Genomic DNA, 72089 nt, shown 5'->3' with positions numbered 1-72089 from the left:
CATGAGGAAATCTGCAGATGCTGGAAATTCAAACAACACACACAAAATGCTGGTGGAACACAGCAGGCCAGGCAGCATCTATAGGGAGAAGCGCTGTCCACATTTCGGGCCGAGACCTTTCGTCAGGACTGACTGAAAGGAAAGATAGTAAGAGATTTGAAAGTAGTGGGGGAGGGGCAAATGCAAAATGATAGGAGAAGACCGGAGGGGGTGGGATGAAGCTAAGAGCTGGAAAGGTGATTGGCGAAACTGATACAGAGCTGGAGAAGAGAAAGGATCATGGGACGGGAGACCTCGGGAGAAAGAAAGGGGGAGGGGTGAGCGCCAGAGGGAGATGGAGAACAGGCAGAGTGATGGGCAGAGAGAGAAAAAAAAAACAAACAACTAAATATATCAAGGATGGGGTAAGAAGGGAAGGAGGGGCACTAACGGAAGTTAGAGAAGTCAATGTTCATGCCATCAGGTTGGAGGCTACCCAGTCGGTATATAAGGTGTTGTTCCTCCAACCTGAGTGTGGCTTCATCTTGACAGTAGGGGAGGCCATGGATAGACATAACAGAATGGGAATGGGATGTGGAAATAAAATGTGTGGCCACTGGGAGATCCTGCTTTCTCTGGCGGTCCGAGCGTAGGTGTTCAGCGAAACGGTCTCCCAGTCTGCGTCAGGTCTCACCAATATATAAAAGGCCACACCAGGAGCATCGGACGCAGTATACCACACCAGCCGACTCACAATGAAGTGTCGCCTCACCTGGAAGGACTGTCTGGGGCCCTGAATGGTGGTGAGGGAGGAAGTGTAAGGGCAGGTGTAACACTTGTTCCGCTTACGAGGATAAGTGCCAGGAGGGAGATCGGTGGGAAGGGATGGGGGGGACGAGTGGACAAGGGAGTCGCGTAGGGAGCGATCCCTGCGGAAAGCAGAAGGGGGGGAGGGAAAGATGTGCTTGGTAGTGGGATCCCCTTGGAGGTGGCGGAATTATATGTTGGACCAAGAGGCTGGTGGGGTGGTACGTGAGGACAAGGGGAACCCTATCCCGAGTGGGGTGGTGGGTGGATGGGGTGAGGGCAGATGCACAGGAAATGAGAGAGATGCGTTTAAGAGCAGAGTTGATGGTGGAAGAAGGGAAGCCCCTTTCTTTAAAAAAGGAAGACATCTCCTTCATCCTGGAATGAAAAGCCTCATCCTGAGAGTAGATGCGGCGGAGACGGAGGAATTGTGAGAAGGGGATAGCATTTTTGCAACAGACAGGGTGGGAATAGGAATAGTGCAGGTAGCTGTAAGAGTCTGTAGGCTTATAGCAGATATCAGTAGATAAGCCGTCTCCAGAGATGGAGACAGAAAGATCAAGAAAGGGGAGGGAGGTGTCGGAAATAGACCAGGTAAATTTGAGGGCAGGATGAAAGTTGGAGGCAAAGTTAATGAAGTCAACGAGCTCAGCGTGCGTGCAGGAGGCAGCGCCGATGCGGTCGTCAATGTAGCAAAGGAAAAGAGGGTGATGGATACCCGTATAGACTTGGAACATGGACTGTTCCACAAAGCCAACAAAAAGGCAGGCATAACTGGGACCCATGTGGGTGCCCATGGCTACACCCTTGGTTTGGAGAAAGTGGGAGGAGCCAAAATAGAAATTATTGAGAGTAAGAACTAATTCCGCTAGACGGAGGAGAGTGGTTGTAGAGGAGAGTTGGTTAGGTCTGGAATCCAATGAGAGATTAGTTTGTGTGTACAAAGATCTACAGATCTCTAGGAGTGAGCGACAAGGTAAAATCTAATTGTAATTGAAAGGTTAGGGCATTTTACATATAGAATTTACCTCAGCAGCCACTTTATTAGGTACACCTGTAAATATTGAATCAGCCAGTCATGTGGTAGCACCTCAATGCATAAAAGCATGCAGACATAAGACCATAAGAGATAAGAGCAGAATTTAGGCCAATCAGCCCATCGAGTCGACTCTGCCATCCCATCATAGCTGATTTATTATCCCATTCAACACTGTTCGCCAGCCTTCTCTCTGAACCTTTGACATCCTGACCAATCAAAAACCTATCAACCTCTGCTTTAATGACTTGGCCTGCACAGTCACCTGTGGTGATGAATTCCACAGTTTCACTATCCTGTACCTAAAGAAATTGATCCTTATCTTTGTTCTAAATTCACCTCCCCTGTCTAGTCCCTCTGGTTCTAGACTCAGCCACTCTCCTCACATCTACTCTATCTAGAACTTTCAATATTCAATAAGTTTCATTGAGATACCCCTCATTCTTCTAAATTCCATTGAGTACAGGCCTAGAACCATCAAAAGCAAACTCATACATTAGCCCTTTCATTCCTGGAATCATTCTCGTGAACATCCAATGCTTCTCTCCAATGCCTGCATATTGTTTCTCAGATAAGGGGTCCAAAACTGCTCACAATACTACAAGTGCAGTGTGACCAGTGCCTCATAAGGCCTCAGCATCACATCCTTGCTTTTATAATCTAGTCCTCTCAAAACAAATGCAAACTTTGCATTTGCCTTCCTTACCACAGACTCAACCTGCAAGTTAAACTTTAGGGAATCCTGCACAAGGACTCACAAGTACCTTTGAACTTCTGAATTTTTAAGTTCCTCTCCATTTAGAAAAAAGTCTATGCCTTTATTGCTTCTACCAAAGTGCATGTCTATACATTTCCCTACACTATATTCCATCTGTCACTTCATTGCCTATTCTCCCAATCTGTCTGAGTTCTCCCCTGCTTCCTCAATACTACTTGACCTCCACTGCTTCCTAAAGGTTCCTTTACCTTAAGCTTCCTAATCAAACTGTGCATAATTCACAAACCTAGCCACAAAGCCATCAATTCCATCATCCAAATCATTTAAATATAACATGAAAAAATGTAGTCCCTAAACTGACTCCTGTGGAACAGCATTTCTGGCAGCCAACCAGAAATGGCTCCCTTTATTCTCACTCTAACTCCATCTATCCATGCTCGTATCTTCCCTGTAATACCATGGGCTCTCACCTGGCTTAACAGCCTTATGTCCAGCACCATGTCAAAGGTCATCCAAGTGCACAACGTCCACAGACTCTCCTTTGCCATCCTACTTGTTATTTCCTCAAAGAATTCCAACAGACTTGTCAGGCAAGATTTTCCCCTAAGGAAACCATGCCTGACTATGGCCTATTTTTTCATGAGCTACCAAGTACCCAAACCTCATCCTTAATAATGAATTTCAACAGCTTCCCTACCATTGAAGTCAGGCAAAATGGCCTATAATTTCCTTTCTTCTGCCTCCCTCCCTTCTTACAGAGTGAAGTGACATTTGCAATTTTCCAGTCCTCTGAAAGCTATTCTAGAATCAAGTGATTCTTGAGAGATCAGTATTATTACCTCCACAATTACTTCAGTTATTTTTTTCAAAAATCCTGGTGTGTAGTCCAGGTGATCTATCGATCTTCAGCTTTCCAAACACTTTCTCTTTCATAACAGCAATGACACTCACTTCTGCCCACTCACTTCTCACATTTCTGACATTCTGCTGGTGTCTTCCACAGTGATGACTGATCCTCCACCATTTATTTGTCCCCTATTTTCCAACGGTACTCTCTCCTCTGATATACTGTTTATACGGTATATTCGAAAAAAGTATCCTCTTTTATATTATTGGCTTACTTCCCTTTATGTTTCATCTTTTCTTCCTTATGGCTTTTTCGTTGCCTTTTGATGTTTTTTGAAAGCTTATTAATGATTTAACTTCCCACTATTTTTTTGCCTTATTATATGCTCTCTCTTTTACTTTTATGCCGTCTTTGACTCCCCTTGTCGACCATAGTTTACTTAACCTTCCTGTTGAATAATTTTTCATATTTGGGATGTATCCTTCCTACACCTTCTGGATTGCCCTCAGAAACTCCAGCCACTGTTTTGTTGCCGTCATCCCTGCTAGTGTCCCCTTCCAATCAACTTTGGCTAGCTGCTCTCTCATGCTTCTGTAATTTCTTTTACTCCACTGTAGAGCTGAGGAACTGCAAGGGTAAAAATACACTGATGGGTGTTATATACAGACCTCCAAGGAGCAGTAAAGATTGTGATTGGTCCACAAATTACAACTGGAAGATACAAAATGCATGTCGTAAGGGCAATACTACAATAGTCATAGGGGATTTCAATATACAGGTAGATTAGGAAAATCAGGTTGATGCTGGATCCAAAGAGGGGGAGTTTGTAGAATGCCTATGAGATGAGCAGCTCAGAGTTGAGCCCACTAGGGGATCAGCTATTCTGGATTGAGTGTTGTGCAATTAACCAGAATTGATTAGAGAGCTTAAGGTAGAGAAACCCTTAGTGATCAATATAAGACAGAATTTACCCTACAATTTGAGAAGGGGAAGGTAAAGTCAGATGTATCAGTATTACATGGAGTAAAGGGACAGAGTCATGACAGAGAAGCTGGCCAAAATGGATTGGAATGGAACACTAGCAGGGATGATGACAGAGCAGCAATGCCTGGTATTTCAGTGAGCAATTCAGAAGGCACAGGATAGGAAAAGATGGGATATGAAGATAAGCTGGCCAATAATATTAAAGTGGATACCAAATGTTTCTTCAGATGCATAAAGTGTAAAAGAGAGGCAAGAATAGATAAGGATAGAAGACTGGAGCTGAGAAGGAAAATGGATCGGCCACGATGAAATTGCAGAGCAGACTTGATGGGCCATATTGCTTAATTCTGCTCCTATTACTTATGCTATTATGTTCTTTTGGTAATACAGATACATCTAATTTTACCTTCTCTCTGTCAAAATGCAGTGTGAATTATATCATATTATGATCACTGTTCCCTAAGGGTCTCTTTTTCTTAAGCTCCCTAACCAAATCTGGTTCATTGCATAACACCCAATCCGGAATTGATTTTTTCCTAATGGGCTCAGCCACAAGCTGCTCGAAGAAGACATCTCGTAGGCACCCTACAAATTTTCTCTCTTGGTATACAGCAGCAACCTGATTTTCCCAATTTATCAGCATTTTGAAATTCCCCATTACTATCATAACATTGCCCTTTTCACTTGCCTTTGCTAGCTGCCATTGCAATTTGTATCCTACAGCTTGGCCTGTATATAACTCCCATCAGGGTGTTTTCACCCTTGCACTTTCTGAACTCTATCCAAAAGGATTCTACATCTTCTAATCCTGTCACCTCTTTCTAAATATTTGATTGTATTTTTTACCACCCCCTCTGCCCATCCCTTTAATGCAATCTGTATCCTTGGATGTGAAGCTCCAAACTGTGATCTTCTTTCAGCCACGGCTCAGTGATCTCACAACATCACACCTGCCGATCTCCAACTGAGCTGCAAGATCATCTACCTGATTCTACATACTGCATGCATTCATATATAACACCCTCAGCCTTTTCCATTTTGCCCCGTTACACCTCATCTTACTCAACTGACTGCAATTTTACCCTATCATCTGCTTGTCCTCCCTCACACTCTCACTACGCATTGCGTCTACTCCAATCCAATCATTCTGCTTCCCACCCCCCTGCCAAAGTAGTTTAAATCCTCCTCTACAGCTCCAGCAAACCTGCCCCAAGGATGTTGGTCCCCCTCAGGTTTAGGGGTACTCTGTCCATTTTGTAGAGGTCATACCTTTCCCAGAAGACATTCCAATGATCCGGAAATCTGAACCCCTGCTTCTGCACTAGTTCCTCAGCCATGCATTCTCCTGCCAAATCATTCTACTCTTCCCCTCAGTGGCGCGTGGCGCAGGCAGATCCTGCTTTTCAGCTTTCTACCCTATATTCTCCCTTCAGGATCTCCTCTCATTTCCTGCCTATGTTGTTTGTACCAATATGTACCACGACTTCTGGTTGCTCACCCTCCCTCTTTAGGATGCCGTGGATCCAATCTGAGACATCTGACCCTGGCTCCTGGGAGGCAAAGTAGCTTCCCATTGTCCGCAGAGTTTCCTGTCTGCTCCACTGACGATGGAAACCTCTATCATTCCTCTAATCCTCTTCTCTCCCCGCCCCCTGCCGAGCTACAGAACCAGACTGCTCACTGGGGCTTCTCTCTGGTAGGTTCTGATGTTTGGTCTGAACAACGACTAAACCTTTTAACATGGTGAAGTTCAGCTGTTGTTCAGGGAATAGGGAATGAGGGAAGAAATGTGATCTGAGTGACTTTGACCATGGAATGATTGTTGGTGTCAGACAAGGTAGTTTGAGTAATTCAGGAACTGCTGATCCCTGGGATTTTCATAACAATGGTCTCTAGAGTTACAAAGAATAGTGTGAAAAACAATAATCATTCTGATTGGCAGTTCTGTGGGTGAAACAGTTTGTTAGTAGGAGAGGTCAGAAGAAAATGGCCAGACTGGTTCAAACTAACAGAAAGGTGAGAGTAACTCAAATAACTATGCATTACAACATTGGTGTGCCAAAGAGCATGTTAAACGCGTAACACATCGAACCCTGAAGTGGATAGGCTGCAGCAGCAGAAGACCATGAACAAACATACACTCAGTGGCCCCTTTATTAGGTACAGAAGGTGTCCAATATACTTAACAACTTTTAAAAGGTACTTGGACAGGTACATGGATAGGAAAGATTTAGAGGGATTTGAGTCAAGCAGGGGCAAATGAGACCAGTTTATATGGACATCTTGGCTGGCATGGGCCAGATGGGTTGAATGGCCTGTTCCCATGCAGTAAGACTCTACGACCTGTGGGTAGTTTATATGTAAAACATATACCTGGGAGAGGACACATAGGGATTCCATTATTTTGTCTGTATCTTCACAGAGACACTTATTGCATTTTTCTGGTGTTTTTGGTGCCTCTGCAGGCAGTCCATATCTAGAACTATAGAACCATAGAACACTACGGCACAGTACAGGCCCTTCAGCACTCCATGTTGTGCTGACCCATATAATCCTTAAAAAAAAGTACTAAACCCACACTACCCCATAACCATTTTTTTTTCATTCATGTGCCTGTCCAAGAGGCTCTTAAATACCCCTAATGTTTTAGCCTCCACCATCATCCCTGGCAAGTCATTCCAGGCACTCACAACCCTCTGTGTAAAAAAACTTACCCCTGATGTCTCCCCTAAACTTCCCTCCCTTAATTTTGTACATATGCCCTCTGGTGTTTGCTATTGGTGCCCTGGGAAACAGGTGCTGACTATCCACCCTATCTATACCTCTCATAATCTTGTAGACCTCTATCAAGTTCCCTCTCATTCTTCTATGCTCCAAAGAGAAAAGTTCCAGCTCTGCTAACCTTGCTTCATATGACTTGTTCTCCAAACCGGGCAACATCCTGGTACATCTCCTCTGCACCCTCTCCATATTATCTCTTCTATAATTGTTTATAAATTGTATTTAATTTACGTTGTGTACCTGATACTGTGCATTGTGATGCTGCTGTAAGAAAGAATTTCATTGCACCCGTGGATGTGCAGGTGACCTTGACCTTGCGAGTGTTTAGGTGGGAGATTTGTAGACAAGCAGATCTTACAGCTGGGAATCAGGCCCTTCTCCATGCTGACCAGACAGACAGACAGACATACTTTATTGATCCTGAGGGAAATTGGGTTTCGTTACAGCCGCACCAACCAAGAATAGTGAAGAAATATAGCAATATTTAACAGTAAGTAATTAAATAATAATAAGTTAATCATGCCAAGTGGAAGTAAGTCCAGGACCAGCCTATTGGCTCAGGGTGTCTGACACTCCGAGGGAGGAATTGTAAAGTTTGATGGCCACAGGCAGGAATGACTTCCTATGACGCTCAGTGTTGCATCTCGGTGGAATGAGTCTCTGGCTAAACGTACTCCTGTGCCTAACCAGTACATTATGGAGTGGATGGGAGTCATTGTCCAAGATGGCATGCAACTTGGACAGCATCCTCTTTTCAGACACCACCGTCAGAGAGTCCAGTTCCACCCCCACAACATCACTGGCCTTAAGAATTAGTTTTTTGATTCTGTTGGTGTCTGCTACCCGCAGCCTGCTGCCCCAGCACACAACAAACATGATAGCACTGGCCACCACAGACTCGTAAAACATCCTCAGCATCGTCCGGCAGATGTTAAAGGACCTCAGTCTCCTCAGGAAATAGAGACGGCTCTGACCCTTCTTGTAGACAGCCTCAGTGTTCTTTGACCAGTCCAATTTATTGTCAATTCGTATCCCCAGGTATTTGTAATCCTCCACCATGTCCACACTGACCCCTTGGATGGAAACAAAGTTCACCAGTGCCTTAGGTGCCATTCAGGATGGTTATAAACGGGGGGCAAACATGAATGGTCGGATGGCCTGCCTTTATTGATGTACTAATTTACGCAATGATCCTTCTGGGTGGCAACAAATAAAAACTTTTCAGTATTTCAGTTCATGTGGCTATAATCAAGTTTTCAAGTTCTAGTCTTAAGTTTCAAAATTGTTTAATGTTATTTCCAGTACACAGATGTAAAGGAGAGTGAAATAATTGTTACTCTGGATTCAATACAGAACAAAAATAACAGAATAAGATAAAGAACACAACAAGTATACATACATAAGATAGGTTACAAACACAAATTAATTGTTCATCCCTAAAGCTAGGCACAGGAGTGCTTGTACGTAAGATGACTGACAGGAGATGATAAAGTAGTGGTGGGGGGGGGGGGTGAGTTAGTGGGTGGAGGGGTTGATCAGCCTTACTGCTTGAGGAAAGTAACTGCTTTTGAGTCTGGTGGTCCTGGTGAGGATGTTACATAGACACCTCCGGGATGGAAGTGGGTCCAACAGTCCATGAGCAGGGTGAGTGGGATCCTTCATGATGGTACTGTGTTTTTCTGGTACCCTTATGTAATTATAAAATTAGTTCCTTTGTGAAAGCAGTACAGTGTTATACATTTTAAAAACTACATTTCACAATGAGCAAAATTTTTAAAAATGATTATGTAGTTTTAAAATAAATAATAAATCAGTATTCTGAGCAGTATAGGGTTAAATGCAAGTAGGCTGAGGCTGGAGCTAAAGGTCACAGGTTAAGGATGAAAGGTGGAATGTTTAAGAGGAACCTGAGGAGGGTATTCCTCACTCAGAGGGAGGAACAAGCTACCAGTGGTGGATGCTGGTTTGATTTCCATATCAAAGTTATTTTTGGATGGGAGGGATAGGGAAGGATGATGGGAGTAGGCAGAATAACAGTTCAGTATGGACTAGATGGGCCAAAGGGCCTGTTTCTGTGCTGGTGATTCTTGCTGGCTGCCCCCAGCACATCCCCACACTGTTGGTCATCGATGCACAGCAACACGAGCCTCTGTGCTTTTCGGTGTTTTGATGTATGTGTGACAAATGAAGCTAAACTGTGAATCTTCTTTGTAAAGTAGTGAGGTTCATGATCTGTTCGGAAATCTGATGATGGAGAGGAAGAAGCTTTTCCTTAAGTGCAGAGTGTGGGTCTTTAGGCTCCCGTACCCTGACCTTGGTGATATTGAGAAGGCATGTGCAGGATGGTGAGACTCCTTAATGATGGATGCTACCTTCTTGGAGCATGGCCTTTTGAAGATGCCCTTGATGACCTGGGACACGGGCAGTCTCTGCTCTGCAAGGTCAATTTAGAGCGTCCCCTTTAAATGTCTGAGCTCTGCAGAGAAACATCTGCTTCCCTCTGAGGCCCAAAGCCTGAGGCCGACAGCAGAGGGACAAAACCTGTTTGAATATTTAATAAATGCACAATCTTTGTGGGGACACAAGCACAACAGAGCACTCATTATAATAAAACAAATGTCCTCTGGGCAATAACTTCCTGATCTAATCTGAATAGAGAGCGGCTGTGTCCAGAAGTTGTCGTTAGGAATAGCAGGCTCCATTGTTTCTGGGACCTGTCCGCCTGATCATTGCAGAGCTCTCACCACAGACACAGACCAGCTCCCGACTTCTTGCCCAAAAGATAACAATATTATGTGCTTGGCCTGTTGACCCTTTACATTCAGTCTGTTCCAGTTATGGCCCCTTGAATATCCTTCGGCCCATCTAGCACATTCAGAACTATTATTCCACCCACTATTGGCCCACACCCCTCCTATCCACTTATCCAAACTACTCTTAGATGTTGCAAATGAGCTCACATCCACTAGTTCCACTGGCAGCTTGTTCCACACGTGCCTCACCCTCTGACTGAAGAAGATCCCTCCTCCAGGATCCCCCACGTTAGTTTACGCCTTTGCTCCTCTCTCTTCATAATCCTCTATCCCCTCATGTCACCCTTTGACCCAATGGCTGCAGGATCTGTAACCTGTATGGATGTAAGTTCAAACCCTGCTATGGTAGATGCTGTGGTTGCTATGGTAGCATCACGGTCAGCACAATGTGATTACAGCTCGGGGCTTTCTGGGATTTGGAATTCAATTTCGGCACCGTTCTATAAGAAGTCTCCCTCCCCATGGAATACATGGGTTTTCCCCAGGCATTCCGGTTTCCTCCCGCAGTCCGAAGACATACCAGGTAGGTCAATTGGTCATTGTGAATTGTTCCATGATTAAGTTAGGTTTGATGTGACTTGGTGGGGTTGCTGGTCAGTGTGGCTCGAAGGACTGTAAAGGTCTACTGCATGCTGTATTGCTAAAATAAATAAAATAAAATCAGGATCAAAATCAGGATCAGGAACAGGATCAGGATTAGAATCAGAATCAGGATCAGGACCAGGACCAGGACCAGGACCAGGACCAGGACCAGATCAAGATCAGGATCAGGAACAGGAACAGGATCAAAACCAGGATCAGAATCATGATCAGGATCAGGATCAGGATCTGGATCAGAATCAGGATCGGGCTCAGGACCAGGACCAGATCAGGATCAGGATCAGGATTAGAATCAGGATCAAAACCAGATCAGAATCAGGATCAGAGTCAGGATCAGAAACAGGATCAGGACCTGATCAGGATCAGGATCGAATCAGAACCGGATCAGGATCAGGATCAGTTTAACCTACATTTTACTATTGTTTATTGTCTACAGCTCTGTCTTCAATTCTGTAATTCCTACCAAACTCTTCACCAATATCCAAGATCTGGGAGTCAAAGCTTCCCTCTGCAATTGGATTCTTAGCTTTCTGACCGACAGCAATACCTCTATTCTTGATTATTCTCAACACAAGGCTGAATCATCAGATCCCTACTCTACTCCTTTTGGTTCTAGGATCTAAGAATGATCACAGGAATAAAAGGTTTAACGGATAAGGAGCTTTTGGTTGCTCTGGGCCTGTTCTCGCTGGAGTTTGGAAAAGTGAGAGAGGTCTAGGACCAGGTGGCACAGTCTCAGAATACAAGAAGTCCCTTTAGATCAGAATTGAAGAGGAATTTCTTTAGCCAGAGGGTGGTGAATCTGTGGAATTTATTGCCACAGACGGTTATGGAGGCCATGCCATTGGGTATATTTACAGCAGAGGTTGATTGGCTCCTGATTGCATAGACTGCAGGAGAATGGGGTGAGAGGGATAATAAATCAACCTGGATGGAATGATGGAGCAGACTCGATGGGCCAAACGGCTTAATTCTGCTCCTATGTCTTATGGCCTATTCCCTGTATACTCATGACTACCGCACTAACTCCATTTACAGGCTTGTAGATCATCCCACTGTAATGGGCCGCATCTCCAATAATGATGAGTGACATTAGAGGAAGTTGAGGGCTTAGTGACATGATGTCATGACCTTATTATCATTATTATTATTTAATTACTCATGGTTTTATATTGCTATATCTCTACACTATTCTTGGTTGGTGCGACTGTGACAAAACCCAATTTCCCTTGGGATCAATAAAGTATGGCCGTCTGTCTGTTACTGACTGTGTGGTTGGTGGTGCGGTGCACATGTGTCATCAGTGTTGAGGTTCAAAGGGTTGAGAACTTCAAGCTGCAAGGAGTGAACGTCACCTGTCCTGGTCCAACCACATGGACGTCATCAGCAAGAAAGCTCACCAGTGCCTCAGAACGCTGACGAAACTTGCCACGTCCCTGTGATCCTCACCAGTATTTACTGACGCACCACAGAGAGGATGGAACACGCTTGGTGTGGCAACTGCTATGCCCATGATCACAAGAAACGAACTTATCACAGAAATCAGCCTCCCCACTATGGACTCCATCTTCTCTTCTTGTTTGCAGTCAGCATAATCACAGACCCCATTGGGCAGAGGATATTAAAAGCACCAGGTTCAAGGACAGCTTCCTTCCCACTTAGTAGTTATGACTATCAAGTAATCCTCTGATAAGTAAGATAATAAGACAGTAAGAAGCACAGATCGAGTGGACTGCCAGTGCCTTTTCCCTCAGGTGCAAATGGTCAGTACGAGGAGACATAATTTTAAGCCGATAGGAGGAAAGTATTGGGGGAGGGAGAATGTCAGAGGTGTTTTAGCCAGAGATTGGAAAGTCCTGCTGGGGGGTGGTAGAGGCAGATTTATTAGGGACGTTTACGAGACTCTTGGACAGGGACTTGGATGATAGAAAAATTAATGGCTAAATGTGAGGGACGTGTTCAATTGATCTTAGAATAGGTCAAAATGTCAGCACACCGTGGTGGGCCGTAGGGCCTGTACTGTGCTGTACGTTCTGTGTTCTATGTTCCAGTACAATGAAATCTTGACTTCACAATTCTCTTCATTATGATCTTGCACCATATTGTCTACCTGCACTGCACTCGCTCTGTAGCTGTTACACTTTATTCTGCATTGCTATTGTTTGCCTTGTTCTGCCTTGATGCACTGTGTCATGATTGGATCTATATGAACACTATGCAAGACAAGCTGTATAAAATGTCTTAATACATGATAATAATGATAATAATAAACCAATTAATGATAATAATAAACCAATTACTTATTATTATTTTAATAATAATAATAAACAAATTCCATTTACAACTAAAGGTCCATCTCAAAGCAATCTCTCTTGTGTTTGACATTTCTACCCTGGGGAGTGGGCTCTAACTCCCTAAAGTTGGGTATAATATTGGTATCTTGATCAGAGTAGATCCCCCATGAAAGGTCTCTGCCCAATCACTGAGCTCATTGAGAAAGTGGAATGCATCAACCATTGATTGTCATTCCAACCAGGCCCTTTGCTGTTTGTATCATCAGTAACGCACATAAAACTCTGTAGATCAGGCAGCACCTAAGGAAGGGATAAACAGTTGAAGTTTCAGCTGAGACACTTCATTAGGACTTACGATGAAGGGTCTTGACTCGAAATGTATTCCTTTCCTTGTATGTTGCTGGGCCTATTGAGTTTCTCCACCATTTTGTGGGTGTTGCTCTGGAGTTCCAGGATCTGCAGAATCTCAGTCAGGCATTCCCCTCACCTTCCACCACATTAACTCATGTTTGATTAGGGTCACAGCAAAGAGACATTAACTGAGGATAGGAATGCTCATCTGGCTTCAACCATTCTTCTAGGGAAATAGGCCCTCTGGACTATTGAGTTCATGCTGACCATCAACCATCATACTGTGGGGCGCCATGGTTACCACAACACTATTACAGCTCAGCCTGCCGGAGTTTGGATTTCACTTCCAATGTTATCTTTACTTTACTTCATTGTCGCCAAACAATTGACACTAGAGCGTACAATCATCACAGTGATATTTGATTCTGCGCTTCGTGCTCCCTGAAGTACAAATCGAAGTAAGTATAATAAAAATTTAAATTATAAATCATAATTAGAAAATAGAAAAGGGAAAGTAAGGTAGTGCAAGTCAGGTCCGGATATTTGGAAGGTACGGCCCAGATCCGGGTCAGGATCCGTTCAGCAGTCTTATCACAGTTGGAAAGAAGCTGTTCCCAAATCTGGCCATACGAATCTTCAAGCTCCTGAACATTCTCCCGGAGGGAAGAGGGACAAAAAGAGTCTGTATGTGGAATGAATGGGTTTTCTCCAGGTGTTCCGGTTTCCTCGCATAGTTCAATGATGTACCGGTTGGTAGATTGTAAGTGATCTGTGACTAGGATAGGGTTAAACTGGGGGCTGCTCTCAGAGTGGCTCGAAGGTCTGGAAGGGCCTATTCCACGCTGTATCCCGAAATACCTAAATAAATAAATAAGCCACCCTTACTCTAGATTTACACTAGTTTATTTTGTTCTCAGCACTTCCCTCACAGCTACTCCCGGATTCTACGACTCTCCTACAGAGTGGGAGCAATTAACCTACAACCCACACACATTTTGGAATGGTTCTGGGCCTGGAGTCGCTGGAGCTTAGAAGACCGAGGACGGATCTCAATGAAACATATCGAATATTGAAGAGCCCAGAGAGGGAGATTCCCATGGGGGGGGTGGTGGTGGGACCAGAGGGCACAATCTCAGGACAGAACAGAGATGAGGAGGAATTTCTTTAGTCAGAGGGTGGTGAATCTGTGGAATTCATTGCTATAGATGGCTGTAGAGGCCACGTCATTGAGTGTATTTAAAGGGCAGGTTGATAGGTTCTTGACTGGTCTGGGTGAGTGTCAAAGGCAGGAGAATGGAGTTGAGACGGATAATAAATCAGCCATGATGAATTGGCAGAGTACTCTCGATGGGCTGAATGGCCCAATTCTGCTCTGATGTATTATAGCCTTATGGTTTTATGGGATGTGGGAACCCGGAGCATCTGGCAGAAACCCATGCAGTCACAGAATGTGCAAACTCCAGCCAGGCAGCCCCCGAGGTTGGGACTGAACCAGGGTCTGGTGCTGTGAAACAGCAGCTTTACTATCTGCACACGGTGCCATTCATCAATAGATTGGCTCCATTTGTTCCCCTTGTTCCATATTCCTCGCAATCCAAGTCTAACAAAAATCCGTCAAGGGAAGGGAAACAGTGTTAACGTTCCATGTTGGAAACACTTCACTAGACCAGCCTGCCAAAGAGTCTCTGATCTGAAACAAGTAACTTGGTTTCTCTCTTCACAGACCCTGCCTGACTTGCTGTGTTTGCAGCGTATTCTACTTTTATTTCAGATTTCCAGCATCTGTAGTTTGTTTGTTTTCCACACAGTTATCGATCAAGGATCAGGGATGAAAGATCAGCTTTCTTCACCATACACATTTACAAGTATTAGGAATATGCTGTGGTGTGTTAGTCAGGGTGTAACATGTAACACAAAACAACATTCAACAATTATACAGAAACGGAGATTGCAAAACCTTCATTGTTCCACATTATTCAGTCCCTAGGGGAGGGAATTCCTACTATCCGTAGCTGATTAGGAGGATACCCGTTCCACAAGTGTCCTAATTTAGTGAATGAATTCTGTGTATTTTCTTGCAGGTTCTGAACCTTCCTGTGACAAGAGAAAATGACTGATGGAACTCTGGCGCCCTCTGCAGCTCACCTCTTTTCCAAACAGCAGCTGAACTCCAGCAGCACCACAAGCCCCAAGTCTCCCTCAAAGTCCAGGTCAAGTTTATTGTCACATGCACAACGCCATGCATGTACTAGTGTAATGAAACACTTATTTGCAGCAGCATCAAGAAAGCACCACCTACAAGATAAATATAAATTTAACATAAATTGTATCCAATTTTTATAAGATAAAACACGATTAGAACAGTAAAGAATTTGAACAGTGCAAAGCAATGATAGTGGTCGTAGGATTGCAGCCATTAGGGTTTTACTGGTTGGTTCAAGAGCTGAAAGGTTGAAAGGAAGGAACTGTTCTTGAGCCTGGTGGTGTGGGACTTCCTGCCCATTGTGGCACGGCCCAGCTGGTGTGGATCTCTGATAGATGCTGTCTTCTTGCGACCACACTTCCTGTAGATGTCCCTGATTGTGGGGGGGGGGGGGGGGATGTGGTTGTGACTGAGTCCATTACCTTTTGCAGCTTCTCACATTCCTGCACATTTGTTTTGCTGAATTGGACCTTGGTACAACCAGTCAGGATGCTTCCATCAGTACATCTGGAAAAGTTTGTTAGTGTGTGGTGAGAAGCTGAACATCCTTAATCTCTTAACCATCGAAGACAACTTCAAAATGTGAGGCCTCAGAAGGGGTGGTATCCATCACTAAGGCCCACCCCCAAGGATACTCCCTCCTCTCATTACTACCATCAGGAGGAGGAGGAGGTGTTCCTGAAAACACAGAAACAGCTTCTTCTTCTCTGCCATCAGATCTCTGAATGGACAGTCAGCCTATACACACTACCTTAGTATTTTTCCTTCTCTTTTTGTATGGCTTATTTAATTTAATTTTTATATTTATTTCTTATTGTTTGAAATCATGCACCAGCGCCATCATGGGAATTAGCATCCCCAACCTCGAAGACATCTTCAAAAGAGGATTCCTCAAAAAGGGGCATCCATTATGAAGGGCCCTCACTATCAATGTTTTAGGAACAGCTTCTTCCCCTCTGCCATCAGAGTCCTCAATGGACAATGAACCCATCAACATTGCCTCAGTATTTTTTCCTCTCTTTTTGCATAGCTTATTCATATTTTTTGATGTCTTGCACTACAATGTAATGCTGCATTACAAAGCTCATGACATACGTTAGTGAGAATAAACCTGATTCAGATAAGAAAATAAAGATGCTTCCTCACTTTTCTCAAGATTGGATCTATTTGCTGGGCCCATCCAGTAACATTAACACACAGGAACTTGAAGTCACCGATTCTCTGAACTGCCAACCCTCCAATGCAGACTGGTGCATGTTCGACGCAGTACTCTACAGTCAATGAACTACTTTTCCAATATTGTAATTGTATGAAACTGAATCGTGAAACTGAGTCCCATCCGTCCTCTCAGGTACGAGGTTGGTTGTACTAATTTTTAAATTAGATATATAGATAGATAATTCATTGATTCCAAAGGAAATTACAGTGTCACAGTTGCATTATAAATGCACAAATATAAATATTAGATGTAAGAAAGAATAAAAAATAAGTTACCTCAAACAATCTAACGGGAGGGGAGTCATCACTTCCTTGACTATTGGTTGACTCATTATAGAGTCTAATGGCTGAGGGTAAGAAAGACCTCATACCATGCTCTCTGGAGCAGTGCAGTTGTCTCAGTCTATTACTAAAAGTGCTCCTCTGTTCAGCCAAGGTGGCATGCAGAGGGTCAGAAACATTGTCCAGAATTGTGGTGAAACGGTGACGCCTCTTTTTCCCTTAGTAAGAAGGGAGAGAACCCGTGGTATGTTAAATTACCGGGTGAATGAGTAGTTTTTGGGGTACAGCAAGTCTGTGCCTTTATTGACACTTTGCTGCACGCTTGAGTGCTCAGTGGGGGAGCGCTAGCATTTTTTTTACTGGTGGGAGGGGGGATCATTGTTTTGCTGCTGCTTATGCGTGGGAGGGGGAGCTGGGGGGGCTTTGGGGTTCTAACATTTTACTGTCATTCATTCTTTGGGAGCACTCCTCTGTTTTCGTGGATGGTTGTGAAGAAAAAGTTTTTCAGGATGTATATTGTATACATTTCTCTGACATTAAATGTACCTTTGAAACTTTGAATTACCAGGATTTTCCGTAGGGTCCTTTGTTTTACCACAGCCTCCAGTGTGTCCAGTTTCACTCCTATAGCAGAGCCAACCTTTCCAATCATTTTATTGAACCTGTTGGCATCACCCATGTTGATGCCATTGCCCCAGCACACCACTGCATAGAAGATTGTACCAGCAACAACAGACTGATAGAACATGTGAAGGAGAGGCCTGCATACTCCAAAGGACCTCAGTCTCCTCAGGAAGTAGAGGCGACTCTGGCCCTTCTTGTACACAGCCTCACCATCAATAGTAACTGGGAGCAGTGCAGACTTAGTCTTCCTAAAGTGTACCACCATCTCCTTTGACGTTGAACTGCAGATGATTCAGCTTGCACCATTTGACAAAGTTCTCCACCAGGGCCCAGTATTCATCCTCCCGTCCTCCCTTTATACTCCCAACTATTGCTGAGTCATCAGAGAATTTCTGCAGATGACATGACTCAGTGTTGTATCTAAAGTCCGAGGTAGACAGGGGAAACAGAAAGGGAGCCAATACAGTCCCCTGTGGGCCCCAGTGCTGCTTATAGCCATGTCTGACATGCAGCTCTGAAGCTGCACAAACTGTGGTCTGCCAGTCAGGTAGTCCATTACCCAGGATACAATGGATATGCCAACCTGCAGTGAGTGGAGCTTTTCCCCCAGCAATGAGGGTGTATGGTATTGAAGGTGTAATGTATTGTGTGAGTATTCGTAGGTCAGAGTGCGTATGACATCAGGACTGGGGTAAGAAAAATAGAAGTCTGTTTAATAAACATGGTTGTTCAATCTACAGCGGTGTCCGAGTCACATCAATACTACATGGTGTCAGAAGAAATCACGAAAAAAAAGGAAGAGAAGAGACGTAAAAGATGTCACAGCTACAACCACCGTCAAGTTTAAGCCAATGAGGTAATCATGCTGAGAACTGGAAAGTATGGATCCAGCAGTTTCAGCTGTTTTGCACCACTAGCAGCATAGATGACAAGACGAAGAAAGTGCAATGTGCTACATTTCTGCATGTGGCGGGGGAAGAGGCAATTAAGGTTTGCAACATGTTTGTCTTCCAAGATGATGAGTAAGGTAAAATTGAAGTGTTGAAGAAAAAGTTTCAAGATTACTGCGAACCTAGAAAAAATCGACACATGTTTTCCACGAGGGCTCAAGGACCGACAGAGACCATAGATACCTACATAACAGATTTGAAGAACAAGGCAAAAAGCTGTGAGTTCGGACAACTACATGATTCTTTAATACGCGACAGGATTGTATGCGGCATATGAGATGATCATGTGAGGGGCAGGCTGTTGAGAGAGGCGGAGCTTACATTGGAAAAGGCGATTGATGTTTGCCGTGCCAGCGAGATCACGTCAAGTCAGGTTAAAGTGCTCAATGAAGAGATTGAAGTGCACAAAATAAAAATTGTGAAAACTAACAAGAGTAAGGCAAAGCCAGCTCCACAGGATGATCAAAAGGAAGTTAACTCCAACAGATGTGGTTATAAACATGGATACAGAACATGTCCAGCCTTTGGTAAGACATGCAAACTTATGCAGAAAAGAAATCACTTTGCAAAGGTGTGCAAATCGCAGGAGCAAACAAGGAAAATGCATCCTGTGGAAGATTGAGGGCAACAGTGACATGTTCATTGGCACAGTTGAAGTGGAACAGGAGGTATGCATCAAGAATATTGACAATGCAGAGATGGAGGATGAAGATGATTGGACTCAAGATCTGATAATAAACAGGAGGAATGTGACATTTAAGCTTGACACTGGGGCAAAGTACAATGTAATGTCAGCAGAAACATTCAGCTCATTGGACATCAGAGGAAGACTGAGAAAATCCACCTGCAAGCTTGTTGCATATTTCGGCCACAAGACAGTGCCATTGGGAAAGAAAACACTCACCTGTGTGTACAAAGGACAAACACACAAGATGGAGTTTGAGATTGTACAGCAACATGTTCCAGCAATACTGGGCAAAGCAACATGCACAAAGCTAGGCCTGCTGAAGTGAATCTATGGTGTAGAGAAAGAAAATGACATTCTCAAAGACATTGCTGACTTGTTTTCTGGATTAGGATGTTTACCAGGGAAACACCATTTCCACATTGATCCAACTATTGCACCAGTTGTGCGTGCTCTGAGAAAGATTCCAGTAGCTCTCAAGGATCGAGTAGTGGAGGAGCTACACAGAATGGAACAGATGGGAGTCATAACGAGACAAATAGAACCGACCGACTGGGTGAATAGTATGGTGACAGTGGTCACAGAAAAAAAAGATGAGGATTTGCATGGATCCACAAGATCTCAACCGAGCCATCAAAAGAGAGCACTATCCACTGCTCACAGTTGAAGAGGTTGTCTCCCGCATTCCTAATGTGAAGCACTTTCCAGTATTAGTTGCAAATCAAGATATCTGGCAGATCAAGCTGGATGAGGAAAGTTCCAAATTATGCACTTTCAACACGCCAATAAGGAGATATCGTTTCCTGCGTCTACCCTTTAGGATTTCTTCTGCGTCAGAGGTATTCCAGAGGTCCGTGGCATAAATGATTGAAGGCCTGGATGGGGTTGGTCAGTATCATTGATGATTTACTGATATGGGGTGACACCATTGAGGAACATGATCAGAGACTGAGGAAGCTCCTGGAGAGAGCACGTGACTACAACCTAAAACAGAACAAAAGTAAATGTGGGATCAGAACTACAGAGATCAAATACATAGGTCACGTACTCAACGCTGATGGGCTAAAACCAGATAATGAGAAGGTCAGGGCTGTGGTACAGCTACCACCACCTGAAGACAAGCAAGAACTATTGAGGTTCATGGGCATGATATAGTATCTTGCCAAATTCATTCCCAACTTATCAGAGGTCAGTGCTCCACTTCGAAAGCTACTAGAGAGCAACGCTGAATGGCATTGGGAAGACGAACAAAAGAAAAGTTTTGACACATTGAAGCAGTTGGTTACCAATGCACCAGCACTCAAGTTCTATGATGTCAATAAACTGGTGATGATGTCTATGGATGCCAGTTCGGAAGGAATAGGAGCTGTTATACTGCAGGATGGGAGGCCTGTGGCGTGGGGATCACGAGCACTTGCAGACTGTCAACACCAATATGCTCAAATCGAGAAGGAATTACTCGCCATAGTTTATGGGTGTGAGAAGTTCCACCAATATGTATATGGCAAAGAAATCCAGGTTGAGAGTGATTACAAACCACTTGAGAGCATCTTCAAAAAGCCACTCCACCGAGCTCTTATGAGGCTGCAAAGGATGCTTCTCAGGCTACAGAGGTACACTCTCACAGTCACCTATAAGCCAGGAAAAGAACTGCACATCGCTGATGCTTTGAGCTGTGCTTACCTGAAAGAGCAAAAGGAAGAGTTGCTAGGAAGAGAGCTAGAGGTCAACTGGGTTACACCTCAGCTACCTATTTCTGAGGAGAAGTTGAACATGTTCAGGAAAGCGACTGTAGAAGATCCTGAAATGCAAATGCTAAGAGGCATTACAATGAATGGATAGCCAACAGAAAGAAAAGATGTTCCAAAAGAAATACAGAAATACGGGACATTTAAAGAGGAATTCAGCTATGCATCAGGACTAATGTTCAAAACGGCAAAACTCATTGTACCAAAACAAATGAGACAGGAAATGCTCAACAGAATTCATGAGTCACACCTGGGGATAGTGAAATGTAAAGAAAGAGCAAGGGACATTCTCTATTGGCCAAGCAAGTCAACTCAGATAGAGGACATTGTGTCTCAGTGTGCTGTTTGTAATGAAAATAAAAACAGCAATCCAAGAGAGCCTCTGCTTCCCCATCTACTACCAGGAAGACCATGGGAGAAGATTGGCACAGATCTCTTTCACTACAATGGTGCAGAATATCTGCCTTGTGTGGTTTTGTGTAGCTTTGTGTGCTTTTTTCAGTCTAACAGTGTTTTATTTACTGTTTTTTCCCCCTGATCTTTCTCATTCTTTTGTGTGCTGGTGGAGGCAGGGGTGGGCATTTGTGGGTCGATGTGCTTATTCTGTTTTTGTTCGCTCCCTGTGCAGGGAGGAGGGATTTGGGGGTTGATGTTCATGCTGCTGTTCTTTTCTTTCTTGGTTTCATGGCTACCTGGAGAAGAAGAGTTTCAGAGTTGTATACTTTGATAATAAATGAACCTTTGAACCTTTGAGATACCAAGAAAGTGCAATGGAGGTAAGCAAAGTAAAAGGGGTCACAGCAAGGTAGGTAAAGATAAAGATTAGCTTTATTTGTCATGTGTCCATTGAAACATCAAAATAGAAACATAGAAACATAGAAAATAGGTGCAGGTGTAGGCCATTTGGCCCTTTGAGCCTGCACCGCCATTCAATATAATCATGGCTGATCATCCAACTCAGAACCCTGTACCTGCTTTCTCTCCATACCCCCTGATCCCTTTAGCCACAAGGGCCATATCTAATTCCCTCTTAAATATAGCCAATGAACAGACCTCAACTGTTTCCTGTGGCAGAGAATTCCACAGATTCACCACTCTCTGTGTGAAGAAGTTTTTCCTCATCTCGGTCCTAAAAGGCTTCCCCATTATCCTTAAACTGTGACCCCTTGTTCTGGACTTCCCCAACATCAGAAACAATCTTCCTGCATCTAGCCTGTCCAATCCCTTTAGAATTTTATACGTTTCAATAAGATCCCCCCTCAATCTTCTAAATTCCAGTGAGTATAAGCCTAGTTGATCCAGTCTTTCTTCATATGAAAGTCCTGCCATCCCAGGAATCAATCTGGTGAACCTTCTCTGTACTCCCTCTATGGCAAGAATGTCTTTCCTCAGATTAGGGGACCAAAACTGCACACAATATTCCCGGTGTGGTCTCACCAAGGCCTTGTACAACTGCAGTAGAACCTCCCTGCTCCTGTACTCAAATCCTTTTGCTATGAATGCCAACATACCATTTGCCTTGTTCACCGTCTGCTGTACCTGCATGCCCACCTTCAATGACTGGTGTACAATGACACCCAGGTCTCGTTGCATCTCCCCTTTTCCTAATCGGCCACCGTTCAGATAATAATCTGTTTTCCTGTTCTTGCAACCAAATTGGATAACCTTACATTTACCCACATTAAAATATACATTGAAACACATCATTTGCAGCTAAAGTGTGCTGTGGACAACTGCAAATGTCGTCAACATATCATACCCACAAGTTACGAACCTTAACCCATACATGTTTGGAGGTAGGAACAACTGATGAGACCCAGAATGTACAAACTCCTTACAGACAGCAGTGGGAATGGAACCTCGATCTTTACCTCGTGGTGTGAAGCACTATGCTGACCACTGTGCTACCTAGTCAGTCTCTCTTGACTGGAAAACCAGAAGTTGATCTTTGGTATACAAAGTCAAAGATGCTGTGGCACTATTTGAGAGAGGAGGAGAGTAGTTCTTGTGATTCCCTGACCATTTTAAACACCCTCAGTGACCACAGGTAATCTGGTTACCACTGTGGGGCTCCCTGTGCACAACTTAGCTCCAGTAACTCCACCTGAAAGTACTTTATCAGGTGTTTAGTGGTAATAGTGCAATCTCTCCAGTTTACTATGATGTTCACCCAGTAGTTACTCCCTTAATGGAGAAACTCTGTGCCTGACTTTGCTTAAAGTGTTGAGGCTGATGTATGGGCAGCCACCACTTGGTCCTGGACAGATCGAGGTCAGGGTCCAATAGCATCAAATGCAAGACTGGGGACCCTTCACTGCTGCAACCTTCCTCACTGCGATGTGCCAGCATCTTCTGCCAGCTCCACCGCTGAGGCCTTGATTGGATTGTTCTTTGTCTGGAACCTCCTGCTTGACCTTACCGCCATGGGTGACCCTACCAGGAGCTAAGTTTCAGATGTCATTGCTCTCTAATCTCAGGAACTCAAACGCCTCTCCACCACGACAAGGTGACGATCTTCAGAGAAGAGATGTTCAGTTACTCCACACAAGTTTATCTGACTTTCTACTTGAATGCTTTCAGTCGTGAAGCGGCAGATCATGGCAAAACTTGCAGGCTGCCCTCAGCATGTCATTGGTCATAGATTCATAGAGTCATAGAGCACTACAGCACAGAAACAGGCCCTTCAGCCCATCTAGTCCATACTGAACTGTTATTCTGCCCAGTCCCATTGACCAATGACATAGCCGGGAGAGGGGTAGAGGTCCTGCGCAGTAAGTTTTGGGAGTTAGGAAGGAGGCTGAAGAGTAGGACCGCCAAGGTGGTAATCTCCAGATTTCTCCTGGTGTCAGGAGCTATTGAAGGTCAGAACAGAAGACAGCGCAGATGAATGAGTGGCTGAGGAGATGGTGCAGGGGGCAGGGTTCCAAGTTCTTGGATCATTGGAACTTTTTCTGGGGAAGGGGTGACCTGTACAAGTGGGATGTGTTGCACCTGAACTGGAGGGGAACCAATATCCTGGCGGGGGGTGGGGTGGAAGATTCACCATTGCTATTGAGGAGGGTTTAAACTAGATTTGCAGGAGGGTGGGAACCAAAATGAAGAGGCAGGGGATGGTGTGGTTGGCACACAAGTAGTGACAGCTTGTAGGGAGTTCATGAGGAAGCATAGGCAGATGATAGAGCAAAGAAGCACTCAGCTGGATGGGTTGAAATGTGCCTATTTTAATGCAAGGAGCATCATAAACAAAGCTGATGAACTTATGGTGTGGATCAAGATGTGGGGCTATGATGTTGTGGCCATTACAGAGACTTGGATGTCTCAGGAGCAGGAATGGCTGCTGAATGTGACGGGCTTTAGATGTTTCAAAAGGGGCAGGGAGGGAGGCAAAAGAGGTGCGGGAGTGGCATTGATCTTTAATCTACAATTTGAGAGGGAAAAAGGAAAATCGGAAGCGTCAGTGTTACAGTTGAACAAAGGGGACTATGGAGCCATGAGGGAGGAACTGGCCAAAGTTGACTGGAAGGATACCCTAGCAGGGATGGCAGTGGAACAACAATGGCAGGTATTTCTGGGAATAATACAGAAGGTGCAGGATCAGTTCGTTCCAAGGAGGAAGAAAGATTCTAAGGGAGTAGGGAGCAACCGCGGCTGACAAGGGAAGTCAAGGACAGTGTAAAAATAAAAGAGAGGAAGTACAACATAGCAAAGATGAGCAGGAAACCACAGGATTGGGAAATTTTTAAAGAGCAACAGAAGACAACTAAAAAGGCAATACGGGGAGAAAAGATGAGGTAAGTAAGTAAGCTAGCCAACAATATAAAGGAGGATAGTAAAAGCTTCCTTAGGTATGTGAAGAGGAAAAAAATAGTTAAGTTGGGCCCTTGAAGACAGAAACAGGTGAATTTATTATGGGGAACGAGGAAATGGCAGACGAGTTGAACAAGTACTTTGAATCTGTCTTCACTAGGGAAGACACAGACAATCTCCCAGATAATAAGGGCATGCGGACCTAGGGTAACGGAGGAACTGAAGGAAATTTACATTAAGCAGAAAATGATGTTGGGTAGACTGATGGGACTGAAGGCTGATAAATCCTCAGGGCCTGATGGTCTGCATCCTAGGGTACTTAACGGAGGTGGATCTAGAAATTGCGGACGCATTGGTAATAATTTTCCAAAGTTCTATAGATTCAGGATCAGTTCCTGAGGATTGGAGAATGGCTAATGTTATCCCACTTTTTAAGAAAGGAGGGACGGAGAAAACAGGGAATTATAGACCAGTTAGCCTGACATCAGTGGTGGGGAAGATGCTAGAGTCAATTATAAAAGATGAAATAGCAGCACATTTGGATAGCAGTTACAGGATTGGTCTGAGGCAGCATGGATTTACAAAGGGGAAATCATGCTTGACTAATCTTCTGGAATTTTTTGAGGATGTATCTATGAAAATGGATAAGGGAGAGCCAGTGGATGTAGTGTACCTGAACTTTCAGAAGGCCTTTGATAAGGTCCCACATAGGAGATTAGTGGGTAAAGTTAGAGCACATGGTATTGGGGGTAGGGTACTGACATGGATAGAAAATTTGTTGGCACACAGGAAACAAAGAGTAGGGATTAACGGGTCCCTTTCAGAATGGCAGGCAGTGACTAGTGGGGTACCACAAGGCTCGGTGGTGGGACCGCACCTATTTACAATACGCATTAATGATTTAGATGAAGGGATTAAAAGTAACATTAGCAAATTTTCAGATGACACAAAGCTGGGTGGCAGTGTGAAATGTCAGGAGGATGTTATGAGAATGCAGGGTGACTTGGACAGGTTGGGTGAGTGGGTAGATGCAGTTTAATGTGGATAAATGTGAGGTTATCCACATTGGTGGCAAGAACAGGAAGGCAGATTACTATCTGAATGGTATCAAGTTAGGAAAAGGAGAAGTACAATGAGATCTAGGTGTTCTTGCGCATCAGTAACTGAAGGTAAGCATGCAGGTACAGCAGGCAGTGAAGAATGCTAATGACATGTTGGCCTTCATGACAAAGGGAGTTGAGTATAGGAGCAAAGAGGTCCTTCATCAGTTGTACAGGGCCCTGGTGAGACCACACTTGGAGTATTGTGTGCAATTTTGGTCTCTAAATTTGAGGAAGGACATTCTTGCTATTGAGGGAGTGCAGCGTAGGTTCACGAGGTTAATTCCTGGGATGGCGGAATTGTCATATGTTGAAATCTTGGAGCGACTGGGCTTGTATACACTGGAATTTAGAAGGATGAGAGAGGATCTGATTGAAATATATAAGATTATTAAGGGGTTGGACACGCTAGAGGCAGGAAACATATTCCCGATGTTGGGGGAGTCCAGAACCAGAGGCCACAGTTTAAGAATAAGGGGTAGGCCATTTAGAATGGAGTTGAGGAAAAACTTTTTCACAAAGAGAGTTGTGGATCTGTGGAATGTTCTGCCTCAGAAGGCAGTGGAGGCCAGTTCTCTGGATGCTTTCGAGAAAGAGTTAGATAGAGTTCTTAAAGATAGTAGAGTCAAGGGATATGGGGAGAAGGCAGGAACAGGGTACTGATTGTGGATGATCAGCCATGATCACAGTGAATGGTGGTGCTGGCTTGAAGGGCTGAATGTCCTACTCCTGCACCTATTGTCTATGTCTATTGTCATTGCTAATCAGGGATTGTATCACAGCTGCTGAAAAGGAGGAAGTCATGGAGGGATTGTCTACGGAGTCATTGTGGGTGAATGTCAGCAACAGGAAAGGGGCAATAGCTCTACTGGGTTTTTTTAGAGACCCCCCCCCTCCAGTAGTAATAGAGACATCCAGGAGCAGATAGGGAGGCAGATTCTGGAATGGTGCAATAATAATAGGGTTGTTGTGATGGGAGATTTTAACTTTCCTAATATTAACTTGGATTTCCTTAGAGCAAAGGATTTAGATGGGGTGGAGTCTGTTAGGTGTGTTCAGGAAGGTTTCCTTAAGCAATACATAGATGAGCCAGCTAGAGGAGAGGCTGTATTTGACCTGGTATTGGGAAATTAACCTGGTCAGGTGTCAGATCTCTCGGTGGGAGAGCATTTTGGAGGTAGTGATCACAACTCTTTCTCCTTCGCTGGAGAGGGATAGGAACAGACAATTTGGGAAAACATTTAATTGGGGTAGGGGGAAATATGATGCTATTAGGCAGGAACTTGGGAGCATAAACTGGGAGCAGATGTTCTCAGGGAAATGTACTGCAGAAATGTGGCAAATGTTCAGGGAATATTTGCATGGAGTTTTGCATAGGTATGTTCCATTGAGGCAGGGAGTGGATGGTAGGGTAAAAGAACCATGGTGTACAAAAGATGGAGAAAATCTATTTAAGAGGAAGAGAAAAGCTTGCGAAAGGTTCAAGAAACTAGGTACTGTGAGAGCTCAAGAAAATTACGAGGGTGCTGGGAAGGAGCTCAAGAATGAAATTAAGAGAGCTGGAAGGGGCCATGAGGAGGCCTTGGTGAGCAGGATTAAGAAAAACCCCCAAGGCATTCTCCAAGTATGTGAAGAGCAAAAGGATGAGCCATGTGAGAATTGGACCAATCAGGTGCGATACTGGAAATGTGTGCATGGAATCGGAGGAGGCAGCGGAGGTACTTAATGAATACTTCGCTTCAATATTCCCAGGGAAAAGGACATTGGCAATTGTGGGGATGACTTACAGCAGACTAAAATGTTTGAGTGTATAGACATTAAGAAAAAGGATGTGCCGGAGCTTTTGAAAGGTATTAAGTTAGATAAGTTGCCAGGACCAGACGAGATGTACCCCAGGCTACTGTGGGAAGCAAGAGAGGAGATTGCTGAGCCTCTGGCAATGATCTTTTCATCATCAATAAGAATGGGAGAAGTAACAGAGGATTGAAACGTTGCAAACATTGATTCCTTGTTCAAGAAATGGTGAAGAGATAACCAGGAAATTATCGACTAGTGAGTCATACTTCAGTGATGGGCAAGTTGTTGGAGAAGATCCTGAGAGGCAGGATTTATGAGCATTTGGAGAGACATAGTCTGATTAGGGATAGTCAGCATGGCTTTGTCAAGGGCTGGTCATGACTTACAAACCTGATTGAATTCTTTGAGGATGTAACAAAACACATTGATGAAGGTGGAGCAGTGGATGTAGTGAAAATGGATTTCATTAATGCATTTGATGAGGTTTCCTATGCGAGGGTCATTCAGAAAGTAAAGAGGCATGGATCCAAGGAGACCTTGCCTTGTGGATCCAGAATTGGTTTGACCACAGAAGGAAAATGATGGTTGCAGATGGTTTGTACATGGAGGTCAGTGACCAGTGGTGTTCCACAGGGATCTGTTCTGGGACCTCCGCTCTTTGTGATTTTTATAAATGACCTAATGAGGAAGTAGAAGGGATGGTCAGTAAGTTTACTGTTGACATAAAAGTTGGGAGTGTTATGGTTAGTCTGGAGGGTTGTCAGAGATTATAGCGAGACATCGATATGATGCAGAACTAGGCTGAGAAGTGGCAGATGGAGTTCAACCCAGTTAAGTGTGAAGTGGTTCATTTCAGTTGGTCAGATTTGAAGACAAAATATAATATTAATGGTAAGACTCTTGGCAGTGTGGAGGGTCAGCGAGATCTTGGGGTCGATGTCCATAGAACACTTGAAGCTGCTGCACAGGTTGACAGTGTTGTTAAGAAACCATATGGTTCGTTGACATTCATCAACCGTGGGATTGAGTTGAAGAGCCATGAGGTAATGTTACAGCTATATGAGACCTTGTCTAGACCCCACTTGGAGTACAGTGCTCAGTTCTGGTCACCTCACAACAGGAAGGATGTGGATACTATAGAGTGAGTGCAGAGGAGATTCACAAGGATGTTGCCTGGATTGGGGAGCATCCCTTATGAGAATAGTTTGAATGAACTTGGCTTTTTCTCCTTGGAGTGATGGAGGATGAGAGGTGACCTGATAGAGGTGTATAAGATGATAAGGGGCATTGATCATGTGGATAGTCAGAGGCTTTTTCCCAAGGCTGAAATGACTAACATGAGGGGGTATAGTTTTAAGGTGTTTGGAAGTAGGTACAAGGGGGAGTCAAAGGCAAGTTTTTCACACAGAGAGTGGTGGGTCCGTGGAATGCACTGCCAGTGGCGGTGGTAGAGTTGGATACAATAGAATCTTTTAAGAGACTCTTAGGTATGTGGAGCTTAGAAAAATAGAGGGCTATGTGGTAGGGAAATTCTAGGCAGTTTCGAGAGTAGGTTACATGGTCGGCACAACATTGTGGGCCAAAGGGCCTGTGATGTGCTGTAGATTTCTATGTTTCTATGTTTTTCTAATAAGATCATCTTATTCCATTTGTACCCACCTCTACCACTTCCTCTGGCAGCTCATTCCACACTCTGTGTAAACAAACTGTATCTCAGGAGACTGTCTCCTCTCACCTTACACTGATGCTCTCTAGCTTTAGACTTCTCGATCCAGGGAAAAAGACTGAGGCCATTCACTGTGTCTATACCCATGAGGATTCCGTAAACCTCTATAAGGCTACTCCTCAGCTTCCTTTACTCCAGGGAAGGCAGTCTCAGCCTATCTATTCACTCCTTATAACTCCAGACCTGGTAAGATCCTTGTGAAGCACACAAAATGCTGAAGGAACTCAGCAGGCCAGGCAGCACCTATGGAGGGAAATAAACAGTTGACAGTTTTGGCTGAGATCATTCACCAGGACAGGGAAGAAAGGGGGAAGAAACCAGAAAAACATGGAAGGAGGGGAAGGAGTACAGTCTGGCCGGTGAAAGATAAAACCAGGTGAGGGAGAAGGTGGGTGGGTATGGGAGAGCATGGATGATGAGAAGCTGGGAGGTGACAGGTGGAAAAGGGCTAAAAAAAGGAGGAATCTGATAGCACAAGAGAGTAAACCATAGGAGAAAGGGAGGGAGGAGAAGCACCAGGGGAAGGTGATGGGCAGACGAGGAGAAGAGAAGGGGTGAGAGGGAACCAGAATGGAGAATGGAAAATGAGAGGAGGGAGGGAGAGAAATTACCAGAAGGTGAAATTAAGGTTCATGCCATCTTGTTGGAGGCTAACCAGATGGAATATGAGGTGTTATTTCTCGAAACAGAGAGCAGCAGTTAGAGGAGGCCATGTCGTCACGAGGCAACCTTGTCTGCTGTAGTGGAAGGAGTTTGACGAAGTGCTCTGCCAATCTACGTATGTTGGGTCTTGTAAATTTTTTGCCCCTTCTGAAGCTTGTCCAATACAACTATTGTGCAGTGTAAATCATAATTCAGAGAATGACCATATTCCAGAAGGTCTGAGAAAGGAATAGGAGAGGGTCCAGAGGAGGTTCTTGAGAATGATCCTAGGAATAAAAGGATTGAGGAGAATTTAATGTCTCTGAGCCTGTTCTTGCTGGTGTTTAGAAGAATGAATGAATGGGTGATCTCATTGATATCTATGTTTTGAAAGGCCCAGATAGAGTGGATATGGAAAGGATGTTTCTAATGGGGGGTCTAGAACCAGAGGGCACAACCTCAGAGTACAAGGACATCCCTTTAGAAAAAGATGAGCAATTTCTTTAGCTAGAGGGTGGGTTTTCTATAGAACTAATTGCACAGGAGACTATGGAATCCAAGTCATTCGGTATATATAAAGTGGAGGTTCATAGGTTCTTGATTAGCAAGGGTGTCAAAAGTTACAGGGAGGAGGGAGAAGAATGGGGTTGAGAGGAATAATAAACCAGCCATGGCAGAGTAAACACTATGGGCCCATTATGTCTTATAAGTGTTATGGCCTTATTCCCCTTTTGATTTCACGCCCACTGCAAACCATTGATTGTGAGCTTTAGACTAAAGTTGCAAACGGCTAATTAAAAGTTTGCAACTAGGATCTTTCATAGCACTAACTCCCAAGCAAGGAAGAGAGAGAAATAGTCCACGTTTAATCCCTCTAAACCACTGTGGTATGTCCAAAGTATTGTATTTGCAGACTAGTGTGTGATGAATTCTATGAGTGGTCAGGCCAGAGTGTTACATCAGTCTCATTTTCTAGTGTCCTGGCTGCAGATCAAACATGGAACCAGCATTTTCCATTGTTGTGTTGTTGAGGGAGGGGTGAAAGCTGATCCCTTCAACAATGAGAATTTGCATGGACAGCTCATTTGGGTTTTTACAAGGCTGCAGGCTTGCTGAGCCGGCAGGGTTAAAGCCCCCTCCACTTACACCAGGATGGCATGGGATATAAAAGAGGGCTCACCAGCCCAGAGCAGCAGCAACCTCTCTGGATCCAGCAATCACACAGCCAGGTATTCTGTATTTTTTTCTATTATGTCTTATGTAGAGCTATGTAACAGATATTGTACTATGGCTAATACAAGGGGGCAGAATTCTAGAGATTGTGTCCAATGAGGGTAAGAATTTTCTCTGTGGAGTGAAGGAGGATGAGAGGTGACTTTATAGGGGTGTACAAGATGACAGGAGGCTTAGATAGAGTGGTCAGCCATTGAGTTTTATCCAGGAAGGAAATGACTAATACAGGGGCATAATTTTAAGGTGATTGGAGTAACGTATAGGGGGGATGGCAGAAGAAAGTTTTTATACAGAAAGCTGTGGGTACGTGGTACACCCCGTCAGGGGTAATGGTAGAGGCAAATATGTTAGGGGTACTTAAGAAACTCTTGGATATGCACATGGATGATAGTAAAAAGGAGGGCTATGTGAGAGTGAAGGGTTAGATTGATCTTAGAGTAAGTTAAAAGGTCTACACAACATCATTAGCTGGTGGGCCTGTACTGTGCTTCTGTATTCTACGTTTCATGTTCAATATAAAGCCCATGACTGTCTCTTGTGCACAGTGGAGTTCTTCAGTCTTCAGACCGAAAATAACGGTGCAGGTTATATTGCCACTGGTCTACGTAAAACTCCTGGTGAAGGATGCATGGAATGTGTTGCCAGGGGTAGTGATGGGCCCAAATACACCTCAGAAAGGTTATGCAGAGAATCGACTGAAAGCAGGATTTTCTCCCCCCCCCATATTGGCGGCGACTAGAGCTAGAGGTCATATGTTTAAGGTGAAAGGTGAAATATTTAAAGGGAACCTGAGTAGTAATTTCTTCACTCAGAGGAAGGTGCGAGTGTGGAACGAGCTGCCAGAGGAAGCAGTAGATGTGGGTTCAATTGTAATATTTAAGGAAAGTCCATGGATGAGAAGGGTTTGGACGGATAAAGTTTGGCTGCAGGTAGAAGGGACCAGGCAGAAGACTGAGTCAACAAGCGCGGAGTGCTGGAGGAACTCTGCAGGTCAGGTAGCATCTGTGTGAATGATTAATCAGTCAATATTTTGGGTAAGACCCTTGAAAGATAGACAAAAAGAAGGGATTGGACGTCACCAGCTTAGTCAGTTTGTACAACATCGTGTGCCAAAGGGTTGTACTTCTGTACGTTCTATTTTAAATTACCAGCAATGAAGAACTTACTCTGGGATTATAAAACAGAGCAATATTTTATTTCATTTATTTTATTTAGCGATACAACACAGCAATAGGCCCTTCCAGCCCAACGAGCCCTCGGCACCCGGTTACATCCCATGACCAATTAACCCATATGTCTTTGGAATATGGGGGAACTGGAACACCTGGTAAAAGCCCATGTGGTCACAGGGACAGCGTACAAACTCCTTACAGACAGTGGCGGGAATTGAACTTGGGGTGCTGGCGCTGCAATAACTTTGCGTTAACCGCTATGCTACCACACTGTCCTGTAACAATATTCACTGGAGTCACAAAGTTATCCAGTGGAGAATTTAAGCTTCCAATACCCAGTATATCTGCAATGTTCTCTATCCTGTATCCTATTAAACGGATGTTGCACTGCTCAGTCCATGCTTTAGCTGTGTTTTACCAATTTTATGGAGCCTTAATTCTTCATAAAGTTTTCTCACTATTAATATGGTTGCTGAACACAGTCATGTCACACTCAGCTCAGTAACCACTTTGTTAGGTAAATTCTGTACCTAATAAAGTGGCCATTGAGCGTATGTTCGAGGTCTGCTGCTGCAGCTCAACCACTTCAATGTTGGATGTGTTGAATGTTCAGAGATGCTCCTTTGTACATCACTATTGTAATGTGTGGTTATCTGAGTTACTGTCACACTCCTCTGGCCACTCTCCTCTGACTTCTCTCACTGACGAGGCACTTTTGCCCACTGAACTGCCGCTCATGGGAATGTTTTTTTTTACAATATTTACTGTAACCTCTAGAGAGTGATGTATACGAAAATCCCAGGAGATCAGCAGTTTCTGAGAAACTCATATCACCCTGTCTGGCACCAACAATCATTCAATGGTTAAAGTTATTCAGATCATATTTCTTCCTCATTTTAATGGTTGTGTAGCGTTCTCGTTCAGGTGTAACTGAAACGCCGAATTAAATGCCGAGATAAACCACAGTCAATGAGAACCAGGTCGCAGTAAGATTAACCATTTACTGTTCACTCTTCACATTAACATATGGTGAAAACTGTTGATAAAACAACACAAGATTGATACAGTATTTGTTCCTTTCTTAATATCACATTTCCATTGTAAATACTTGTAAAAGTGACTATAACTACATTACATTAAGGTGCAGTATACAGGCAGAGTTTACCTACGCCATTGACTACTTTAAATACACTTCAATGCAAACTATCCGCAACTCTTTAACTAACAAAAACATAAACATTATCGACCGTTGTTACTTTTAACAGGATTGGCGTTAACATCTTAGTTCAATATATCGATTATCTATTAACTTACAGCGTTGCTCTCACTGTGATTTCTAATGCTTGCAAAACAACTTCTGCTCGGGTCTGCCTCGTGGAGAGCCCCCACCCTCACGTTGATCTCAAACTGGTATTTTCCCAGAAGACGCGGCGAAACTGGATGTGACGTCATCGCATGCCACTATATTTTACAGGCAATGAATATACTTTAAACACTTCTAATTCTAACTAGAAAATACCAACAAATGTATTACTAAGCGAAAATATTATAAACTAAATAACTGTCATAAAGACAACACAGGTTGTACTGAACAACAACTGAACCTCTTGCCCATGTCTGCACATTTTTATACAATGAGTTGCTGCTACGTGATTGGCTGATCAGATATTTGTATTAATGAGCAGGTATTGGTGTACCTAATAAAGTGGCCACTGAGTGTAAGAAGTGATACATTCTGAGAGAAAGAATGGGGAAAACTAATATAAATTTTAAAGCCAGAATAAAGTTTAAAAGAGTAAAGAATAGCTTTATGTGTCACATGTGCATCGAAACATAGCATGAAATGTGTCATTTGCTGCATCATATCAAACCAATGAGGATTGCGCTGGGCAGCTTACAAGGATTGCCACGTTTCTGCTGACGAATCACTACACTAACCCGCACATCTTTGGAAAATGGGACGTAACTGAAGAACCCAGAGGAAACCCTTGTGGTTATGGGGAGAAAGAACAAACTCCTTAGAGCCAGTAGTGGGAATTAATCCACTATTGCTGGTGCTATAAAGCGTTATGCTAACTGAGATGTTACAGTGCTATCTGCCATTCAGATAGAGCAGAACTGTTTTCAGAAGAGGTGAAGTCAAAGGGATGTGCTCTCAAGCATCTGTTTTCTTTAAGCTTCTTAGCTTTTGTGAGTCACAGGATGGGAGCCAGGCAGACCTAGTAGGATTTGATCTCACATGAAGAGAGTAAGGGTGGAGGTAGAGAGATTGGAGGCTATGCAGATGAAGGCAAAATGAGCTAGACAGCAAGCTGAATCCAAACATTGGAGATCTCCCCGTGGGTTTTGATTTGAATGTCAATTGATCTTTCTTGTTATTGTTTTAGTTGATACAACCAAATTCAAGATGACAACCCAGCCAATGGATTCCATGGGACAGTGGAAGATCACTGTCTGGGAGGAGCAAAACTTTCAGGGAAAACACTGTGAGTTCATGCTGGAATGTCCCAACATCATGGAGCGGGGATTCAACAAGATCCGATCCATTAAGGTAGAATGTGGACCGTAAGTACCCAATTTCAATGCCTTGTTTGTGCCACACTGCCTTTTCCAACTCCAACTGGGGAGAGAATGTGAAGAAATGCCGAAGTTTGATTTTTGCTGGTGTTTTTATTATCTGTAGCATCAACTGTTCCTAATGAATCTACCATCTTGCTTTGTCCCTAACCTTTAGTTCACCCAAGGAGCTGTATATCAACCATTACTGACTTCTGTCCAAACATCACCTTGCACACATTTGCTTTGTCTACTCATTCCTCAACTTTAAAGTTTTCACCCTTGTTTCCGCCTCCACTCTCTGAAGACTCCACCCACATTCTCTCTTCTCCTCTCTTCCATCAGGCAGAATGTACAAAACCTGCAAAATAATTGGAATTCACCAGGTGAGCTAACTGGCATCAGTGGCTCAAGAGCAGCATCTAGCCGACTGTTGTAATTATTGAATGGCTCCTCTTGACCTCACCACCTTGCACTTTATTGTTCACCTGCACTGCACTTTCTCTAGAGCTGTTACACTTTATTCTGCATTGTTATTGTTACGGTATCATAAGTTTGTTATGGATGTAACAAGATCACTGTGAACCAAATCAATATAGGAATGTGCAATGTTTATCATTATTAACAGATAATGAGATCTGACTTTCTTTATCAGCTGAAGAAGCATTTCCTATTCTGCATTCTGTTCTTGTTTTACCTTATTCTATCTCAATGCACTGGGTAATGATTTGCAGTGTATGAACAGTATACAAGACAAGCTTTTCTCAGCATGTGTGACACTCACATGGATGACTGAATAATTTCTAATATCTCCTTTTTTGGTAAAAAAAACATATTTTTGAGACTGTGGTGTTTGGTTCTGCATACCCCATCCAGAGGAAATACCCTCCCCAAACCTTCCTTATAATTTTCATTCTTCAATTTTTATTTCCCTAGACTTGAGAATAGAAGCTCTTTTTTCTCAGGCTCCCCAAACATGGCCAACTCACCAGAATAGAAATCAATTTGGTGAATCTTCACTGCACTCCAACATTTACCCAGCCACTGAGGTTAGGCTAACTGGCCTATAATTTCCTTTATTCTGCTTTCCTTAATTCTTAAACAGTGAAGTGGAATTTGAAATTTTCCAGTCCTCTGGAACCATTCCAGAATCTAGTGATTCTTGAAAGATCACTACTAACGACTTCACGATTTCTCCAGCTATCTCCTTCCATTCACTCACTCCAGGAGACTTTTCTGACTATAGGCCTTTCAACTTCCCAAGCACCTTCTCCTTTGTAATAGCAACTGCACTCACCTCTGTCCCCGCCACTCTCTAATTGCTAGCATACTACTGGTGTCTTCCACAGTAAAGTTTGTTCACCATATCTTTGTCCCCCATTACTATTTCTCCAGTGTCATTTTCCAGTGGTCTGATACCCACTCTTGCTTGTCATTTAATCTTTATAGAAAAAACATAGGAAACATAGAAAAACCCACAGCACAATACAGGCCCTTCGACCCACAATGCTGTGCTGAACATGCACTTATTTTAAAAATTACCCGGGGTTACCCATAGCCCTCTACTTTTCTAAGCTCTATAGACCTATCGAGGAGTCTCTTAAAAGACCCTATTGTATCTGCCTCCACCACAATTGCCAGCAGCCCATTCCATGCACTCAGCACTCTCTGCATAAAAAACTTACCTTTGACATCTCCTCTGTACCTGCTTCCAAGCGCCTTAAAACTGTGCCCTCCCATGTTAGCCATTTCAGTCCTGGGAAAAAGTCTCTGACTATCCACAAGATCAATGCCTCTCATTATCTTATACACCTCTGTCAGATCACCTCTCATACTCCGTTGCTCCAAGGAGAAAAGGCCGAGTTCACTCAACCTATTCCCATAAGGCATGCTCCCCAATCCCGGCAACATCCTTGTAAATCTCCTCTGCACCCTTTCTATAGTTTCCACCTCCTTCCTGTATTGAGGTGACCAGAACTGAGCACAGTACTCCAAATGGAATCTGACCAGGGTCCTACATAGCAGTAACATTACCTCTTGGCTCTTGAACGCAATCCCATGATTGATGAAGGCCAATGCACCGTATGACTTCTTAACCGCAGAGTTAACCTGCGCAGCAGCTTTGAGTGTCCTATGGACTTGGACCCGAAGATCCTTCTGATCCTCCACACTGCCAAGAGTCTTACCATTAATACTATATTCTGCCATCATATTTGACCTACCAAAATGAACCACCTCACACTTATCTGGGTTGAACACCATCTGCCACTTCTCAGCCCAGTTTTGCACCCTATCAATGTCCCACTGTACCCTCTGACAGCTGACCACACTATCCACAACACCCCAACCTTTGTGTCATCAACAAATTTACTAACCCATCCCAAAACTTCCTCATCCAGGTCATTTATAAAAATCATGAAGAGAAGGGGTCCCAGAACAGATCCCTGAGGCACACCACTAATCACCGGCCTCCATGCAGAATACGACCTGTCTACAACCACTCTTTGCCTTCTGTGAGCAAGCCAGTTCTGGATCCACAAAGCAATGTCCCCTTGGATCCCATGCCACTTTACTTTCTCAAATAGCCTTGGCATGAGGTACCTTATCAAATGCCTTGCTAAAATCCATATACATTACATCTACGGCTCTACCTTCATCAATGTGTTTAGTCACATCCTCAAAAAATTAAATTAGGCTCATAAGGCACGACCTGCCTTTAACAAAACCATGCTGACTATTCTGTTTCATATTATGCCTCTCCAAATGTTTATAAATCCTGCCTCTCAGGATCTTCTCCATCAACTTACCAACCATGAAGTAAGACACACTGGTCTATAATTTCCTGTGCTATCTCTACTCCCTTTCTTGAATAATGGAAAACCATCTGCAACCCTCCAATCCTCCGGAATCTCTCCCATCTCAATTGATGATGCAAAGATCATCGCCAGAGGCTCAACAATCCCCTCCCTCGCCTCCCACTGTAGCCTGGGGTACATCCCGTCCGGTCCTGGTGACTTATCCAACTTGATGCTTTCCAGCAGCTCCAGCACATCCTCTTTCTTAATATCTACTTCCTCAAGCTTTTCAGTCCACTGTAAGGCATCCCTACAATCACCAAGATCCTTTTCCATAGTGAATACTGAAGCAAAGTGTCCATGAAGTACCTCTGCCATCTCTTGCGGTTCCAAACACACTTCTCCACTGTCACACTTGATTGGTCCTATTCTCTCACATCTTATCCTCTTGCTCTTCACATACTTGGGGCTTTGCCAAGGCCTTCTCATGGACCCTTCTGGCTCTCCTAATTTCATTCTTAAGCTCCTTCCTGTCAGCTTTATAATCTTCTAGATCTCTATCATTACCTAGTTTTTTGAACCTTTCGTAAGCTTTTCTTTTCGACTAGATTTTCAACAGCCATGGTTCCTGTACCCTACCATCCTTTCCCTGTCTCATTGGAACGTTCCTATGCAGAATGCCACGCAAATATCCTCTGAACATTTGCCATATTTTTGCTGTACATTTCCCTGAGAACATCTGTTCCCAACTTATGCCTCCAAGTTCCTGCTTGATAGCTTCATATTTCCCCTTTCTCCAATTAAACGCTTTCCTAACTTGTCTGTTCCTATCCCTCTCCAATGCTATGTTAAAGGAGATAGAATTGTGATCACTATCTCCAAAATGCACTCCCACTGAGAGATCTGACACCTAGATCAGGTTCATTTCCCAATACCAGATCAAGCACAGCCTCTCCTCTTGTAGGCTTATCTACCTATTGCGTCAGGAAACCTAACAAACTCCACCCCATCTAAACCCTTCACTCTAGGGAGATTCCAATCAATATCAGGGAAATTAAAATCTCCCACCATGACAACCCTGTTATTATTACTCCTTTCCAGAATTTGACTCTCTATCTGATCCTCAATGACCCTGTTATTATTGGGTGGCCTATCAAAAATACCCAGTAGATTTATTGACCCCTTCATGTTTCTAACTTCCACCCACAGAGACTCTGTAGACAATCCCTCCATGACATCCACCTTTTCTGCAGCCATGACACTATCTCTGATCAGCAGTGCCACACTCCCACCTCTTTTGCCTCCATCCTTGTCCTTCCTGAAACATCTAAAGCCTGGCACTCGAAGTAACCATTCCTGTCCCTGAGCCATCCACTTTGTTCATAATGCTTCTTGCATTAAAAAAGACACATCTCAAACCATCAGTCTGAGCACATTTCTTCTCTATCATCTGCCTATCATCTTTTCTCGCACTGTCTCCAAGCTTTCTCTGTTTGTGATTAAACAGCCCCTTCCTCCGTCTCTTCGGTTCGGTTCCCACCCCCCAGCAATTCCAGTTTAAAGTCTTCCCAATAGCCTTAGCAAACCAGTATCTGACTCTTGCTCTTCCCTCTTCTGACTATTACCCATTTATCTGTCTCCCGAGGCCCCGGTGTGACTACTTGCCTATAGCTCCTCTCTATCACCTCCTCACTTCCCCTGACCAGGTGAAGGTCATCGAGCTGCATCTCCAGTTCCCTAATGCAGTCCCTAAGGAGCTGCAGCTCGACACACCTGGCACAGATGTGTTCTTCCAGGAGGCTAGGAGTCTCCCGGACATGCCAGATCTGACACCCAGTACAGAACGCTGGCCTCACAGACATACTTGCTGTTTCTATTCTTCTCGGGTAACCTACCTGGCCTCGACCCGTTATCGCCAAAGCCAAAGCTCTCCTACTCTGACTCTCACTACTCTGTCACCTGCTCTATAAAGCTGTCTTCTTTTTATACTCTTCCCGCTGGTCTAACTCGCCAACATCCATGCCCCTGCACAGTCATTCCTCGATCAATATTTCTGAATAATCTTTTGTAATCTCTTATATTATTGGCTAGTTTACCTTCATATTTTTTTCTTTTTAAATTATCTTCTGCTGGTTTTTAAAAGCTTCCAGTTCGTCTGGTTTCCTACTTGTTTTGCAATATTGTATGTCCTCTCTTTTTCTTTCATGGTATCTTTGACTTCCTTTGTTAGCCACGGTTGCCTCCCTTTCAAATGTTTCTTCTTTGGGATGCATTTATCTGTGACTTCCGAATTGATCCAAGAAACTCCAGCCATTGCTGTTTAGCAGTCATCCATGCTGGTGTCCCCTTCCAACTGTCTTTGGCCAGCTCCTCCCTCATGTCTCTTGTAGTTACCTTGACACAACTGTAATAAAGATACATCTGGTTTTAGCTTTTCCCTGACAAACTGCAAGATGACTTCAAACGTATTAAGATCACTGTCTCCTAAGGGTTCCTTTACCTGAAGCTCCTCTCATTACTTCATATCTGGTTCATTACACAATACCCAGTCCTGACTGTTTTTCCCTAGTGGCCTCAACCACAACTGCTCTACAAAGCCACCTCGTAGGCATTCTACAAATACCATACCAGCACCAACTTGATTTTACCAGTCTATCTGCAAATTGAAATCCCTGATGATTATCATAACACTGCCTTTTTCCAAGCCTTTTCCATCTCCCATTGTAATTTGTACCCGCATCCTGGCTACTGCTCAGAGACCTGTAATTAGCTCCTATCAGGGTCCTTTTATCCTAAGTTTCATTTACTTAGAGATACAGTGAGGAGCAGGCCCTTCCAGCCCAAAGAACCGCGCTCCCCAGCAACCCACCTATTTACCCGAGCCTAATTACGGGGCAATTTACAATGACCAATTCACCTACTAACTGGTGTGTCTTTGGACTGTGTAAGGAAGCCGGAACTCAGAGGAATCCCAGGCACCCCATGGAAGAACATACAAACTCTTCCCAGAGGATGCTGGAATTGAATTCTGTACTCCACCATTCCGAGCCATAACAGCATCATGGCAGTAAACTCATCAGCATAGTGCCGGAAGTTAAATTCTTATCCTTTTCCAAACTTTGTCTTTTTTTCATTTTAGAGACCTCAGCAATTGCAGTTTCTCTAAAGCTGTTACACTTCATTCTGCACTTTGTTACTGTTTTATCTTGTACTACCTCAATGAATTAATGGATGAATGTAACAGATTAATCTGTAAGGACCCTATGCAAGGCAAACTTTTTGTACTATAGCTCAGTACATGTGACAATAATAAACAAACGCCAATTTTAATAACTCCTCCTGTACTCTCATTCCCTTTTACTTTATCTATATCTTTCTAATTTGTTGAACCCATTCCCCTACTATATAGTTTAAAGCCCTGTCTACAGCCCTAGTTCCTTGATTCACCCTGTCCCTGTATGGTTCAAGTGGAGCCCATCCCAGAGGAACAGATTCCTCCTTCCCCAATGCTGGTGTCCCATGAATTCAAACCCATGTCTTCCACACCAAACTTTGATCTCAGACCTCTGTACTTCTCTAATTCTGACCAGCTCTTCCTGAGATTCAATCCTCCACCACCTGTGACCACACCAACTAAATCCAATCATCTAAACTCTGAATATCCCTCCTAAACCTCTCCCTTCACTAAAATGTTTCTTGAACCCCTTTCAGTCTGCCTGTCCCAATATCTCCATTTTAAGCATCAGACTGGTTGTCATTCTGGTGTTAAATCAATGTAAGCTGCTATGCCTTGTTAAACCATTGAACATCTTCTTCCATTTCTTCCCCTCCCTCCACCTCTCTCTCTCCCTCTCTTCCCCTCACTTTCTCCCTTCCCTCTCTCTCTTGCTCTTACTCTCTCTCCCTCCCTTTCTCACTTTCTCTGTCTTTCTTTCTCTCTCTCTGTCTATCTGTCTGCCTGCCTCTCTGTCTCTTTGTGTCTATCTTCTCTCTCTTTCTTTCTCTCTGTCTCTATCTGTCTGTTGTCTATCTTGGCCTCTCTGTCTTCATCTTTGTCTCCCCCATCTCTCTCTGTTTCTCTTCCTCTCTGTCTCTCTCTCTACCTTTGATGTGTAGCTGGGCAGGTTTTGAACACCCAGAATTCCAGGGACAGCAGTTCATTCTGGAGAAGGGAGACTATCCTCGCTGGGATGCTTGGAGCGGGAACAGCGGCTACAGGACCGAGCATCTTCTCTCATTTCGTCCCATTAAATGTGCTGTAAGTTCTTTAATTATTTGCTATCAGCTTCTGAAGTTGTCCTGTAGATCCAAGCCTGTGACAACCAAAGTGGGGTGATGTCGTGAGCCATTCCCCTGGACAACTGAATTCCAGGTTACAAAGTGAAAAGTCACTGGCTTCACTTAGTGTAGTGATCAAAACCTTTCCCCACCCCCTAGTGCACAGAAAGCAAAGCACAAAGACTTAGAGTCCAAGTTCAAATTCAAGTTTATTGTAATTCAACACTATTCATATACACTGTCAAATGAAACAATATTCCTCTGGACATGTTCTAAGGTGCACACACAGTACATATAATTCACATACATAACACATAAAGTAACATTACCACAAACAAATTAACAAATAATAAAGTGAATATATAACACGTTAAAAAGTAAACACTATAACACTATGGGTACTTCATACGTCATGAGACCTGAGTGGCGTCAGGGAGTTCGATATCTCACAGCCTGGGGGAGGAAGCTGTTTCCCAACCTGACAGTCCTATCCTAATGCTACTGTACCTCTGCCTGATGGGAGGGTGTCAAAGAGATTGTGGGATGGATGGGAGGGATCATTGACAATGCCAAGGGCCTTGCATACGTGGCACTTCTGAAAAATATCTCTGATAGATGTAAGAGTGATCCTGATGATCCTCGTGGCTGTCCTCCCAGTCCTTTGTAGGAACTTGCACAGTCAGATGCTTTGCAATTCCTGTTCCAGACAGACTGCAGCCAATCAGACACTCTCAATGGTGCTCGTATCTATAAGAATATCTCAGGGTCAGCAACTTCACTCAACAGTTGACCATGGACTAGAATGTGCAAGGTACAAGATAATGTACGGTTGGAAAATGTTATACAGGATAATGTACACTTGATATATCTCAGATGCATTTATGTATGTTAGATGCAGGATAACGTACTGATATAAATACATACAGGGTAATACGTGGCTGACATATTGAGTCGAGTCATAGAGCACCGCAGCACAGAAACAGACCCTTCAGCCCACCTAGTCTGTGCTGAACTGTTATTCTACCTCGTCCCATTGACCTGCGCCTGGACCATAGCCCTCATACCCCACCCATTCATGCACTCATACAAATTATCTGAAACGTTGCGATCCAACCTGTATCAGCTTTTCCGCTGCCATCTCATTTCACACTCTTACCACCCTTCAAGTGAAGAAGATACCCCTCAGGTTTCCCTTAAATGTTTACCTTTCACCCTCAGCCTCTGACCTCTAGTTCTAGTCTCACCCAACCTCAGCGGAAAAAGCCTGCTTTTATTTACCCTATCTATATCCCTCATAATTTTGTATACCTCTGTCAAATCTCCCCTCAATCGCCTACACTGCTGGGAATAAAGTCCTGACCTAGCAATCTTTTCTTGTAAATTAAGTTCTCAAGTCCTGGCAACATTCTTGTAAATCTCTGTTCACTTGTAATCTTATTGACACCTTTCCTATAGGCATCTTAAGATAATTATGCAAAATAATTCACAGATGTAATATTAGAAGATGTAAGATAACTCACAGACTGGCGAGTGTTACGATTTATGAAGCCACAGAATAAAACACAGTATTTATAATAATACACAGAAAAAAGCACAATGGTCGTGTTTCCGCACGGCTGGACCTTGGTCAGCAATATTTCCCCTCAGATGGGCGAGACTAGATCTAGAGGTCATGAGTTAAGGGCAAAAGGTGAAATGTTTAAGGGGAACCTGAGGGGGATCTTCTCCACTCAGAGGGTGGTGAGAGTCTGGAACGAGCTGCCAGTGGAAGTGGTGGATGCAGGGTCGATTTCAACATTTAAGAGAAGTTTGGATAGGTACGAGGATAGTAGAGGTATGGGGGGGGGGGCGTCTATGGTCTGGATGCAGGTCGATGGGAGAAGGCAGCTTAAATGGTTTGCACAGACTAGATGGGCTGAAGGGCATGTTTCTGTGCTGTACTTTTCTATTACTCTATGACTCTCTTGAGGGCAGATGCAGGTTTTCACCCTGAAATGTTGCCAGTTCCTCCTCTCCCACAGATGCTGCCTGACCCACCGAGTTCCTCCAGCAGATTGTTTGTTGCTCCAGATTCCAACAAGTACATTCTCTCATGTCTCAGATAAGGGCATCAAACGGCATTGAGACATTAATCAGAGACACTGTATTTCATTTCTTTCCCTCTTCAATTCGGGATTTGATCAGGATAAACATCTCCTGTGCAAAAAAGAAACAGCAGGATCTGTTGTGCCCACACCAGTTGTACCACACTCAGTGGTAGGGGCTGTTGAGGTTATTGATGCTGTGCCTCTGCCTGCATTAGATGGTACACAGATATAATGAATCACGTGTGAGATGATTATGATCAAGATTCAACTGGGAAAATGGACAAGCTCCATAGCAAAGGATCTGAGATGAGAACATAGATCATAGAACACTACAGCATAGTACAGGCCATTCGGCCCATGATGTTATGCCAAACTTCTATCTCCTAAGATCTATCTAACCCTTCCCTTTTCCATGACACTCTATTTTCTCAATCGTCCATATACCAATCTATGTTTCTTAACTGATCATAATCAGCTACTGATAATCACCCACTGATCATAATCACCCATGTGTGCAGATCATAATGTGTCACCTTCCACTCTTTGTGTAAAGGGCTTATCTCCGACAACCTCCCAATACATTCCTCCAGTCACCTTAAAATTATACTTCTACTAGCCACTCTACCCTGGGAAAAAGTCTCTGGCTAGCGCCACTCGATCAATGCCTCTTATCTTGCCCAAGATATTGCATTGGTGTAGATACTGCTGTATATCTATACCAAAGCCTATCTCGCTCACCCCTTCCTCATAAAGCATGCTCTCTAGTGCAGGCAGCATCCTGGTAAATCTCCTTTGGACATTCTGAACACCCATAGGAATTGTGATCCTTTATAGACTCTGTCACATTGTCAAACTAGATTTGCAATGCAGTCAATCTTTCTCCATCCCCTTCTCTCCTCAGAGCCACAGTGACAGTAAGATCTCCCTGTATGAAAACGAGAACTTCCAGGGCCGCAAGTTTGAACTTTGTGATGACTACCCATCCCTGCAGGCCATGGGTTGGTGCAACAAAGAGGTTGCTTCCCTCAAGGTCCACTCTGGAGCGTAAGTAACTGGTGATCCACACACCTGTCGCTCTCTGTGTAAAAATAAAACAAATTACTTGGGTTATCTCCTCCCTGTATACTTTCCTCCAATCACCTTAAGTTTTGCCCTCTTGTACTGTTTTTGGCAATGTTTTACTATATTAATGGCATTATTGTTTTCACAGTTGGGTTGGATACCAGTACCCAGGATACAGAGGCTACCAGTACATCTTTGAGAGGGACCGCCACAATGGAGAATACAAGAACTACACTGAGTACAGTACCCAGGCACACACTAACCAGCTGCAGTCCATCCGCAGAGTCCAGCACTAGACGGTGAAGCGGCCACCTAGCCTTTGGGTGAATTACAGCGAGGGGCGGGGAGAGGGGAATGGCACCAACCTGCCTGTAAAAGAAGGAAACAAATTAAAATACCAAATAAAATAAAAGGAACTTGTCAAATATCTGAAGTTTGTTAATTACAGTCAAAGAGTAAATATTGAGCACAAGAGATTCTGCAGATGCTGGAAATTTGCCATTGTGCTGCTTGATCAGAGTTCCCCCAGCATTTTGTATAAGATGAAAACCAGCCCTTTTGTACATCGAAACACACAGACATGCAGAGAAATGCAGAGTTTGCATTGACTCAGATCAGCGAGGATTGTATTGGGGGTAGCCTGCAAATGATACAACACTTCCAGCACCAACATAACATGCCCACAGCTCACTAACCATACAGCTTTGGAACATGGGACGAGACTGGAGCAGCAAGAGATCACAGGGAGAACGTACAAACTGCTTATAGGCAGTGGTGGGAATTGAAACCTGATTGGTGGTCGCAGATGCTGTTGCCAGGCTACTGTGTTAATGCATAAACTTCTAAATAGTCTGACCAGAAACGTGTTTCCTTTGTGGTGTTATCTCAGGAAGAGCGTCCCTTCAGAGTGCACATGGAGACAAGGCTGGAATGTGATATTGATAAAACCCGCACTGAGTGACATATTCGGGTCATAGTGTGGCAGAGTCATAGACTGGACAGTGAAGAGCAGGCCTTTTGGCCCAACTCGTCCGTGCTGTCCAAGCTTCCTCCCTGAGACAGTTCCTTTCGCTAGTGTGAGCAGAGCAGTTAGTGCAATTGCTTTACGCTGCCTGTGATCACCGACCGGGGTTCGTTTCTCATGGCTGTCTGTAAGGAGTTTGCATGTTCTCCCCACATGCTGACACTTGCCCCCAGCACATCCTCAAACTCTGCTGGTCATTGATGCAAATGGCACATTTCACTGTACGTTTTGATGAAAATGTGATAAATAAAGCTAATTTTTTTTCTTTTCAAAAACTTTGCAATCCATGCAACTGTCCAAATGCCTTTTACATGTCGTAATTGTATCAGTTCCCCAGCAGCTTGTTCTTTGACTCACAACACTTCTGTGTGAAAAAAAATTGCCCCTCTTAGATCAATTTTAAATCTTGCCTCTCTCACTTTAAACCTATTCCTGAGAAAGCATGTATCACCAGGCTCAAGGACTGCTCCTAGCCCGCTGTTATATGACTATTTAAAGTTGCCCTAGTATGCTAAGGTGGTTTCTTGACCTCACAATCTACCTTATTATGGTCTTGCATCTTAATGTTTCCCTGCTTTGCGGTTTCTCTGTAACTAACACTTTATTCTGTATTCTGTTATTGTTTTACGTTGTTCTACCTCAATGCCCTGAGTAATGAATTGATTACTGCATTGGGTACTGGAGTTGGGACACAGGCCTTCTTCACTCAGGGCATTTGGTACTGGAGTTGGGACACAGACCTACACTCAGGGCATTGGGTACTGGAGTTGGGACACAGGCCTTTACTCAGGACACAGGGTACTGGAGTTGGGACACAGGCCTTCTTCACTCAGGACATTGGGTACTGGAGTTGGGACAGAGGCCTTCTTCACTCAGGGCATTGGGTACTGGAGTTGGGACACAGGCCTTCTTCACTCAGGACATTGGGTACTGGAGTTGGGACACAGGCCTTCTTCACTCAGGGCATTGGGTACTGGAGTTGGGACACAGGCCTTTACTCAGGACACAGGGTACTGGAGTTGGGACACAGGCCTTCTTCACTCAGGACATTGGGTACTGGAGTTGGGACAGAGGCCTTCTTCACTCAGGGCATTGGGTACTGGAGTTGGGACACAGGCCTTCTTCACTCAGGACATTGGGTACTGGAGTTGGGACACAGGCCTTCTTCACTCAGGGCATTGGGTACTGGAGTTGGGACACAGGCCTTCTTCACTCATGACATTGGGTACTGGAGTTGGGACACAGGCTTTTACTCAGGAAATTGGGTACTGGAGTTGGGACACAGGCCTTCTTCACTCAGGACATTGGGTACTGGAGTTGGGACACAGGCTTTTACTCAGGAAATTGGGTACTGGAGTTGGGACACAGGCCTTCTTCACTCAGGGCATTGGGTACTGGAGTTGGGACACAGGCTTTTACTCAGGAAATTGGGTACTGGAGTTGGGACACAGGCCTTCTTCACTCAGGACATTGGGTACTGGAGTTGGGACACAGGCTTTTACTCAGGAAATTGGGTACTGGAGTTGGGACACAGGCCTTCTTCACTCAGGACATTGGGTACTGGAGTTGGGACACAGGCCTTCTTCACTCAGGGCATTGGGTACTGGAGTTGGGACACAGGCCTTCTTCACTCAGGACATTGGGTACTGGAGTTGGGACACAGGCCTTCTTCACTCAGGGCATTGGGTACTGGAGTTGGGACACAGGCCTTCTTCACTCAGGGCATTGGGTACTGGAGTTGGGACACAGGCCTTCTTCACTCAGGACATTGGGTACTGGAGTTGGGACACAGGCCTTCTTCACTCAGGGCATTGGGTACTGGAGTTGGGACACAGGCCTTCTTCACTCAGGGCATTGGGTACTGGAGTTGGGACACAGGCCTTCTTCACTCAGGGCATTGGGTACTGGAGTTGGGACACAGGCCTTCTTCACTCAGGACATTGGGTACTGGAGTTGGGACACAGGCTTTTACTCAGGAAATTGGGTACTGGAGTTGGGACACAGGCCTTCTTCACTCAGGGCATTGGGTACTGGAGTTGGGACACAGGCTTTTACTCAGGAAATTGGGTACTGGAGTTGGGACACAGGCCTTCTTCACTCAGGACATTGGGTACTGGAGTTGGGACACAGGCCTTCTTCACTCAGGGCATTGGGTACTGGAGTTGGGACACAGGCCTTCTTCACTCAGGGCATTGGGTACTGGAGTTGGGACACAGAACTTCATTCAGGACATTGGAACATTATGTTACAGTTGTATAGTGAGGCTGAACTTGGAGTAGTGGGTTCAATTTGGTCACACTGTTATAGGGGAGATACTATTGCATCTTCAGTGACCCAGGTTCAATTCCCACTGTTGTATGTAAGGAGTTTGTACGTTCTCCCCGCAACTACTTGGATTCCTCCAGGTGCTCCAGTGTCCTCCCACACTCCAAAGATGTACGGGCTAGCAGGTTAATTGTTCACATGGGTGTAATTGGGCAGTGCAGGCTCGTTGGGCTGGAAGGGCCTGTTCCTATGCAGTGTCCCTAAATAGAAATAATGTGTTAAACTGGAAAGAATGCAGAAAAGATTTACAAGGATGGTACCAAGGCTAGAGGATCTGAATTATAAGGAGGAGAAGCCCTAGCTTGGTCTTTATTCTTTGGAATGCAAGAGAATGAGGGGCAACACACAGGAATGTTTAAAATAATGAAATGCATTGATAAGGTCGATGGCAACAGTCTTTTCCCCAGGACAGGGGCGTTCAAACTGTTGGCGCATAGGGTTAGGGTGAGGGGAAATATTTAAAAGGTGCCTTTATTGCAGAGTGAGGTGAGTGTATGGAATGAGCTACCAGAGAAGTGGTTGAAACGCATACAAATTATTTTTTAAGAAATACGTACTTCGAAAGGCATGTGGTTAAGTTAGTACCTACCACAGAGGTGCAAAGCAATACAGCACAGAAACAGGTCCTTCATCCCAACTGGTCCAAGACAATCCAAGTACCTATTCAGCTCAGCCTATTTGCCCATGTTCAGAGACATAGAAACAGAGAAAACCTACAGCCCAGAAAGTTGTGCCGAATGTGACCCTACCTTAGAAGTTACTAGGCTTACCCATAGGCCTCTATTTTTCTAAGCTCCATGTACCTATCCAAAAGTCTCTTAAAAGACCCTATCGTATCCGCCTCCACCACCATTGCCGGCAGCCTATTCCACGCACTCACCACTCTTTGAGTTAAAAACATATCCCTGACATCTCCTCTGTACCTACTCCTCAACACCTTAAACCTGTGTCCTCTTGTGGCAACCATTTCAGCCCTGGGGAAAAAGCCTCTGACTATCCACACTATCAATGCCTCTTATCATCTTATACACCTCTATCAGGTCACCTCTCATCCTCCGTCACTCCAAGGAGAATAAGCCGAGTTTACTCAACCTATATCTCTGTTTCACCTATAGTACTGAGCTACTTCCCCTGGCGTTCCTTCCTCCGCTATCACTTTTGACTCCAACACTTGGGAAGTTACATGGCAGCTTTATAAAGCTCTAGTTAGGCCTCATCTGGAGTATCGTCTTCAATTCCAGTCACCCCATTGTAGAGCATATTTGGAAAGGCTGGAGAAGAGGTTTACCAGGATGCTGTCTGGACTAGAGGGCATGAGCTATGAGGAGAGGTTGGACAGATTGAGGTTATGTTCTCTGGAGCTGCAGAGACTGAAGGGAAACCTGATAAAAGTTTAACACATTAGGGGATGCATAGGTAGACAGCAGGCATCTTCTTTCCCCAGAAATGAAATGTCCAATACAAGAAAACATGAGAAAGGGTAAGTTAGAAGGAGATATATGGGGCAATTTTTTAATGCAGACTGATGGATGTCTGGAATGCACTTCCAGGAGTGGTGGTGGAAGCATCTAAGAGGCTTTTTAATAGGCACATGGTGTGCTGAGAATGGGGGAATATGGACATTGTGTGTGCAGATGGGATTAGTTTAGTTAGGAATTTAATTCATTCAGCACATTCTCACGCAAAATGCTGGAGGGATTCAGTAGATCAGGCAGCATCTATGGAGAGGAATAGCCTGCTGATGTTTTGGGCTGGGACCCTTCATCAGGACCTGCCGGGTTCCTCCAGCATTTTGTCTGCATAACTCTGCATTTGCAGCATCTGCAGAATCTCCTGTGATCAGGAACCCAAGGGCCTGTTCCTGTGCATTCTAGGCTTAAGCACTCCGTACATTAAACAGGCTGTATGTACAAAAAGCAGGATCTCCTGGTGGCCACCCATTTCAACTTGATTTCCTGTCTGCATTCTGACATGACGAGTCAAATGCAGGGTGGAGGAGCAAAACCTCATATTCTTTCTGAGTACCCTCCAACTTGATGGCATGGACATCGATTTCCAGTAATTGCCCCCCACTCCGTCCTTCTTTCCTTTTCTATTTGCCACTCTGGGTCCCCTTTCACCCCTTTTCTTCTCAGCTGCCCATCACCTTCCTGTCATTCTCCTCCTCCTTCTCCCTTGGTCCAATCTCCTGTCTGATCACATTCCTCCTTCCTTAGCCCTTTACCTCTTCCACCTATCCCCTCCGAGCTCCTCACTTCATCCACCTCCCCCATCTGGCTTCACTATCACCTACCGGTTTGTATCCTCCCCCTTTCTTACTCTGGCTGCTGGCTCCTTCCTTTCCAGTTCTGATGAAGTGTCTTGGCCCAAAACGCCGACTGTTTATTCCTCTCCATAGACACTGCCTGACCTGCTGAGTTCTTCCAGCATTTTCTCTGTTGCTCAGGATTTCCAGCATCTGCAGAGTCTCTTGCGTCTGCTTCTTTCCTGCTACTTTTAATTCCTTTGCTAAATCACATTCAAAGTTGAAGGTAAATTTATTGTCAAAGTACCGTTTATTATCAATGCACATATATGTCACCATATATGACCCTGAGATTAAGTTCCCTGCAGACATTCACAGTAGAACAAAGAAGTAGAATAAAACCAGTGAAGAACTACACACAGACTGACAACCAATGCGCAAAAGACAAATTGCGAAGATACTGTAAAAACAGATAATCAATAAACAAGTAAATAAATGAACGACTAACAAACCCTGAGTTGTAGAGTCCTTGACAGAGAGTCTGTGGGTTGTGGAATCAGCTCGCTGTTGAGGTGAGTGAAGTTATTCACGCTGGGTCAGGACCCTGATGGTTGAAGGGTTATATCTGTTCCTGAACTTGCTGGTGCTCTGGTTGTTGTCCTTTCGCCAACAGGAATAGTTGCCTGCTCGCTTTATTCATCATTGTCATTTGCGTTAATATCCCGGAGCTGCTGTGAAGTGACTCTCTGATCAGGGAGCGCCAAGCTTCCGTATCCTGCCGAGAATCCGGTCCAGTCATCTCACCTGTCAGCCCCCACCCGCCCGCCGGGAGTGGCACAGGATCAGCAATTCCAGACGACGGCGATCGGACCCCACCCTCGCCGGGAGCCAACTGCTTTCTCCGTGTGGGCACTGCGAGAGTCCCGATGTCCTGACTGCATAAAGCCGCTAGGAGGAGATTTGACGATCGTCCCTAACTGAGCAGACTTTTTCCTAAAAGTTAACGCTAAAGGTGCCGACCGCTGCTCAGAAAATGAAGGGTCTATTAGGGCTGCCTGCCTCTTCTCTCCCTCTCCCCCACTTCTTCCTTTCTCTCTTCTCTGTATGTGCTTAATATGATGAGTCAGGATGACAAAGGTTACATGAAGGCGGGAGAATTGGGTTGAGAGGGATAATAAATCAGCCATGATGGAATGGTGGAGCTGACTGTATAGGCGAATGGCCTAATTCTGCTCCGATGTCTTTAGGTTCCAACTTGACTCCCCTTCCCCCACCCCCAACTTGCTGCATGACCTGATGAGTTCCTCCAGAATCTGCAGTCCCTTGTGTAGTCTTCTCCCTCACTCCCTCATCTGGTGTTAGATTCATTCCCCTTCTCTTCCCCGCATTCTGCCGTCATTTCTTAATCACGTGCATATTCTCTTTTTTATTCAACACCTTTAAAGTTCAAAGTAAATTTATTATCTAAATTCTTATACATTAAGTCCCCTGAAATTAACTTTTGTGGGCATTCACAATAAATTTAGAGAAACACCATAGAATTAATGAAAAATGCACGCAACAGTTTAACAATTTCCCTCTCTCCCCATTTCTGAATTTCTTTCTCCCCATTTCCCACTTTCTCCAATTCCCAGTCACTCTCCATGATTCCCGCTCTCTCTGCCATTACCACGCTCTCTCCCCATTCATGCTCTCTCTCACCCCTTCCCACTCTTTCTCACCCGTTCCCTCTCTCTCGCCCATTCCCGATCCCTCTCACCCATTCCCGATTCCTCTCCCCCATTCCCGATACCTCTTGCCCATTCCCAATTCCTCTTCCCATTCCCAATCCTTCTCCCCATTCCCATTCCCTCTCCGTATTCCTGATCTCTCTCCCCCATTTCCTGCTCCTTTTAACCGTTTCCCCTCTGTTGCCCCATTTCCAACTCTCCCTCCCCATTTCCCACCTTCTGTCCCTCATTTTCCACCCTCTCTCCCCCATTTCCAACTATCTCATTTAAAACTCCCTCTCCCCATTGCCATCCTCTCTCCTCATTCCCATTCTCTTCCCCACTCCCAAACTCTCCCACATTTGCTGCTTGCTGTCCCCTTTTCCTACTTCCCCACCCCATTTTGAAATCCTCCCCAATTTTCCACTCTCTCTCCCATTTCCCACTTACTCTCCCCCATTTACTACTCTCCCTCCCCATTTGCCATTCCCACTCCCCACTGTCTCCCCATTTCCCAATTTCTCTCCCTCATATCCCATTTCCCACAATCTCCCCCATTTCAACAGGTCTCAAAGGTACATTTAATGTCAGAGGAATGTATACATCCTGAAATTCTTTTTCTTCGCAACCATCTATGAAAAAAGAGGATTGCCCCAATAAGGTTAGAACCTCAAAGCCACCCCCAGCTCCCCCTCCCAATCGTCAGCAGCAGCAAAGCAAAGATCCCTCCTCCCGCACCAGCAAAAACAAGCATCGGCACCCCCCACTGAGCACTCAAGCGTGCAACGAAACATCAATAAAGACACAGACTTGCAGTACCTGAAAGACTACTTGTTCACCTGGTAACTTGTTCCCCGTTTCACAGCGAGAGGGGAGACATAACAAACAACTCACTGATTTATAATTTTAAAAGTTTGTTGTGTTGTTTTTTCCGAGCTCAGTGCTCTAAGAATACAGGTCTCTGGGCGCACAGCCAGCAGCCAGTTTGCTGCTTTGACCCGTCTCCCATGACAAACAGACCTCGACTCCGCCTGCTCCAGCGCCATGAAATCCCGAAACTTTGAAGACACGCTAATCTTCCAGGCCACATGCTCGGTATATCGAATAGTGGCCACGAGAGCGGGTCACATTCCCGCAAAGACCCGAAGTCAGCATGTGACTTCAGATCAGGGTCTTCAAATGAATCCCGAAAGGGAAAAATAGAGATATTAAAGATAGAAATAGAGCTGTTTCTGAAGATACAAATAAAGGAGTCGACGTTCGGCACCACCGTCTCCTAAGCTCCAGCCCACTGTCTCTCCCATTCCCACTCTGTCCCAAACACTTCCCACTCTTTCTCCCCATTCCCACTCTGTCCCAAACACTTCCCACTCTTTCTCCCCATTCCCACTCTCTCCCAAACACTTCCCACTTTCTCTCTCCATTCTCACTCTCTCCCAATCACTACCCAATCTCTCTCCCCATTCCACTCTCTCCCTATCACTTCCCACTTTCTCTCCCCATTCGCACCCAATCACTTCCCACTCTCTCTCCTCATTCCCACTCTTTCCCTATGACTTCCCACTCTCTCTCCCCATTCCCACTCTCTTCCTATCACTTCCCACTCTCTCTCCCCATTCCCAATCTCTCTCTCTATCTCTTCCCACTTTCTCTTCCCATTGCACTCACTCTCCCCAATCCCACTCTCGCTCCCCCATTTCCCTCTCTCTACCCATTTCCTTCTCTCTCTCCCATTTCCCACATACTCTCTCCCAATTTCCCACACTCTCCCACCATTTCCCTCACTCACACCCCATTTCCCTCTCTCTCCCATTTCCCACTCTCTCTCATCACCTCCCTCTCTCTCCCCATTTCACTCTCTCTCCCTATTTTCCTCTACCTCTCCCATTTCACTCTCTCTCACCATTTCCCACTCTCCCTCCCCCATTTCACCCTCTCTACCCTATTCCTTCTCTCTTTGCAATTTCCCACCCTCTCCCCATTTCACTCTCTCTCTCCCCATTCCCACTCCCTCTGCCCATTCCCACTCTCTCCTTATTTCCCTCTGTCTCCCCATTTCACTCTCTCTCTCTCCATTTCTCTCTCCCCATTTCCCTCTCTCTCTCCCCATTTCCCTCTCTTTCCCCCATTTCCCACCCTTTCCCCCATTTCCCGCTCTCTCCCCCATTCCACACTCTTTCTCCCAATTCCCACTCTCTCGCTACTTCCCTCTCCCTCCCCATATTCTGCTCTCTCCCCCATTTCCCACTCTCTATCCCTATTTCCTTCTCTCTCCCCATTCCCATTCTCTCTCTCCCCATTTCCCACTCTCTCCCCTATTTCACTTTCTCTCTCCCCCATTTCCCACTCTGTCTCCCCATTCCATTCTCTCCCTATCACTTCCCACTTTCTCTCCCCATTGCACTCACTCTCCCCAATCCCACTCTCTCTCCCCATTTCCCTCTCTCTACCCATTTTCCTCTCTCTCTCTCTCTCTCTCTCTCTCTCTCTCTCTCTCTCTCTCTCTCTCTCTCTCTCTCTCTCTCCCATTTCCCACATTCTCTCTCCCCATTTCCTGCACACTCCCACCATTTTGCTCACTCTCCCCCATTTCCCACTCTCTCTCATTACTTCCCTCTTTCTCCCCATTTCACTCTCTCTCTCCACATTTTCTTCTACCCTATTTCACTCTCTCTCACCATTTCCCACTCTCCCTCCCCCATTTCACCCTCTCTACCCCATTCCTTCTATCTCTTCCCAATTTTCCACCCTCTCCCCCATTTCACTCTCTCTCCCCATTCCCACTCTCTCTTCCTATTTCCCTCTATCCCCATTGCACTCTCTGCCCATTTCTCTCTCTCCCCATTTCCCTCTCTCTCCCTATTTCACTCTCTCTCCCCATTTCACTCTCTCCCTCATTTCCCACCCTTTCCCCCATTTCCCTCTCTCTCCCCCATTCCACACTCTTTCTCCCAATTCCCACTCTCTCCCTATTTCCCTCTCCCTCCCCATATTCTGCTCTCTCCCCATTTCCCACTTTCTTCCCATTCCCACTCTCTCCCCCATTTCCCTCTCCCTCCCCATATTCTGCTCTCTCCCCATTTCCCACTTTCTTCCCATTCCCACTCTCTCCCCCATTTCCCACTCTCTCTCCCTATTTCCTTCTCTCTCACCATTTCCCACACTCTCTCGCCATTCACCCTCTCTACCCCATTCCTTCTCTCTCTTCCCAATTTCCCACCCTTTCCCCCATTTTTGCACTCTGCCCATTCCCATTCTCTCTGCCCATTCCCACTCTGTCTCCACATTTCCCTGTTTCTCTCCTTATTTCCCCCTCTCTCCCCATTTCTCTCTGTCTCTCCTTATTTCCCCCTCTCTCTCCCCATTTCTCTCTCTCTCCTTATTTCCCCCACTCTCTCCCCATTTCTCCCTATCCCCATTTCCCGCTCTCGTTCCCCATTCCACTCTCTCCCTATCACTTCCCACTTTCTCGTCCCATCGCACTCATTCTCCCCAAACCCACCCTCTCTCCCTCATTTCCCTCTATTCCCCATTTCACTCTCTCTCCCCATTCTCTCTCTCTCCCCATTTCCTACTCTCTTTCCCTATTTCCTTCTCTCTCCCTATTTCCCACTCTCTCCCCATTCCGACAGTTTCTCAGTCACTTCCCACTTTCTGTCCCCATTTCACTCACTCTCCCCCATTTCCCTCTCTGTCCCCGATTTCCCACTCTCTTTCTCTCTCGTCACTTCCCTCTCCCTCTCCCCATTTCCCACTCTTTCTCCCTATTTCCAACTCTCTCCCCATTTCCCACTCTCTCTCCCTATTTCCAACTCTCTCACCATTTCCCACACTCTCTCCCCCATTTCACCCTCTCTACCCCATTCCTTCTCTCTCTTCCCAATTTCCCATCCTCTCCCCCATTTCACTCTCAGCCCATTCCCATTCTCTCTGCCCATTCCCACTCTCTCTCTCTCTGCATTCCCACTCTCTCCCTATCACTTCCCACTTTCTCTCCCCATTTCACTCACTCTCCCCAATCCCACTCTCTCTCCCCATTTCTCTCTGTCTCTCCTTATTTCCCCCACTCTCTCCCCATTTCCCACTCCCCATTTCTCTCTATCCCCATTTCCCTCTGTCCCCAATTTCCCACTCTCTCTCTTGTCACTTCCCTCTCTCTCCCCATTTCACACTCTCTCCCCATTTTCCTCTCCCTCTCTCATTTCACACTCTCTCATCATTTCCCACTCTCCCTCCCCCATTTCACCATCTCTACCCCATTCATTCTCTCTCTTCCCATTCCCACTCCCTTTGCCCATTTCCACTCTCTTTCCCTATTTCCTTCTGCTTTCCCCATTTCCCTATCCCCATCTCCCACTCTCTCTCCTCATTTCCCTCTCTCTCACCATTTCCCACTATCCCTCCCCTATTTCATCCTCTCTACCCCATTCCTTCTCTCTCTGCTCTATTTCCCACCCTCTCCTCCGTTTCACACTCACTCCCCATTCCGACTCGCTCTGCCCATTCACACTCTCTCTCCCCATTTCCAACTCTCCCTATTTCCTTCTCTCTCTCACCATTTCCCACACTCTGTCCCTCATTTCACCCTCTACCCCATTCCTTCCCTCTCTTCTCAATTTCCCACCCTTTCCCCCATTTCACTCTCTGCCTATTCCCACTCTCTCACTCCACAATCCCACACTCTCCCGATCACTTCCCACTCTCTCTTTCTCCCTATCACTTACCATTTTCTCTCCCCATTTCATTCACTCTCCCCAATCCCACTCTCTCTTCCCATTTCCCTCTCTCTCCCCATTTCTCTCTGTCTCTCCCTATTTCCCCCTCAATTTCCCCATTTCACTCTCTCTCCCCATTTCCCTCTCTCTCTCCCATTTCCCAGTCTCTCCCCATTTCTCCCTACCCCATTTCCCACTCTCTTTCCCTATTTCCTCTCTCACCCCATTTCCCACTCTCTCTCCCCATCCCACTCTCTCCCTATCACTTCCCACTTTCTCTCCCCATTTCACTCACTCTCACCAATCCCACTCTCTCCCTCCCATTTCCCTCTCTCTCCCCATTCCTCTCTGTCTCTCCTTATTTCCCCCACTCTCTCCCCATTTCTCTCTCACTCCCCATTTCCCACTCTCTCCCATTTCTGTCTATTCCCATTTCCCACTCTCTCTCCCCATTCCACTCTCTCCCACTTTCTTGCCCCATTGCACTCATTCTCCCGAATCCCAGCCTCTCTCCCTCATTTCCCCCTCTCTTCCTCATTTCACTCTCTCTCCCCAATTCTCTCTCTCTCCCCATTTCACTCTTACTCACCATTTCCCACTCGCTATCCCCATTTCCCACTCTCTCCCCATTCCCGCACTTTCTGTCCCTTCCCACTTTCTGTCCCCATTTCACTCACTCTCCCCCATTTCCTGCTCTCCCCATTTCTCACTCTCCTCATTTCCCTCTGTCCCCAATTTTTCACTCTCTGTCTCGTCACTTCCCTCTCTCCCCATTTCACTCTCTCTCCCATTTTCCTCTCCCTCTCCCATTTCACTCTCTCTCACCATTTCCCATTCTCCCTCCCCATTTCACTATCTCTACCCCATTCATTCTCTCTCTTCCCATTCCCACTCCCTCTGCCCACTCCCACTCTCTTTCCATATTTCCCTCTCTCTCCCCATTTCCCTCTCTCTCCCCATTTCCCACTCTCCTCATTTCCCTCTCTCTCCCCATTTCCCTCTCTCTCTCCCCATTTCCCACTCTCTCTCCTCATTTCCCTCTCTCTCCCCATTTCCCTATCTCTCTCCCCATTTCCCACTCTCTCTCCCTATTTCCTTCTCTCTCTCACCATTTCCCACACTGTTCCTCATTTCACCCATTCCTTCCCTCTCTTCCCAATTTCCCACCCTCTCCCCTATTTCACTCTCTGCCCATTCCCACTCTCTCTCACTCCGCAATCCCACTCTCTCCCTATCACTTCCCACTTTCTCTCCCCATTTCACTCACTCTCCCCAATCCCACACTCTCTTCCCCATTTCCCTCCCTCTCCTCAGTTCTCTCTGTCTCTCCCTATTTCCCCCTCAATCTCCCCATTTCACTCTCACTCCCCATTTCCCACTCTATCTCCCCATTTCTCTCTCTCCCACCATTTCCCACTCACTCCCCATTCCCACTCTTTCTCTACTTTCCACATTCTGTCCCCATTTCACTCTGTCCCTCATTTCATTTCTCTCCCATTTCCCTCTCTCCCCATTTCTCTCTCCCCCCATTTCCCTCTCTCTCTCTCTCCCATTTCCCAGTCTCTCTCCCCATTTCCCTCTCTGTCCTCGAATTCCCACTCTTTCTCTCCCGTCAATTGCCTCTCTATCCCCATTTCCCACTCACTTTCCCTATTTCCTCTCTCTCCCCATTTCCCACTCTCTCTCCCCATTCCACTCTTTCCCTATCACTTCCCACTTTCTCTCCCCATTTCACTCACTCTCCCCAATCCCACACTCTCTTCCCCATTTCCCTCTCTCTCCTCATTTCTCTCTGTCTCTCCCTATTTCCCCCTCAATCTCCCCATTTCACTCTCACTCCCCATTTCCCCCTCTCTCTCCCCATTTCTCTCTCTCCCACCATTTCCCACTCTCTCCCCATTCCCACTTTTTCTCTACATCCCACATTCTGTCCCCATTTCACTCTGTCCCCCATTTCATTTGTTCTCTCCTATTTCCCTCTCTCCCCATTTCCCTCTCTCTCTCTCCCATTTCCCAGTCTCTCTCCCCATTTCCCTCTCTGTCCCCGAATTCCCACGCTTTCTCTCTCGTCACTTCCCTGTCTTGCCCCATTTCACTCTCTCTCCCCATTTCCCACTCTCTCCCCATTTCTCCCTATCCCCATTTCCCACTCTCTTTCCCTATTTCCTCTCTCTCCCCATTTCCCACTCTCTCTCCCCATTCTACTCTCTCCCTAACACTTCCCACTTTCTCTCCCCATTGCACTCACTCTCCCCAATCCTACACTCTCTCCCCATTTCCCATTCTCTCTCCCCCATTTCACCCTCTCTACCTCATTCCTTCTCTCTCTTCCCAATTTCCCACCCTCTCCCCCATTTCACTCTCTGCCCATTCCCATTCTCTCTGCCCATTCTCATTCTTTCTGCCCATTCCCACTCTGTCCACCTATTTCCTTCTCTCTCCTCATTTCCCACTCTCTCTCCCCATTCCACTCACTCTCCCCAATCCCAACTCTCTCTCCCCCATTTCCCACTCTCTCCCCATTTCACTCTCACTCCTCATTTCCCACTCTCTCCCATTTCTCTCTCTCCCCATTTCCCACTCTCTTTCCCTATTTCCTCTCTCTCCCCATTTCCCACTCTCCCCATTCCACTCTCTCCCCATTCCACTCTCTCCCTATCACTTTCTTGCCCCATTGCACTCATTCTCCCCAATCCCACCCTCTCTCTCTCATTTCCCTCTCTCTTCCCCATTTCCCATTCTCTCCCCATTCCTGCACTTTCTCAGTCACTTCCCACTTTCTGTCCCCATTCCCAATCCCACTCTCTCTTCCCCATTTCCCTCTCTCTCCCCAATTCTCTCTCTCTCCCTATTTCTTCCTCAATCTCCCCATTTCACTCTCACTTCCCATTTCCCACTCCCTTTCCCCATTTCCTTCTCTCTCTCCCCATTTCCCATTCTCTCCCACCATTTCCCACTCACTCCCCATTCCCAATCTTCCTCTACTTTCCACATTCTGTCCCCATTTCACTCTGTCCCCCATTTCTTGTTCTCTCCCATTTCCCTCTCTCCCCATTTCTCTCTCCCCCATTTCTCTCTCACTCCCCATTTCCCACTCTCTCCCATTTCTGTCTATCCCCATTTCCCACTCTCTTTCCCTATTTCCTCTCTCTCCCCATTTCCCACTCTCTCTCCCCATTCCACTCTCTCCCTATCACTTCCCACTTTCTTGCCCCATTGCACTCATTCTCCCCAATCCCACCCTCTCTCCCTCATTTCCCTCTCTCTTCCCCATTACCCACTCTCTCCCCATTCCCACACCTTCTCAGTCACTTCCCACTTTCTGTCCCCATTTCACTCACTCTCCCCCATTTCCCTCTCTCCCCATTTCTCTCTCCCCATTTCCCTCTCTCCCCATTTCACACTCTCTCCCCCATTTCACCCTCTGTACCCATTCCTTTTCTCTCTTCCCAATTTCCCACCCTCTCCCCCATTTCACTCTCTGCCCATTCCCATTCTCTCTGCCCATTCTCATTCTTTCTGCCCATTCCCAATCTCTCTCCCCCATTTCCCTCTCTCTCCCCATTTCTCTCTGTCTCTCCTTATTTCCCCCACTTTCTCCCTATTTCCCTCTCTCTCCCCATTTCCCACTCTCTCCCCATTTCCCACTCTATCCCCCATTTCCCACTCTCTCCCCAATTTCACTCCCTCTCCAACATTTCTCTCTCTCCCCATTTCCCTCTGTCTCCCCATTTCACTCTCTCTCCCATCTCACTCTCACATTTTCTTCCCTCACTCCCTTTTCACTCTTTCACCATTTCCCACTCTCCCCAATTTCCCTCTCTCTTCACATTTCCCTCTCTCTCCCCATTTCACTCTTTTTCCCCATTCCCACTCTCTCCCCATTTCACACTCTCTCTTCCCATTTCCCTCTCTCACTCCCATTTCACTCTCTTTCCCATTCCCTCTCTCTTTCCCCATTTCCCACTCTCCTCCTATTTCACTCTCTCTCCCCATTCCCACTATCTCCCCCATTTCACACTCTCTCTCCCCATTCCTACTCACTCTCTCTCCCCATTTCCCACTTTTTCTCCCCATACCCATTTCCCAACCTCTCTCCCCATTTCCTATTTTCTCCCTATTTCCCTCCCTCTCCCCCATTTCCCAAACTCTCTTTCCATTTTCCACTCCCTCCCTATTTCCTTCTCTCTCCTCCATTCCCACTCTCCATTGTAATGTGCTGTTCTTCCTCTCACTCCTCCCTTTGGTCCCACTGTTTCCAACTGATCATAGTACCGTACAGCACTGTACAGGTCCTTCAGACCATAATGTAGTACCAACCTTTTAAGCTCCTCTGAAACCATCTAACTTCTCTCCTACATAGCTCGTTATTTGAATTCCATGTGCCTGTTAAAGAGTTTCTGAAGCAACTTCTCTCTCTTACACTTTCCCTCCCTCCCTCTCTCTATCTTCTCTTGCTTCCATTTCCAATCACTCTCACGACAATATTGGTTTTCTCCCACATTCCAAAGATGTGGGTATTGGGCAGATGGCAAGGGAGATGGGTGGGGAAGGACATGTGGTGATGGGAGCTAGGTGGATCAGGAGGAGTGAGAAGAAGGGGAAAGGGATAGAAGGGAAGAGGTTACCGGAAGAATGAGAAGTAAGTTTTTGCGCCTTATTCTATTCTCTACATTATACGCAAGTTGGTGACTGGCTAGGTCAAACAGGAGTTGCTGTTCCTCTAATTTGCATTTCACCTTAACTTGGCAGAAGAAGGGGCTGTGGACAGGCATGTCGACGTGGGAGTGAGATGTTACAAGTAAAATAGTTGTCTGGCTGCCACAATGGATGGAGTGAAGGTGCTTACCCAAGTGGGTCATCCAATCCTACTCTTGGAGTAATTCTTCAAGCATTGTCGAAGACATTCTATCAAATGATTACTCTGTTTTCCTCCCCACAGATTCTGCCTGACCAGCATCTCTCAGCTCCTCTTGGCTTTCTTTCATTCTCCCGAGTTCTTGGTTAGTTTTGAGTTACCAGTTGTTTTCAGAGACACAGGCAGCAAAAGTAATTCATGAAACTGTGAGGAACCAACGCTGACATTGTAGTAGAAGTTGAACAATTCAGATCAATAGCCGGAGGGTGGTGAATCTGTGGAATCCGTTGCCACAGATGCTGTGGTGGCCAAGTCATTGGGTATATTTAAAGCGGAGGTTGATAGGTTCTTCATTAGTAAGAGTGTCAGTGTTTACAGGGAGAAGGCAGGAGAATGAATTTGAGAGGGATAACAAGTCAACCATGATTGAGTGCAGAGCAGCAAACTCAATGGGCCAAATGGCCTAATTCTCCGCCTATATCTTATGATCTCATAGTAGCAAGTGGGAAAGTTGTGTTGAGATAGATCAGCTGCAACCATAATGATTAATGTAGTAGACTGGATAGGCGGAATGGCCTACTCCTGCTTCTGATTTTTATGTTAAAATTCTGGCTGGGTTACTGTGTGTAGTGATGGTGTTGGGGGTGGGGTGGTGTGCACAGTAAAAGTGAGAGCATTATACGTGGATTTCAGTAACAATGTGCAGGTGACATGTGAAATGTTTTCTTCAGCTAGACTCTTCTCCAATTCAGTGACAATGGGGACAATAATTATGGGGTTCAGTGATAATGTTCAGTGACAATGAGGTTCAGTGATTATGGGGACATTAATTATGGAGTTAAGTGACAATGGGGGCTTTAAACATGAGGTTCAGTGACAATGCAGACAATAATCATGGGGTTCTGTGACAATAGGGACAATAAGCAGGGGGTTCAGTGACAATGAGGACATTAATTATGCAGTTCAGTGACAATGGGGACATTAAACATGAGGTTCAGTGACAATGTGGACAATAATCATGGGGTTCTGTGACAATAGGGACAATAAGCAGGGGGTTTAGTGATAATGTTCAGTGACAATGGGGTTCAGTGACAATGGGGACATTAAATATGAGGTTCAGTGACAATGTGGACAATAATCATGGGGTTCAGTGACAATGAGGTTCAGTGACAATGGAGACATTAAATATGAGGTTCAGTAACAATGGGGACCTTCAGCATGAGGTTCAGTGACAATGAGGTTCAATGATAATGGGACATTAAACAGTCTTCAGTGACAATGGGGACATTAAACATGGGGTTCAGTGACAGTGGGGTTCAATGAACATGGGGGATATGGGGTTCTGTGACAATGAGGTTCAGTGACAATGGGGACATGAGGTTCTGTGATGATGTGGTTCGGTGATGTTGGATTATAGGAGAAAATGGGACATCTGGGGAAAATGCACACATTCCACAGGGAGGACGTATAGAGATTCCTTAGAGAATGGTGCTGGAATTGAACTTCATCCTCTGGAACGCCACAAGCTGTAACAGCATCGCGCTAACCCCTGCACTCTGTGAGGGGCAGTTCTTGTGTCGTCAGTCTGACTGAATTCTTTGAGAATGTGACAAAGCACCTTGATGAAGGTAGAAGAGTCAAAGTGGTGTATACTGATTTCAGTAAAATGTTTGACAAGGTTCTCTGGAATAGGGTTATTTGGAAAGTCAGGAAGAACGAGGTCCAGAAAAACTTGGCTGAGTGCTTTCAGAATTGGATTGCCTACAGAGGGTGAAAGTGGATGGAGGTCGGTGATCTGCAGGGATTTATTCTGAGACCTCTACTCTGTAATTTTTCGAAATGACTTGGACGAGGAAGTGGAAGGATGGGTTAGTAAGTTGACATGGTGATGTTGTGGACAATGTGAAAGCTTGTTGTAGGTTACAATGTGACATTGACGGGATGCAAAGCTGGACTGAGAAGTGGCAGATGGAGTTCAACCTGGGTGATTCAGTTTGGAAGGCTGAACACAGGGTTAATGGCAGGATTCTGACAGTGTGGAGCAATGGGGGGATCTGGGAGCTCAATGAATTGAGGTGTCCATTGAAGAATGTTGCCAACTGACACAGTCCAGGCTGCAGAAGGACATGTTGAGGAACAAACTGAAGCTTGGTACAGCCACCATAAGGGCTTGATGTGGGAGGACCACATTACAGAGTTATTCCATTACTGGGCAGGGATGGACCATGCTGGAGGAGAAAACCCCTCAGTTATCTAGCAATGTATCACCGCAGGGGGTCACATGAGTGGCAACAGTCATGTTGGTTTTAATAAATGTAATTGAACACTACTTATTTATTTGTCTATGAAAATAAGAATGAAAAGGTACAGTTAATTTGTGTAAATGGTTTTTATTATAAATAAAGCTTGTTTTGATGTAAAAATATCTCTGACTCAGAGAGAGGAGATCTAGGCAGTAACCTCCGCTCAGTTAGACCTTTCTTTTCTCCTAAAAGTCTTGACACTCTGCTTCCACCCTTTCAGTTGTCCAACAGCAATGACTAAATAGGAACTCTGTTGTTATTCTGCTGGGCCTGTTTAGCTCCGGGAACCTGAATCCCCACTGCTGCTCCAGCTGGTGGTGGTCACAGAGACTGAACCGAGAACCTCGGGGTGGTCTGTGAAATAGAGATGCCACCTGGTTCAACATGTGAACCGTCTCACCCTACCCCCCAACCCTTCAGTACTGTTTGCTCAGCTGATAACAAGTGAGTCTGACCCATGCTGGTGTGCGTGTGGCTCAATTGAATTAAATACAATGTTCAGTCCTGCTCTGAATGTCTGTGCCACTGTGATTATGTGCAGCTACAAATGATGATCAAGGAACATTTCACAAGTTGTGGTGCTGGAAAGATTTTTGTCACATTAATGCTCTCTGAAATGAATAATTCCTCATACTTTTCTCTTAAGAGGAGTTACAGGGAGCATGAAGACTCACATTCAATGATTCTTCAGGAACACCTTCTTCACCTCTGCCATCAGGTTTCAGAAGGGACAATGAACCCATTTCACCTGATTCAGGTTTGTATCTAATAGTAATGTTTCTGCTTTGCAGTACGACAGATACATTAGGTGCATAGAAATGTACAAGATAGACCAAATGGACAGACAGAAACTTTCTTCCGGCAAGGTAGTGGCTAACGTGAGAGAGAATGATTTTAAAGTGATGGGAGAAAAGTATAAAAGGGATGTCAAAGGAAGGTTCTTTTTTACACAGAGTGGTGGGCGAGGGGAAGGCTCTGCCAGAGGCAGGCTTTAAGACCATAAGACATAGGAGTGGAAGCGGGAGAGGTAAATCTGTAGTGGTAGAGGCAGATATATTAGAGACATTTATGATACTGTTAGATAGGCAATTGGATAAATAGAAAACTAGACACCTATGTGGGAAGAAAGGGTCAGATTGATCTTAGAATAGGTTAAAAGGTTGGCACAACAATGTGAGCCAAAGGGTCTGTACTGTACTATACCGTTCTATCTATATTTTTTATTGTAACTCATTGTAATGTATAATGTATTGTCCTGCACAAAACAACAAACGGCACCACTTAGTGATAATAAATCGGATTCTGATACTATGGGTAAGTTAGCTCACATTTGGGTCAAAGCTCTGGTGTCAGGCAATTGGCAAGCGAGGCAAAGGAGAGAATCGGCCATCCAGTTCTTTTTGTTCACAGTGTGTACAAACAATTTCTGCAGCTGTTGCTGAGACGCACAGCAGCTCAATAAATCTAAATGAGAAACTGATCCTTGTTCAGATAAAGGCAGTGCTTTTGTGTTGCTTGTTCAGCCTGCGACGGACAGGAGACCAAAACAAGGGGAGAGTGCGGATCTTGAGGCATTAGTCTGGGGAATTAGGGTGCAATGAATCTGGCAGCAATCTAGTAGGAATAGTACAAGTGGTCCAAGTAGGACGAGCACCTCACCGGTTTCAAAGACCCAGGTTCAATACTGACCATCGGTGTTGTCTGTGCGGAGTCTGCACACTTTCCCTGTGTCCATAGGGTGTACATGTGACAAATAAAGCTAATCTTTTATCTTTGATCTTTGTCTCCTCTGTAGCCAGGGTCATGTGTAATATGCATATGGCTTTGATGTTTTCCATATTCTCTGCATTAGAAATCACAATCAGAATCAGATCGGGTTTATTATCATTGGCGTATGTTGTGAAATTTGTTTTGTTGCAGCAGTCAGTGCAACTGTTGCTCCTTGTGGCACATCAGGCAGTATATTTGCTGTTTCTGTAGCATTTCACTGTTTTTTTTTAATGAGACCGAGTTGCTAGCTCGACACTCAACCCAGCACATGCGGGGGTGGTCCGGATTAGAATTCCGGACCATTCACCTCGAAGTCCGGTGCTGATATCACCACAGCACTGGCCAGCTATAAATTACAGGTGTGTGTGTGTGTGTGTGTGTGTGTGTGTGTGTGTGTGTGTGTGTTTGTGTGTGTAGCGCAAAAAAGAGAGCAAAGGTATGAGATAATATTCATGGGTTCACCGACTGTTCCAATGGCAGAAGGGGAGAAGCAGTTCTTAAAATGCTGAGTGCCTTGTGCGTTGAGTGGGTATTAACATTGCTGGATCCTAATGCTTTTATGATCCAAAGGTTCTCTGGAAGTCAATACTGAGGCATGAAACTTGTAACTTTTAAAAATATGACCGCAGACGACAAGAGCAAAGAAGAACACGAAGAAACGCCCAGAGAGTAAAACATGGCCGTGGTCTTCTCCTGCACAGACTAGAGATCACAAAATTCCAACAACTAACCTGTAAAATAACCAGATTCATGTGGCGTGACACCCGCTCCTGAAAACTAAAACGTTTCTAGAAAAATACAAAAATACAAATCAACTGAAGTTACTGGAGAATTCACTGAACATTTACTACATGTAGGTGATTATATAAAATACAAGCAAGCACGGGAAGGTTAAATTACAAGAAAAAACTGGCATTCTACACCCCAATCCAACAGCATCTTATTCTACTGTTCCCTGTTTGCTGAAATTATGTGCCCAGGTCCAATGAAATATGATTCATAAGCATTGATATCATTATGCGCACACCTGCACACACAATAGATTATTGTTTTCGGCTAGTTTAGCAATAGAATAATAAGTCGACGAGAGTCCATTAGACTGTGCATATAATCCATTCAACCCCATCAACTGGATTCCAGCCTCTAGCTCAGACTCAGATCTCTAATTCAGTGGTGTGTTCATATCGCGACTAGCGCATAGTTAACAGTGTTAGCGACAGGGGTTCGATTGCTGTTACCGCGTGGGTTTCCTCCCCTTTCTCCGGTTTCCTCCGAAGATGTAGGGGGTGGTAGGTTAATTAGTCACGTGGGTGTAATTGTGTGGCACGGGCGGGTTGCGCCGGAATGAGCTGTTACCGTGCTGCATCTCTGAATTTCAACAAATTAGATTCCAGACTGTAATTCACTCCATTCATTGTATATAAACCATTGAATTTCTCCGGATTCCATGGACTGAGATGATTTGATCGGTCTGATTAATCATTGAGGCTATTACCATTGATTGGCAGATAAATCAGGCGAAGTGGTAGCGTCACGATTAGTGTAACACCATTGTACCAGAGATAGGAGCATCCGGAGGAAACGCACCCGGTCACGGGAGAACCTACAAAACCCCGTACAAAGAGCGACAGGAATTGAACCGCGGTCTTACAGCTGGCTCGGCAAAGCTGTACGTTGACCGCTATGTGCGATCGTTCCGCCGTCCGCGGCAGCCAGCATCTGGGGAGGGAAATGGACAATCTCCACCTGGACCTGAAACGCCGGCTGTCCACAGACGCTGCATGGCCCGTTGAGTCCTTTGTGTGTTCCTCCATGAAAAAAATAAGATTTAAATATCACAAAAGTTAAATCATGATGTCCCGACCAACAGCTTACAAGAGTATTTGGCTACCCTGTCCGATGACCGAACTAAAACATCAGAGAAATTAAGTGGACATAGCAAGGGAGGAATTCCCTTAGCCAGAGCGTGGTGACTCTGTGGAATTGCCACAGACGCTGTGGAGGCCAAGTCATTGGGTATAGTTAAAGCGGAGGTTGATAGGTTTTTGAGGATGATAGGTTTTTGATTGGTAAGGGCGTTGAAGTATACAGGGGCTGGGGTTGAGAGGGATAATAAATCAGCCATGATGTAATAGTGGAACAGACTCGATGGGCCAAGAAGCCTAAGTCTGCCCATTTTCGTCTAAAATAGAACAATACAACCCAGTTTAGCCCCTGTGGCCCGAGGTATTGTGCTGACCAATAAAAACCAATTTATGGTCTCACGGAAATTTCAGAAACAAAAACTCTTAGGGACAGACCAATATTAAAGTGATTGGTTAGTGTGTTGGTGGAGAATGGGATTGAGAGATTTGAGCGGCGATTCCTGAGGGGGAAGGAAATGGAGAAGGACAAGACAATAATACTCGAAGACTGTACGTAGATGGGGGCTATTCGGGAGGAATTAAAATTAAAAGATATAAAATATTCCAGAGGAAAGCGCGCGTTTTATTTTGAGCCATTTTGAGCTCAAGCAAATGATCGCAGCACTTTCGCAGGAAAATATGTATAAATTACAACCTGAAGACGCTTCTGAAACTACAGTGTTTCAGACAAATTTTAATCGCATTTTTAGACTGGTTAACACACACGGCTTAATGAAAATAAATACTTAAATTCATTGTTACTCAGGGTCTGTCCGGGACATTGGCCTCGATCAAATCTCCCCATTGCCGACCTACAGTTATGAAGGACTTGCTTCATCTAAACGGCATTTACTTACTTTGCAAAAAACAATACAACCCGCTTTAAGCTTGCATTAAAGCCGTTTGCATTATTTCTACCTAATAAATGAACACATGCAAACTGGTTTCGATGTTAGTACCGGCGGAACCTCCGCGAACACCGTGCCAGAAATATCCATTTTGAATGATAATTGCGATTATTAGTAAATTATAAGTTAAATGCAATCGAACGACTGACAGTATCCAGGGCAATGAGTGTCACAGGTGTGCACAGAAATTGTACAAATGCAACGGGACCCAATAAACATTGAACAAAGTCTAATAAACACAAACTATAATAAATAATCTTCAAATAAACACGGGAGAATTGATTCTACAGTAATAGTTATTTTAATTAAAGACTCACATTTCCTGAACGTTGTCCAGTTTATGGTTCATTGTGTAAACCGGATTATTTGCGTTTAATTCCGAGAGATACTTAGGAGACTGTATACTTGTAAACTGCAATAGTGGCGGCCGACTTATTTGTGGAACAAACTGTGTCAGATATATAAAGTATACTGTCATTTGCTTCTTTGTTTTTTTGTTCTTTTCTTTGCTGCTTAAGCGACTGATGTCGATTTACGCTGTATTCAGTAAAATGATAATTTAATGGCTGAAGTTCAGGAAATGATTTTAACCAGTGCTGCAAGCGATACTCGTTCTAAATAACGAAATCACTCCTATTTACTATCGGTGCCTAGCGAACTAATTTGGATGTCTATTTGAACGGGAATTACTAGCTTCAGTAACGGTGAGGAAAGCGCGGCAAACTTCAGGGTTGGTAAAGAGAAACATTTAACAAGGATGGTGCGGTATCGGCGCGGTGCAGTATCGTCCAGATAGCATAGAAATCCAAAGCAAGTGAGGGTGGCGGCGAGATGCTAAACATTAACTCTGAATTGTGTTAATGTGTATACACAAACTGATGGAACGGAATTAGCCGCACCACCCGTTTTGCGGTTTATCTGCCATCTCTCGGATTGGAGATATTTAATATTACACTCCGATAGCAATACTCACTACATCTTAGAAAATGGTCGCACCGTGATCTCTGAAAAAGGCGGAATTAATCAATCTATTGATTACATAACTGTGCGATTTTAGGGTGATTAATAAACAATTTCTAATTATCCTCAGAGGCCACTTAATTAGATACACCCACACACCAACTCGATAATGCAAGTGTCTAATCAGACACTCACGCGGCAGTAACTCAGTGCATAAAAGATTGCAGACATGTTCAAGAGGTTCAGTTGTTCAGACCAAACATCAGAATGGGGAAGAAATGTGAGCGAACGAGGTCATTCGGCCCATTCCGACTGCCCCACCATTCCGTCATAGTCATAGCCGATTTATTATCCTTTTCAACCCTATTTTCCTGCCTTCAACCCATAACTTTTGGTGAGCATGCTAATCAAGAACCGCCGCTTTAAATATGCCAAATGACTTGGCCTTCACAGCGGTCTGTGACAACGAATTCCACAGATTGACCGCCATCTTGCTAAAGAAATTCCCCTTCATCTCTGTTCTAAAAGGACCTCCTTCTCTTTTGAGGCCATGATTCAGATTCAGATTCAGTTTATTGTCATTTAGAAACCACAAATGCAATGCAGTTAAAAAATGAGACAATGTTCCTCCAGAATGATATCACAAAAGCATATGACAAAACAGACTACACCAGAAAATCCACATAACATTTGGAAATCCCCAAATCCAGAGTCCGGAGAGGATGCTGTGTATTAATATCGTGCTACCGTCTTAGCGCGTTCCTGGAAAGGAGCTCCAAATCCACCAGACAAAAACAAGACCAAAAACTAAAGCTACAAGACCTGCACAAAACCACATAGTTACAACCCGGGATTTGAAGCTTCATTCAACATTCAGAGTCTGGGGGAGAGGAGAATTCCCAATTCCTTCTGCACTTTTGGTGAGAATGTGTTCTCTGAATGAGCCAGAATTTATTACCCCTTGTCTCCTTCCAGAACATAGATCCCTTTCCAAGGATAGCTTTTTGCCCGGATCTTCGCTTTTCAAATCCTTATAAAATTTTAACCATCTCAAGCTGTTCAGCGCTCAATAGACGCCCTAGAAAAGTGCAGCCTTTCCTCAATCAATTCCCACTGAAATCTTAAAATAGCTTAACCGCCAAGTTCTAGTTTTCTGTTGTTAAATAACCTACTGTAACTAACTAGAACAATTCAGCTAATGATCACAATTGTGTTATGTCTCCTCTACTGTCACGATGAGGCCAACCTGACAGCATGAACGTCGTTTTCTATAACCTCCTCCCACCCATATCTTTCCTTTTCCATTCCCCATTCTGGTTCCCTCTCTCTCCTTCTCTTCTCTTCACCTGCCCTCCACCTCCCCCTCCCTGTCTCCCATGGTGCACGCTCCTCTTCTATCAGATTCTTCCCTCAGCCCTTTACCTCCTCCTCCTATCACCATCCAGCTTCCCACTTCATACCTTACCCCCACCCCTCACCTGGACCTGTACCCCTCCCAGCTTCTTATCCTGGATTCTTCCTGCTTCCTCTCCATTTCTGATGAAGGGTCTCGGCACGTAACGGCGCCTGTTCATTCCTCTCCGTAGACTCTGCCCGACCTGCTGAGTTCCTCCATCATTTTGTGCGTATTGCAATGTCACGTCTAATTTCCATCTAATATATCTGGTCTGCACTTCATTGCGCACAAAGCCAACTCACAGTTGAATAGGTACATGTGTATCTCTTCAAAGAGTTAGAATCAAAGATTTAAAATGGACCAGTTGTTCGAATTTGTTTTTAAACTACAAGGATTTCAAAGATTATTAAGTTGTTTTGGAAACATAATTCCTTGGAAACTACTCACGTAGCCTTATAATAAATTGTAAAAATGCAAATTATTCAGCACCATTAATGAATGAAAGGCCTTCCTCGGGCGCTTACCAGAAAAGTTGATGCTAAGCCCAAGTAGGTCACAAGTGCTGAAAATATACGTCAGAGGAGGGGTCAAAAGATTAGTATCCAGGGCGAGAGGATGAGGAGGATAGATTTTGGAATTCTGGCTGAGGTGAGGTTAGGAGAAGGGTAGATAGCTATCGACATCAAGGGCAAGTGGGATTGAGGATGTCCAAAAGGTCTCAGGTGAATGGAGAAGATATGCAGAGGGTGGATGTTTGCGCTTTTGAGCCCTGAATCAACATGAGGATGGAGTATGAG

The 72089-nt window shown here is 44.9% G+C and overlaps 1 protein-coding gene across 1 annotated transcript; it reads left to right on the top strand.

The window, feature by feature from the left end:
• Positions 1 to 21439: 21439 nt before the first annotated feature.
• On the top strand, positions 21440 to 45510 carry LOC132392310 (beta-crystallin A2-like). Its single transcript, XM_059966132.1, has 6 exons — positions 21440 to 21696; positions 33714 to 33871; positions 34785 to 34962; positions 41865 to 42006; positions 45015 to 45157; positions 45324 to 45510. Exons 2-6 carry the CDS (start codon positions 33853 to 33855, stop codon positions 45469 to 45471), a joined length of 630 nt encoding a protein of 209 aa, XP_059822115.1. The 5' UTR covers positions 21440 to 21696; positions 33714 to 33852; the 3' UTR covers positions 45472 to 45510.
• The last annotated feature ends 26579 nt before the right edge of the window (positions 45511 to 72089 follow it).

This window comes from Hypanus sabinus, chromosome 4 (assembly GCF_030144855.1).
Source record: "Hypanus sabinus isolate sHypSab1 chromosome 4, sHypSab1.hap1, whole genome shotgun sequence".
In the NCBI taxonomy this organism is placed as follows: Eukaryota; Metazoa; Chordata; class Chondrichthyes; order Myliobatiformes; family Dasyatidae; genus Hypanus; species Hypanus sabinus.
The sequence above is the reverse complement of the archived record's forward strand: the minus strand, read 5'-3'. Positions and strand labels throughout refer to the sequence as shown.

Coding starts and splice junctions, on each gene's coding strand:
- LOC132392310 (XM_059966132.1), top strand. Junction 34,963..41,864: donor ATTAAGGTAGAATGTGGACC/GTAAGTACCCAA, acceptor TTTGATGTGTAG/CTGGGCAGGTTTTGAACACC. Junction 42,007..45,014: donor TTCGTCCCATTAAATGTGCT/GTAAGTTCTTTA, acceptor TTCTCTCCTCAG/AGCCACAGTGACAGTAAGAT.